The sequence below is a fragment of the Miscanthus floridulus genome, chromosome 19 (genome assembly GCF_019320115.1).
Source record: "Miscanthus floridulus cultivar M001 chromosome 19, ASM1932011v1, whole genome shotgun sequence".
Lineage (NCBI taxonomy): Eukaryota > Viridiplantae > Streptophyta > Magnoliopsida > Poales > Poaceae > Miscanthus > Miscanthus floridulus.
This window is the reverse complement of record NC_089598.1, coordinates 79,567,695-79,639,783: the sequence shown is the minus strand read 5'-3', so window position 1 is coordinate 79,639,783 and position 72,089 is coordinate 79,567,695. Positions and strand designations below refer to the sequence as shown.

Here is a 72,089-nt window from a genome sequence, read left to right as displayed (position 1 = left end):
TTCACGCACTTCAGTAAATATCGCACAATCGCCAACCACTCTTGCCTTGATTATGGTTAAGATACCGAAACAATAACCCATCGGCAAGATCTTAACATGATAATGCTGTCATTTTCAGAATTAAAATATCCTGTACCGATATCTCTTCCAAGTCATGATTACTTGCCATCAACCCATCTGTACAATCCCCTGATTATCGTGCGAACAGTTACCATATCCATCTGAACCACTTCGACCTACATGCGCGCGGCATAGAGATAAGTCCAAAATACCCCTATTCCAAGCGGCTTATAAATAGATTTCTCCGGAACACTCGTCTTCTACTCTCAGACTCCAATCTTTGACATTTTCTCTTTCCGGCGGCGACTCCGACGAACCACTGCACGACCTCAACCAACAAGAACCCTTCTCCAGCGTTACCTCAAGTCTCCGGCTCGTGCCCTCATCTTCCTCAAGATAATGGCAATCAACTTCGATGTCCCCGCGGTTCGCTCCACTTCCATTACCTTTACTTTGATTCCCCTAGTTTTTGCAAATCCACACAGTTGGTGATTTCTTTCTTTTGTTCTCCGAATCCTTGAAACTTAGGAACTGCGCAACAAATTAGTTATTCCAACCGATCAGCCGCATGTCCAATGCCTAGGACCAATGGGCAACCCAGATCCAACCGATCTGATTAATGCAGAGGTTAACAGAATCCCCTTTAGAGCCCAAAATTTCTCTCTGAATTTATGGAAAGACACATTTCGATCTTGGTCCAAAACTACCAAAGGGTGGAAAGATTGGTACTTGAGGGTTAATAGATCGATGCAAGTATACTGGGCAGAACGGAAGTTAGACCAATGCATTAGGTTATCTATTGCCGATATGCAGAAGAATGAATCGATGATGTTTGCAGCTGCTTACTTCTGGTCAGACACAACAAACACTTTTATGTTTGGACATGGCCCAGCTACTCCTACACTTGCCGATGTCCACATGCTCACTGGCTTGGATATTTCAACTGCCGATGAAGGCTCCATTTATGGTAGAAAATCTGAATATAGGGTGAATACTCGTAACATCGGCGGTTGGATGGGATACATTCAAGAATACCAGAAGACTGGGACACTTAACCAGAGGGAACATGCCACATTCTTGAATATGTGGTTAGAAAAATTTATCTTCTGTGGTCGATTAGTAGGACCAACCAACGCCTTCCTCCCCGTAGCTGAACTTTTGGCTAATGGTGTAAGGTTTCCTCTTGGTCGATACCTTCTGAGCTCCACTTATCATCTTCTTCATCAAGTGTCTTAGAAACTTTTGCTTGGCGAACCCATCGGCAACCTAGGAGGCCCGTGGTGGTTTATCAATATGTGGCTGAATGCCCATATGCACAAACGTCTGCAATGGGACTTTTTTGCCCAACAATTCCCACAAGAAATTGCTGAAGACCATGTGCTTGGGGATGATGAATCAGCAACACGCTCACCCCTCAATTTTGGTGAAGCCATAATTGTCCTTCCTGGAACAGAGGCCAATGAAGACCAGATCGGCAGATTCTTCCAGAGCCTCTACAATGGTCTTTCTCGTGATCATAGGGCCTGGGTACCTTATATTGACGAAGAAAACAGATTCCCCCTTCTTTTCAACTTTGCCGATGACACTCTGAATCAGGATAAGGAACTCATGATGGCCATCATTACTCCCAGGGTAATCCCAGTAAATACATTTGGTAGCGGGAAAAACACCAGCATTACGTATGAATTTTACAGTCCATCGGCAGTATCCCATCAATTGGCTTTTGGGCAACTGCCAATCAAACTTTGCTTTGCCGATGTGATCAAACCTAGGGAAACAATTACCTGCAAAACAGATTGGAACAAGGTAGTACAACTCTCCCCCGATGCCGATACTACAGATGTTGATATATCCACCTGGACGCCAGTATCTTTCATCACCGAGTCATATAAGCAATGGTGGCGAGAGTGGAAGGAACAACTGTTTGCAACATTTGTTCACACATATCGGCACATGATCGACCCTGAATACGCCATTCCCGATGACGCAGTAAGTTCCTTTTAGCTCCCTTCCGCTTTTTCCTTTCATATATCGGTAACTAACTCTCTCGTGACAGGTTAACAACCCAGCACCAACTATGAGCAAAAGTGGGAAACCCTTCGATCTTCGGCCTGTTTCCCCGATATCACCGATCGGCTACAATGCTCCCACCTTAGCCGCTTTGACTCACCAGAAGATCCGTACCAAGACCATCACCTCCAAGTCCAAATTGGCTACAGCCAGGGCCACTCCATCGGCTGCTGCTACAACCTTGGTCAAGGCATTCAAGGTAACAACCTTGTTTATTTCTACTCATGCCGATCACAAACTATATTAACATTAATCACCAGGGGGTAAGAGCTGCTGCTGGATCATCATCGGTAATTCCTCCGATATCAAGCACCACTTCTTTTGACGAACCTTCAGAGGTATCTTCTTAACTTTACATTTTATCTGTTAAATATCATACCTTACACTTGTTTTGCAGCAACAATTGGGTACATCGGCAAGCGTACCAGATGTCCAAGCTTCACAATCAACAAGTGTCGATGCCCTCCAGCCAATCGTTGCCGATGCCCAAGCAAAGCGTAAAGCTTTAACAGATGCTGAAGCACAGCCAAAACGACAAAGGTCCATGCCGATCCCTACATCTGCCCCAATGTCATCGGTCATCATACCTCAAGAGCCAACCACCGATGAAGTCACAGAGTATATCCCATCGGCAAGCTCAACCGATCCCCCACACGACATACTCTAGGTTGCTTCCTCTAGTTAAGCACAGGAAATCGCCTTGAAATAGGTAAACCGATTAACCTAGCTGATTTACAATACTCATACTTATCCTTAACTGACCTCCTTTCCTTTTCCTCAAGAACAAGACTCCCCAAACAGCCTATTCTCCTTCGCTATTGATGTCTCTGACGATGATGGAGAGGAAACAAGTTCTTCCCTTGCACTGGGAACAATATCGGCAGAAACTAAGTCCAGGTTAGAAGCTCTCCTGAACTTGCTACAGCAGGATACCGCCCAACTGGTAGATGACTCAGACCCCACAAAGGCAATTTTCAAAACAATCCGTGGCCAGGTCCCTGTCGATGTTGAAGAAGTACTCTTCCCAGCAGCCCATTTAGAGAGTCGCCAACTACAATATCAACGGGCTGCTCAACGTATTGCCGATAGAGCAGCTCAGGCTCAACTCAAAGAAGAGATGCTACAACTGAAACAAATTGCCGATGAGAAGCACAAGGGCATCGGCAACTTGCAGACTTCGGGTGCTGAACTTAAGCAGAAAATCTTGGATTTATCAGCAAGGAAGATGGCTCTATTGGCTGAATTGAAGGAAGTCGATGCAGCCTTAACTCATGCTCAACAAAAAGAAAGCCAGCTACCCAATGCCATCAAAGCCCTTCAGCAAGAAAGAGATATCCAGGCTCGCAAAGCTTTGGCCATGAAGAAAAAACTCAAGCCTGTGGAGGGTACTGCCGATGACGATATCAAAGAAATGGAGGAAGCCGAGCAGATTCGCCTGCGTGCGATATTAGCTATCCAATCCTTGTTGAACTTGTAATCTTGTTTATTGTATCGGCACTTTATGAGACATTGACATCCTTGCATAATTCTAGCCGATAGGACTGTTATCGGCACTTATACTTTTATGCATTCATCTAGATACTAGGGTAATATTTCTTTAAATATTTTCCATTTAATGCTCTAGAAAACACAACCCCTTCGAGGGTTTCTAGAATATATGCGTTACCAAGAACAGACTGATTTATCCGATATGGACCTTCCCAATTAGGAGACCACTTTCCAAACTTTGAACTTTTAGTCCCAATCGGTAAAACCAATTTCCAGACCAGATCTCCATCGGCAAACTCCTTTATCTTCACCTTCTTGTCATACCATCTAGCTACTCTTTTCTTATTTTCTTCGATGCTAACTAAAGCCCTTAACCGATGACCCGCCACATCTTCCAACTCATCCTTCATAAGGGTATTATAATCATCGGCTGTCAGCTGATTTTGAGAACGTATTCGCCTAGAGCCAATTTTAATTTCCCAAGGCAATACTGCATTGTGTCCATATACTAACTGATAAGGCGTTACTTTGGTTGCACCATGACATGACATCCGATATGACCACAAGGCTTCATTTAATACTGTATGCCACCTCCTAGGATTTTCTTCAATTTTGCGCTTAATGAGTTTGATGATCCCTTTGTTAAAAGCCTCAGCTTGACCATTAGCTTGAGCATAATATGGAGAAGAATTTAAAACTTTAATTCCCATACCTACAGCAAACTCATCAAATTCTCCTGATATAAACATAGTGCCCTGATCGGTAGTGATAGTCTGAGAAATACCAAATCGGTAGACAATATGCTCTTTCACAAAATCAATCATATTAACCGATGTCACCTTTTTTAAAGGAATTGCCTCAACCCATTTTGTGAAATAATCGGTAGCAACCAGAATAAATTTATGTCCTTTACTCGATGGCGGATAAATCTGACCAATGAGATCAATAGCCCATCCCCGGAACGGCCACGGTTTGATTATAGGGTTCATAGCCGATGCAGGCGCTCTTTGAATATTACCAAACTTTTGACACCCCTGACATCCTTTAAAATATTTAAAACAATCTTCAAGAATAGTCGGCCAATAGTACCCATTCCTTCTGATCATCCACTTCATCTTGAAAGCCGATTGATGCGCCCCACACACTCCTTCATGAATTTCACCCATCAAGCTTTTCGATTCATCACTGCTAACACATCTAAGTAAAACTCCATCTATAGTTCGATAATATAATTCATCATCGAGGAGCACATACTTAGTAGCTTGGAACCTTATACGTCTCTCAACCTTTCTATATGGATCCTTTAAATAATCGACAACCTCCTTCCTCCAGTCATCGGTATCAACTGCCGATGTTAGCACTTCCTGAATAGGTTGATACCCTGAAGCATGCTGAGCTAGTCGATTAGCTTCCTCATTATGCAACCGAGAGATATGTTCAAGACGAAAATCTCTAAATCCTTTCAACAATTGCAAACATCTTTCATAATACGAAATCAAAGCTTCACTTCGGCATTCATAAATTCCAGTCAATTGATTTATAACTAGCATAGAATCACCAAAGATTTCAACAGCATCGGCACGTATCTCCTTCAGTAATTCTAACCCTTTTATCAAGGCTTGGTATTTAGCCTGATTGTTTGTCGATGTAGCAACAATCGGCAATGAAAACTCATACTTCCTTCCTTGAGGTGAAATCAACACAATGCCGATACCTGCTCCTTCACCGCATGTGGAACCATCGAAGAAAAGTGTCCAAGGGGCAATCTCCAGAAAGTCCACTGTATTACAATGCTGAGTAACGAAATCAGCCATAACTTGCCCCTTAACTACCTTGGTCGATTCGTAACGTAGTTCAAATTCTGATAATGCTAAAATCCACTTGCCGATTCTACCACTTAATATCGGCATTGACAGCATGTACTTGACTACGTCGTCTTTGCATATGACCGTACATTCGGCAGATAACAAATAATGTCTCAATTTGACACAAGAAAAGTATAAACATAGACATAATTTTTCGACGGCCGAATACCTTGTCTCAACATCCACTAATCTTCTGCTAAGATAATAAATAACACGTTCTTTCCCTTCAAATTCTTGAATAAGAGTTGAACCAATAACAGTATCATCAGCTGACAAATACAACCTGAAAGGCTTCCCGTGTTGAGGTGGAACTAGCACTGGAGGATTTGTTAAATATTTCTTAATTTCATCGAGGGCTAACTGCTGCTCAGCTCCCCATACAAATTCCTGATCGGCCTTCAATTTTAGTAATGGACTGAAAGCCTTGATCTTACCCGACAGATTAGATATGAATCTTCTAATGAAATTAATCTTACCGATCAAAGATTGCAATTCAGTCTTATTGGCAGGAGCAACCACCTTGTTAATTGCATCAATAGACTTCCTACTGATTTCGATGCCCCGCTGATGCACCATAAAACCCAAGAATTGACCCGCCGATACACCAAATGCACATTTATTAGGATTCATCTTCAATCCATGCTTCCTTGTACACTTTAGTATCTTTCGTAGATCGGCTAGATGTTTTGTGATATCTCTAGACTTAATCACCACATCATCAATGTAGATCTCTACTAATGTGCCGATGTATTCATGAAAAATAAAGTTCATAGCTCTCTGATAAGTAGCGCCGGCATTTTTCAAACCAAACGTCATAACTATCCACTCAAACAACCCTACATGACCTGGACATCTGAAAGCAGTCTTGGGAATATCTTCTTCAGCCATGAATATTTGATTGTAGCCTGCATTACCATCCATAAAGCTGATAATTTGATGTCCGGCTGCAGCATCAATCAACAAATCAGCAATCGGCATTGGATAGCCATCCATCGTTGTGGCTTTATTGAGATTCCTAAAATCAATACAAACACGAAGTTTTCCATTCTTCTTATAAACAGGAACCACATTAGAGATCCACTCTGCATATCGACACTACCGAATAAACTTTGCCTCAATTAATTTAGTTATTTTGGCCTTAATATCAGGAAGTATATTAGGGTTGCATCAGCGCGTTGGCTGCTGATGTGGCCGAAATCCAGATTTGATAGGTAACCGATGTTCAACTACCGATCGGTCTAATCCAGGCATCTCAGTATAATCCCAAGCAAAACAATCTTTATACTCTTTTAACACATCAATTATTTGCTGCTTACACTTGGAATCTAACTTAGCACTAATAAAAGTAGGTCTTGGCCTATCGCCATCACCGATATCTACTTCTACTAAATCATCTGCCGATGTGAACCCTTGACCTAATTTTCCATCATCGGCAAACCTATCCATTAAAACTCTTCTTCAGAACCGACTGCTTGGATCGGTGGAATTTCATAATCAGCAACTCTAAGGAACTCTTTTTCCCAAGCTTCTCCTGATATGCATTTAGTTCGCTCATAAGTATCTGACTCTGCCGATGCGATGATATAAGAAGAATCACCAGAGACAACCTCAATCTTATCCCCAATCCACTGTACGAGGCATTGATGCATTGTAGAAGAAACACAACAATTAGCATGAATCCAATCCCTCCCTAGAAGTAGATTATATGCACCCTTGCCGTTAATAACAAAGAACGTCGTCGGCAAGGTTTTGCTGCCGATGGTCAATTCAACGCATACTGCCCCTTTAGCCGGTGACACATTGCCTTCAAAATCTTTCAGCATCATATCGGTTTTGGTCAAGTCTTGATCTCCCTTACCAAGTTTCCGATACATCACATAAGGCATAATATTAATCGCAGCCCCTCCATCAATAAGTACCTTAGACACAGGCTGCCCATCAACTCTGCCCTTCACAAACAAAGCCTTAAGATGCTGTCTCTCGTCATCGGTAGGTTTCTCAAAAACAGCCATCATTGGATCTAGTGTCAACTGAGCTACTTGATCAGAGAGAACAACTTCTTCCACATTATCAGATAGTGCCAAAAATTCCATCGGCAACATGAATACCATATTAACATCTGCCGATGGACCCTTATTTTTGTGTTTTACCTACCACTGCTGATGACCGGACCTCTCATTGGAGGAATTTTCCTCTTGGTATAAATCCTCCTGACGCTCACGTTGCATCCTCCTTCTCTGTGTCTTTGTTAGACCCTCCGGGCACCATCGAGGAAACTTGGTTTTCCAAACCGGCTGATAACAGGTCCTAGTCGATTCTACACGGCGTATATTAGGGTCCCTGTAGAATATTTCCTCATCGGAAACTCTTGCATTTGCCATTTCCTCAAGCTCCTCTTGATTCCTTGGAAAATATCCAGCGCGTTTACCAAGCCTTTCATGTACACTAAGTCTGCCCCCCAGCCGATCATGCACTGATGCTCTGCTTCTGATCGACTCATTGATAAATAAACCCTGATTGCCAGGTTGAAATCTTCTTTCTGACCGATTGACCCCATAATAACCATTGCACTCAGGGCAATTTTCAACAGTTGGCAATTTAATACCTTCTTCCCAGCAATGGATAAAAAACGGGCACCTCCAATGATCTTTATGCTGATGCCATTCTTCCCGACGTCTTTCTTCTTGCTGTTGTTGATATCGATCATTACGCTGACGCCAACCCTCCTGCTGCCTTCGATGAGTAATCACAATGCCAGGTCGAGGAGGTTTTTTGGAACTACTGCTTTCTCCCAGCAAACCCTTACTTTTTGCATCATCGGTAGTTATCTGATGTTGGGGATCCATTGATGCGTTTTTCTCAGCAGCCTCAGACGTCAATACCTTGGTCTTCCCTTTGGCCTTCAATGTATTTGCTGGAAAAGGGTGTTGATCAATTTTCATCGGCCTTTGGGCATTGAAAGTACCAAACTTAATTCTCCCAGATTCAATAGCCGATTGTAACTGTTGCCTGAACACCTTGCACTCATTTGTACTGTGTGAAGTTGCATTGTGCCATTTGCAGTACAAGATCTTCTTCAACTCTTTTGCTGATGGGATCACATGATTAGGTGACAGCTTAATTTGGCCCTCTTGAAGCAGAAGATCAAATATTTTGTCGGCCTTGGTGATATCAAAGGTAAACTTTTCTGGCTCTTTTTGACCAAAGGGACAAGATATCGGCTTTTTATTCTTAACCCACTCAGCTAAGCCGATAACTGATTCTTCATCAGAATCAGAATCTCCTACTTCTTCAACAAATGATACCTTTTTACTCTAATTCTTTTTAGGTTCAAAAACCCTAGTATCTTGATCAGAGATCCTTTGCACAAGATGACTGAGGCTTTCAAACTCCTGAGAAGCATATCTGTCTTTAAGATGTGGCAATAACCCTTAGAAAGCCAGATCGGCAAGCTGCCGATCATCCAGCACCAGACTGTAGCACTTATTTTTTTACATCTCGTAGTCTTTGCACAAAGCTCTCTACCGATTCATCATTGCGCTATCTCAATTTTACTAAATCGGTCAGCTTCTTTTCATGGATTCCAGCAAAGAAATACTTATGAAATTATTTTTCTAGATCAGCCCAGGTAATAATAGAATTTGGTGGTAATGAAATGAACCACGTAAATGCCGATCCAGACAAAGATGATGAAAATAATCGAACTCTTAATTCATCTCTGCTAGCTGCCTCTCCACATTGAATAATGAAGCGATTGACGTGTTCCATTATTGATGTGTCATCTTGCCCGGAGAATTTAGTGAAATCTGGTACCTTGTACCGATTTGGGAGAGGAATTAAATCATATGCAGGAGGATATGGAGTCCGATAAGAATAAGTATTGACCTTGGGCTTTATCCCAAACTGATCCTTCATAATTTCTGCTATCCTATCGATCCAAAAAGCATCAGCCTCCTGATGACGAACTGGCTGAATTTCTACAGGAAGTGCCTGCTGATATCCCTCCACATATCTTTGTGGCCCACGATCTCTAGCAATCGGCATATTCGCCGTTACTTGTGGTCCATTAACCTGTTGGAAAGGATTCATCGGCTGTGCTACCGATGCTTGATTCTGGACACCAGCTTGCATATAACCCTGTTGAATCCCTGCAATCTGTTAATTTTGCTGAACTGTATGTTGAACAGGTAACTGTCCTGACCAACCATTATTAGAACCCATCGGTACAAAACTTACCGATGGCTGGTACTTTGCTGACATTGTTGGATAATTATAACCAGCTTGAGGCATAAACTGAACCCTAGTTTGACTCATAATAGGGGCTTTCTGCTGCATCGGCAGTAAGCTTGCCGATGGATTTGAACTGGGCGTTTGAACCAAAGGCATCTGGAAACCCCCTGAAGTTGGTTGCACAGTAGTTGCTGTGGCATATTGAGGCACTTGGGCCATCGACGAAACAGCCGATGGTATAGGAGCTTTTCCTACTGCGTCAAACACTTGAGGTAATCCAGGATTGAAAGCAGATGACTCCAGAGGCATACCATATCCCCACCAATTAGTAGGAATCTGGCTATTCTGAGACACAGGGCCTGACATAGCTGATGCCGATAGATCTGTACTAAGCTGAATTCGTCCTCCTGGTAGTACCGGATCTGATCGTATCGGTGTAGATTAAATATTAGGTAAGCCTGCCGATACTGGAGAAGAAGTAACTTCTGTACCCACAACGGCCGAGGGAGCCGATGGAGTATTGACAGATGCCGGCTCTGGTTGGTGATAGGTAGGCCCAACATAATGCGGTGACGCTTGTCCTTCTTTGAGAGTTCGAACCACAGCATTATGAACAGTATTGGACAACACATTGGAATGATTAATTAAAGCATGATTTACTGCAGAATTAACCATCTCTTGAAGTTTACCAGGATTGGAGTCAAAGGTAACCTGCCGAGGCAACGGCAAATCTTGCTTCTGGATGACTTGTCCACTCTTGTTCAGGCTAAACGATTTCAGACAAAGCTGTCTGTATTCTTCTACGGCCTTTTCCATAGCCTGCCTCTGCTCTTCCTTAAGATCTTCTTCTGATACCGCGATAATGTTCCCTGCATCGATCTCGGAATTGAACATATTGATCGGATTGGTTTGTCCCACCGAGCGTGCCAAAAGATGTGTTGATGCAAAAGTGGATCTGCAAACACAAAGGGCTAATACCCGAATCGATATCCAAGGCGTGCCAGTCGATTTAACCTGTTAATCGACAAGGATGAAGATACGAGCACTTTGGTCCTGACAACAGCGATACGCCCGGAAGTCACGGCCAAGAGGTACTCACGCGGAACTCGAGGATCGCCGAAGGTCGCACTGAAGCGATGCAGCTCGCTGAATCAATAAGAACTCGTAAAGAGAAAATAATGCAAATTGACGAAGTCGCCGAAAAGTAAGTAGATGCAAATGGGAGTAAAAATTGGTTTTGATATTGATTGATATATCTAATTACATTGCCTCTCACTCCATATTTATACCCTGATCTAAAGAGACGCAACCAAACACAACTAGGACACCAAGCCCATATCTAAGGAAATACGTGACTCTTACATGAATCATACTCTAACAAATATAGAAAAGGAAATCAACTCCTATCTATTTCCCTGTCCGCCTCAATTACGATGGAAATCTCACCGTCCTCCTTCCCATCGGCATACCCCCTGTTTCATCGGTAGTAGTCCTCAAGTCTTCCTTCATCAGCATACTCCTTGTTTCATCGGTAGTAGTCCTCAAGTCTTCCTTCATCGGCATACTCCCTGTTTCATCGGCAGTAGTCTTCAAGCCTCCCTTCATCGGCATTGACAATGACACCTTCAACCTCATCGGCAACGCCCGAGTCTAAATCAACCTCTCCATCGACCATCACCAGCTATCGGCAACCATCTTTACAAGCTGGCTTTCATCGACTATCAAGTATACAGTAACTTTCTCCTTGCCGATTAGTCCACTCCGATCATTTTGACACGTGCAAAAAACGGTGTCAACACAAGCATATGCAAACATCAACATAAAACACTTGCAACGTACGTGTGAAAACACCTGGAACACTTGCATATATATGCAACATCCCAATCTAGTTTTGTAACATCCAAATAAAACACGTGCAACATATGTTTGAAACAGATAAAACATTTGGAACATATATTTGAACCATGTGTATAGCCCATTGTAACATGTGCAACATCCCGATCTACTTTTACAATATTCTTATGAAATATTTGCAACGTACCTTTAAAACATCTGAAACATTTAAAATGTACGCTTGCAACATGCATCGTATCTTGGTGCGACCTCCTCTACCATCTGCATTGGGACACTACAGCCGTAGCATGAGGAGAGGCCAGAGAGCTTCCACACTAGGGCCCGACGCATCTCCTTGTGCAGCGGCCTCAGTGGCTAGCTGGTGGTAGAGGGAGCGGTCGCTACGCGTGGACACGACGGTGCCCGCGTCGTCAGGCAAAGCGGGCCCAAGAGCAAAAACAGCGGGGCGGCGCGGTGGAGCAGGAGAAGGAGCAGCGCGGGTGATCGCCGACGGTGGAGCAGGAGCAGCGGGCGACCAACAGAGCAGGTGCAGGTGGGGTGACCGTCGATGCGCAGAGCATAGCAGAACGAAGCAGATCTCCCGTGTCCTTCTCTTTTCCTTATTCCACCGGCGTAATAAAAAAGATAGACGTGGATACCCTATTAAAAAACGAGCAGACGAGGTCTATTACGCTGATATGCATGCTCACGAGGAGGCATGCGGACCGGACGGACGGCTTGCACGTAGCATTTCCGATCATATCCCATACGCATGTTCGTGGGACAGTTTCGGCCCCTCGGTGGCATGGGCTCACCAAATTGGAGTCCGCCGTACGAGCGTTCTATGTCCTTTTTGTTGGAGAGATGGTTGCAAATTTTGTTCATTTCCGCTAAGCATTTTTGTACTGCAAAGTAAACATGAAAAAGAAGCTACATAACAATTCGGCCCTACTACACAGGCTAACAAGCGGGCATGGCCCAAAATGCTTCTTGGGCCTCTCAAGCCACGTAACTTAGGTGTTTCTCAGGCCTGGGCTAAATCCCGACCGAGCCTTGCGCCCGGTACAGAACCAGCAACGCATACACAGCGAAAGCTTTCCTCACACATTCTGAATTTGTGATTTGTGATAGCGATCAGAGAGACAGAGAGCCATAGGGCGTCAAGTGCGCTCGTACGCGTATCTCTTAGCTTTGGCTTCGCCACAACAAGGGTGCGTATGGATTTGCACGAGCACGCATGCAAAATATTCAAAACAATTCGAATTAGTGCAGTGGTAAATGGTCGAATCATGCAAAGGCGAGGAGCGGTTTTGGCACAAATGGCTTAATTGATTGACTTTCAAAATTTGCCAAGCCAATGATTTAGTAATCAAAAGGTGCTAAAAGTTGGATAAAAATATTTGCTACAGATTTGACAAGCTAAATACGAGGTATTGGTAAGTAACCAACCAAATAGAGACCAAAACTTTTAGTTTGCCCAAGTTTTGACTACTAAAATTTAGCTACCAACTAATCAGGCCCAAAGAAACACATCCTCATCGTCTGTCATTACTTGCTTGCAAAGTTAGTCATGCCCAATTGGAGACGGATGCTGCTATTTTAAAGACAGCACTAGTTAGCTCACATTATGATTTTGCATTTTTAGGACTCGTCCCTCGGGAGCAATTAATAATGTTGTCTTTAAAATAGCATGTGATCCATCACCATCTCACTCTCTGATTTTTTTTGTTTGGTTTGTAGACTAGAATGATTTATCTATGAACACCTCATTTTTCACAAACTAATAATTAGTACAAGTATGAGGAATGGGGTCATTCTATCAAATTTGAGGAATGAACTTATGATGCATTACTCCATCTAAATTAAGTTGATTCCTCAAACCAAACACACTCTAAGTTTCTTTATTATGTCTACTAGTTTCACGGAATGCAGAGTCCAGTACGCACCTCGCACTTGTAATCCAGTTCCTGATGCACCACCGTGTGTTGGTGGTTAGTCATGGGACATCTCGTTCATTTCTAGTATGACAGTGTACCCTCAGATATAATAAACTCTTTATTATGCTTGCCTCTGTTCACGGAAGCGTTTTTATTTTTATTTTTGTAAAAAAAGTTAACTATGCCATTGAAAATGAAGAAGCACGATTTTAAGCCACGGGAAAACAAAATGTAAGCTTTAGTTCATGCACCATTACGTGCCAACAGTACATTCCAGCAACACTCTTTTCCCCGGTTTAGCTGAAAGTCATCCTGTCCGGATTCAGGGCACACAGTTTTAGACTACGTGCAACTTTTCTTCACAGAATTTATAATGTATAATAACAAGTAAAATGAAAAAAAAACCAACGCTGAAAATGTTTGTTATTTCTGAACTGGCGTGATTTCACAATTGACCTGGATTAAAATCCGTTGCATGCCTTTTGTTTTCAACGGTTTATTTATTATTTGGTGCACGAATGTTGAATGAGCATTCCTATGTCAAATTTGTTCCTTTTTTATTAGGACATGAAGAAATTTTTGTGACGGCCACAACTAATACGTGGTGATTATATTTAAACATGATGTACGTTGACATATCTCGACATCTGATTTGCTCTTAAACAAGTAGGCGTTAACATCCATGCTCCCCAATCTTATATCTCTTCAGTTACTTAATATTGCCGTCTCAAATTCTCATCTCCTGTTGTGCGTAAGCTGATTGGATTAACTGAATATTCTTTGCCCGGTATGTCAACAATGTTATAAAATGTACGTTTATCAACTTCAAAAAAAACACATATGCTAAAAAACAAATATAATATAAATGTCGTAGGAATATCACCCCCTCTTGTCTCTTTCAGAGAGAACCGCTATTTCTTTAGAAATGAAGTGTAACTTCAAAGACAATTAGTACTATGGACCAAATACAGCCGATGACCCGAGGTCCCTTTTTTTGCACTTTATATTTCATCCGACCGACTGGATGCAGCAACCTGTGGACCTACATAATATTTACTGTTGTAAACAAGAAATGGATATGATAATAACATACTAACATATATAGTTTTTCTAGATATTTTTTTTAAGAAAAGGGAATATGTATTACTTTTCTTGATAGGATTCCAGTTTTAATTTTCTTGAAAAAAAGAGTCACCAGTAAAAAGTTATTACAAAGTCTGATCAACTCCACACACTGAGTTTAACACTAAGCCAATGCAAAAAATAAATGGCCATCCATAGGAGGGGAGGTGAAGCATCGACTTGACTCTAAGAGCTGGCAAAGAGCATACTGGATTATCCTTGAGTTCTTTGGTGCACACACTACTGGAGGCCGCGGCTTTGCCGAGTGTTTTTACACTCGGCAAAGAGCCCTTTGCACTCGGCAAAGGCTTTGCCGAGTGTAGCACTCGGCAAAGTCCGCTCGGCAAAATTTTTCTCGGCAAAGGGTCTTTGCCGAGTGCTTTTTATCGGGGCACTCGGCAAAATAAAAAATAATTTTGCCGAGTGCTTGGGGCGGCACTCGGCAAAATATTTTCGGCCGTTAACGGTTATTTTGCCGAGGGCCTGACCCAGCACTCGGCAAAAAAAAAAAATTATTTTTTTTTAAAAATTACTTTGCCGAGTGCCCAAGTCTAGGTACTCGGCAAAGTTTTTTAATTATTTTTTAAAAAAATTACTTTGCCGAGTGCCCCTGTCCAGGCACTCGGCAATTTTTTTTTATTTTTTTTAAAAAATTACTTTGCCGAGTGCCCCAGCCCAGGCACTCGGCAAAGAATTTCTGGATTTTTTTTAAAAAAATACTTTGCCGAGTGCCTCTGCTCGGGCACTCGGCAAAGTTTTTTTTATTTTTTTTAAAAAAAAATACTTTGCCGAGTGCCCCAGCACAGGCACTCGGCAAAGAGTTTCTGGAATTTTTTTGGAAAAAACTTTGCCGAGTGCCTTGTCCATGGCACTCGACAAAGACCCCGAGAATTGTAATTTTTTTTTACATTCCATTGTAACAGACAATATATATATATACATCAATCATCACATCTATATCACCAACATGCATTATATATCACAAGCACACGCATATTTAATAAATCCATCACAAATTCACCAAAGTTCAACATCACAAGTTTATTATTACAAGTTCGACATCACAAAGTTCAACATCTCTACTGCGGCGACGGAAACTGCAGGTGTGGCCCCCTGGACAGCGGTGAAGGACCGGACTGCGGCGAAGGGTTGACGTGATCAGCCGCCGGTGACACGCTAGCGGGATTGTTTGAACCCGCCGACGGAGGCTGCACAAAAGAGAAGAGATTGCATGTGTTAGACTAAAAATTGAAAATTTCGGCAGCACCTCCCCTGCACGGGGAGGTTTCCAACCTGCAAGAAACAACGGCACGAAGGCCGACAATCACAACGGCACGAAGGCCGACAATCCCAACGGCACGAAGGCCGAAAATCACAATGGCACGAAGGCCGACAATCCCAACGGCACGAACGCATTAAACTTCCATACTCACAGGAGTGAAGTGTCGAACCAGAGCTGGAGCTGGCAACTGCACTTGGACACCCGATGCTTGCCCCAATGGTTTGCATGATCTGATACATGTCCGCCATCTGCTTCTTCGTGGCCTCCAGCTCTGCGGTCAGGTGCGCTTGCGTCTCCCTTGTCTCTGCTAACTCGGCCTGCAGTGTTTCAATCACATGTTTCAGTATTGCAAATCTGATCAATGTGTGTAACGTTCAATGTACGACAAGTGAAACCAGAATTACCTGAAGTTCGTCGACCCGCGACAGTGTTGGAGTAGGCCGTGCACGTATGGGAAGGCTTCTGGCCGTGCTCCGTGCCCTCACGTCGGAGAGAGAGGGTGCAGAGCTCGAGGAGTCGGCGCCGTCTGCAATCCACAACCGCCCGTGCTTCCTGCCTTGCCCCAGCCTCACGATCACCTCTGTCTCAAGGGGCTCAGTGCTCAGATTGTGATCTGAGCCATGGAGCGCCCTAACCGCCTCCGTGTAGTCTCTGACCTTAGCGTGGACGCTCGGGTCAGAGTAAGCCTGGGCAGGGCCATCCGGGTTGAAGACGACACCGGATTTCACCGGGCCCATGTGGGACACAGCCCATGCCCCAAACTCCGACACCGGCACATCCGGGTGTGCCACCTCCTGCGAGAAAGACGGCAAGATGATTAGAAATCAGGCAAAATTGAGCGTTAGAATAGATAAATGACATCTCGTACAAGTGCCCACTTGAATGCGGGGAGGTTGCGGCTGCCTTGGTGGTGAGTTGGAGCGGTCCTTAGTGCCCGCTTCCGCTTGCCTTGCTCGTGCTTTGCGATGTACGCCGGGTCAAGGTACCTGTCCACGATCCTCGACCATGCCGATCTATGCGACATGCACCACGAGGCCGGCACCTACACATCATCAAGTGTTTGACATATAAGAAGATCAATTCTAGACCTACTAAATCTCAAAATGAATTAATATTATTCACCTACCTGAAGGTACTGCTCCTTGGTCAGCGCCACATTTCTTGCGCCAGTTTTGTTGAGGGGCTCTTTCTTGATGGACCTGTAGTAGTCGACGTGGGCCTGGAGTCACGCCTCGTGAATCATGTCGCCGACGTACTTCTTACAGGCTCTGTGTGCCGTCTGATCCGCCAGGGTCTCTCTACCTTCTTCGGCCTTGAAGTACCTCTGCATACAAACACGATGTATCCGTTCATTATTTCAATAAAAGACTTAAGCAATAGAGGAGATGTATTGAGCTATGTTGTGAGACACTTACCCAAAAGTCCGCCAAAACCCGCTCCTGCTTGTTGTCCTGGTCGTCATCCGAGCCGAGCTTGTACCTGTCCCACGACCAGGCCGGCTCCCACCTCCCCTCTTTCAAGTCCACAAGGCCGGGGAAGTGTTTCCTGCACAGACATCCCAGGATGGTAGCGGGGGTGCGTGGGGGGTCAAGAGCACCCAACAGAACCAGCCAGCCCCTGCACAAGTGATTACGAAAAATTATCAGTTTCTCTTTTGATTTTCAATGTATCATATGAAGTACTAGTGATAACATCTATAGTTACTTACCTTCTTCCCACAGGACGAACCAGAGGGCGTCGGTCAGGAAGCGGAATCGAAGGAAGGCTTGTGGGACCTCGCAGGTAGGGAGCCGAGAAAGCAGAACTGTCCTCCGTCTGCTGAGTCCCCTTGTCCCCCGACGGAGTGTCGGTGGTCGTGCCCATGGCCACCACGTGCTCCTCTGAGGTAGGAGACGGGTCCTCTGGCTGGTCGAGAGCCGGGGGAGGAGGCGGGTCCCTCCTAGGGCGACCCCGGCCCCTCCCCCTCCCCGTGCTGGGGCGACCCAGGCCTGCTCTCGCCGCTGGGGGCGAAGACGTCCCCTCGCCTCCATCAGGAGGGCGTAGCCTTTGGTACACCGAGAGCACCTGCCTCGGTGAATGGTTGCCCACCATCTTTGTTCTATCACCTGCAATGTGCAAAGAATGAACAACAAGCGTTAGTACATACATGTCAAATAGTTCAAAATGAATAAACATAACAAAATTTAATAAAAAACATAGTATTACATGGTTTAGGAATAATCTTCATGATTGGGGTCATAGGTCTCATCATCACTGTCAAAATTGTCCAAATGGGCAAAACTATTCAAAGGTTCTGTGTCTTCTTCATTGTCTTTGCCTAAATGGAATCGCTCAAGCATTTGAATGTCCTTCAGATTTAGCACTACATCTCCAGGGTCCTCGTCATCAACCATTTCATTGTCTACTTCCATGGCGGTCGTCACACCGGGTAAGACTATCTCAAAGCTCCCTTGTAGCTCATCTGCTTGATAGAACTCTCCATCATATGTGTTTGTATCGAAGGTGTAATCTTCATTGTTTGGAACAGGTAGTTTACCGTGCGAAGATACCTGGTGCACAATAGACCAACCCTTAAGATGGTCTTTGTCTTGGCACGCATATGGCGTATGATACACCTGCACAGCCTGTTGAGCCACAATATAGACATCTTTTTCTTTATAGACGGAATGATGCCTAATCTCGACTAGCCCAAGATGAGGGGTCCGTCTCGTTCGTGCAGGATCAAACCAGTGGCACTTGAATATGACAGGAGTAAGAGGTACCCGACCCTCATATTCAAGTTCATAGATCTCCTCAATTATTCTGTAGTATTCGACGTCATTAGTGCCCGGCGTAAAAACTTGGCTGTTGGTGGTTTTCCGATCAGGCCAAGTCTGCTCGTGTCTTGACGTGTGGAAGCGATATCCGTTCACATCATAACCGGTATATGACTTCACCCTTAACTTGAAGCCGTTTGCAACCTGTCTCAACTCGTCACTCATGGACGCATTGGTTTGCGCCTGCAAGCTCAAGCATGATACATCGTTATACTATTGGAACGTACAAGCTAGTAAGGAATATCGACGAATGTACGACCTTTTGTTTGAACCAAGAAATAAAATCAGGCCTCCCAGCTCCCGCACCCTCTGAAAGAAGGGTATCATGTTCGTGCGAGGTAGGATCCCTTGATTGATGCCACTCTTGACGAACAAATTCCCTATACCAAAGAGAATCAATGGGGTTCGATACAGAACAGTGACGTCGTATTGAAACAAGTTCGTTGAGAACTTACTTAATGAATGGCGCAACCTTGACAAGGTTGGTGAACACATATAGCGTGATTCTGCGCCACTCTTCTGGATCCAATCTCTTGGGGGTCAATCCACTTGCGCTGCCTAGTTGGCATTTGAAAAGGCTGAGGGTCGATTCAACTTCGCCAGCATTATAACGAGGGGGTGGATTATGCTTGCTAGGAAGGTTCGGCTTGTAGTAGGATGTCGTGAAGTTTGCAACCTCCTCCCGAATGCTTGCCTCTGCAATGGAAGCCTCAATTCTGGCTTTATTTGTACATTTCTTGCGAAGAGTCTTTAGACATCGCTTGATTGGATAGCACCAACGGGCCTGCACGGGCCCCCCCAACCGTGCCTCGGTCGGGAGGTGCACAATTAGATGCTGCATCGGCAAGAAGAAGCTAGGTGGAAAGATCTTCTCAAGCTCACAGACCAACTCAGGTGCCATAGTTTCCAATTCTGTAATGATGGTCGAAGATAGCTCCTTGGCACAAAGCTGGTGAAAGAAGTAGCTCAACTTTGCCAGCACTAGCCAGACATGCTCAGGGACATAGCCTCGAACCATCGACGGAAGTATGCGCTCAATCCATATGTGGTAGTCATGACTCTTCATCCCGTTGACTCGCAGAGTCTCTAAGTTCACTCCCCTGCTCAAATTCGCTACATACCCATCAGGGTACATTAAATTCTTGATCCATCGAAGTACTTCCCTCCTTTGATCGATTTTCAAGACATAGGGGGCCCTAGGCCTTCTCCACTGCTTTCCTGTTGTAGGAGGCCGCATCTCTAGGTTTGGCCTATCGCACAACGTCGCTAGGTCCACTCTAGCCTTAGGGTTGTCCTTAGACTTGTCAGTGTCCATGAGCGTTGCCCAAAGTGCCTCGGTGATATTCTTTTCAGTGTGCATGACATCAATGTTATGGGGCAGTAGGAGGTCATCGAAATAGGGGAGCCTCGTCAAGCCGGACTTATGAGTCCACATATGTTGCTCACCATATCCCACGAAACCACCATCTTCGTTGGGCATGAGAGCATCTATCTGAGCACGAACCTCCGCCCCAGTCCTCAAGTGCGGTCTAGGGTCCATCGCTTTGACACCTTTCATAAAGCTCTTGACATCTTCTCTGAATGGATGGTCAAGAGGGAGGAATTGACGATGTTTGTCGAACGACGAATACTTGCCACCCTTCTTCATCCATATGAACCTCACAGCTTCCTTGCATATTGGGCATGGGAACTTCCCCTGAACACACCAGGCGCACATTAACCCGTACGCCAGGAAGTCATGCAGGGAGTAGTGGTACCAGACGTGCATTTTGAAGCTAGTCTTCATAGCTCGGTCGTATGTCCACACCCCTTTGACCCAAGCATCGATCAACTCATCTATCGCAGGCTCCATGAAGACACCCATATTACTCCCCGGGTGTCCAGGGATTATCAATGACAGGAACACGATATGTCGTTGAAAGGAGACACCGGGGGGGGGGGGGGAGATTGAGGGGGATGACAAACACGGGCCAACATGTGTATGGTGCAGCCATCATGCCATATGGATTGAACCCATCTGTTGCCAGCGCGACATGTACATTACGAGCCTCCTCTGCTTTGAGAGGATGCCGCGAATTGAAGTACTTCCATGCATCAGCATCGGATGGATGTACCATCTTCTCAGGATTGTATTATGTGCCGTTTTTGTGCCATGTCATCTGTTTCGTGGATTCCTCGGTCATGAATAGCCGTTGGAGCCTCGGCAGGAACGGAAGGTGTCGTAGGACTCTCATGGGGATCTTAAGCTGCCTCTTCTGGCCATCGCCTGAGTCTACCTCCACGTACCTGGAGGATTTACACTTCGGGCAGTACTTTGCATCTGCGTGTTCTTTCCTAAATAAAACGCACCCCTTCGGACACACATGTATCTTGTCATACGGCATCTTAAGTGCAAGAAGAAGCTTCTCTGACTTGTACAAGTTCTTCGGCATAATGTGTGTCTTCAGTAGCATATCGCTCCACACGGCCACCATCTTGTCGAAGCCTTCTCAACTTAGGTTTAACTCGGCCTTCAACCCCATTATGCGACCAATGGCGTCCAGCTGAGAAACATTAGTATGATCATGAAGGGGTCTCTGTGCCGAGTCTAACATCAGGTAGAAGGCATCTGCGGTAGCCTCCATCTCCTCCTTGTCACGTCCTTCAGCGAACTGAGCTTGGTGCGTGTCATCCAGCATGTCTGCTACCCCGGCATCATCATCGAAAGCCTCAAGCCGTGGTCTCACCACCTCCTCCCTGATACGATTGGCTTCACCATGGTGGATCCACCGGTGGTAGCCCGGAGTAAATCCAAACTTCACAATATGTTTACCCATGGTTAACCTATCTTTCCTTCTTCTGTTGTCACAACCGCTGCACGGACAAACCACTAGAGAATGGCCTCCGGCACTCTCACCAAATGCATGCTGTAAGAATTCTTCGACCTTGACTATAAACAGCAAGTCGTAATCGTGCTCGTCTCTCTGGAGCGTGTACATCCACTCATGGTCCTCCATCCTTTAACAGACGTATCAGCACATATGAGTCACCATCAATTGCATCTACGCGGTGTCCCTACTCTCTAATAGGTGAGGATAGGTCCTAATCCCACCCGTGGATCCGTAGATGAGGTTAGTTTCCATGCTTCGCTCCTATCCGAGACGGAATTTCGACAGCACCTCCCTGCTGTTCTCTCAATACACGTCCTGCAAGGGAGAGTGTGTATCCGGAGAACAACAGGGGGTGATGCTGAAACACCGTCTCGGACCAGAGCGGACCATGGAAACTAACCTATCTATGCATCCGCGGGCTGTCCAAAAAACATGGACAATCCGAAACAGAAATGCTCGCAGATATGCAAAGATCTGCATACCTCCAAAGATATCTCTTTCGGATGGGAGACGCCTAACTAGGCTACACCGATCTACGACGATAGACAAGTGGAAAAAGAGATGATTTATACCTAGGGTGTCGGTGAAGTCAGGCTAGCGAGGCAGTGGCGAGTCGACGCAGTGGCGAGGCGACGCAGTGCAGGCAGACCCGCGACGCCGACAAAAACGATCGGGGACCTCCGGGTCACCTCCGATAGGTCCTGCTCTGCAAAAGAAGAAACATGACACTATAAGTTCAAAATTTCGGCAGCACCTCCCTTGCACGGGGAGGTTTCCAAAACCTACAAAAAACAACGGCACGAAGGCTGACAATCACAAACGGCACGAAGGCCGATAAGAACAGCGGCACGAAGGCCGACATCACAACGGCACGAAGGCCGACAAACGGAGAAAGGGTGGATATACCTTGCCCACGCTCGTAGGCGGTTCGGTGACGGTAGGGGCGTCGGCGGGACGGGCACATGGAGAAGACGGCCGAGGCACCTCCTCCTCCCCTCTACCTCGGCTTCCTCCCCCTCTCCCCTTCTCCTCCTCCTTCCTCTCCTCCTCCTTCTTCCTTTTTCTTCTCTTTTTTCCTTCTCCTTTTCTTCCTTTTCCTTTTCTTTCTTTCTCTTCTTTTTTCTTCCTTCTTCTTCCTTCTTCTCCTTACTGCTGCTTCCTCCTCCTTCTTCCAAGCCGGCGGCAAGAGCAGGGGCGCGCGGGGATGGCGCGTGCAGGGGAGGATAGCCGCGCGCGCCGGCGGTGGCAGCACGCGCGGACGGCGGCGGCGGGCAGCGCTGATGGCGGTGGCGTGGCCGGCTGGGGGGTACTCGGGGGTGGGGGCGTGCGGTGGTGGGGGCTCGCCGGCGTGGGCGCGTCGGGGAGCCGCACGGCTGGATGGGGGTGCTTGGGGGCGGGGGCGCGCTCTGGCGGGGGCTTGCCGGCGTGGGCGCGCCGGGGAGCCGCGCGGCTGGGCGGCGCGGCGGGGCTGGGGGGTCCTCGGGGGCGGGGGCGCGCGGTGGCGGGGTCTCGCCGGCGTGGCGCGCCGGGGAGCCGCGCGCGGGGCTGGGGGGTGCTCGGGGGCGGGGTCTCGCCGGCGTGGGCGCGCCGGGGAGCCGCGCGGCCGGGCTGGGGGGTGCTCGGGGGAGGGGGCACGCGGTGGCGGGGGCTCGCCGGTGGCGCGGTGGAGCGGCACTGGCGGCGCTGGCCGGCAGGGGAGGCGCGGCGGGCGTCAGGGTGCCCGGGGGCACGGTCTCGCCGGCGTGGGCGCGTTGGGGAGCCGCGCGGCCGGGCTGGGGGCTGCTTGGGGGCGGGGGCGGCGCTGGCCGGCAGGGGAGGCGCGGCGGGCGTCGGGACAGAGCAGGCGGCTAGGGTACTAGGGGTGGGGGGGGGGATTTTGGGCCGGCAATTTTATTTAAAAAAAAATTTTGCCAAGTGTAAGCCCCTTGAGCACTCGGTAAAATTTTTTTTTTAATTTTTTAAAACTTATTTTGCCGAGTGCCAGTGTCAGGCACTCGGCAAAAAAAAAATTTATTTTTGAAAATCAGCTTTGCCGAGTGCCTTCTGGGCCGGCACTCGGCAAAGCCCACTTTGCCGAGTGCCCCCCATGGCACTCGGCAATTTTTTTTTTGATTTTGGGCCCAAATTTTTTTCTGTGGCCTTGTGACAGTATTTAAAACTCTATTTTAAAATTTGGGGCAATTTTGACTTTTTTTGATATATTTCATTAGTTTATTTCGTTTCGTCTAATTGTTTGGGATATTTCAAATTTAAACTACAGGTATATGGAATAATGGACTTTGGTCATCCAAAAATTGATACTCACGATATTTAGGGTATGTTTAGGCTGTATCCAGAAAGTCACATGAAATCTCGAGTATCTCGTTGACGTAACATGTCGAGGTACTTGCCGGAAATGTGATTTTAAATTATATAAAATACAAACGAAGTCCAAAAATCATGAAACTTGTCGAGGCGTCGTGTTATCACATGTGGAGGCTGTGGTAAAAAATTTTAAAGGTTTCGAGCAAATTGTGACGTCGGATGCCAAAAACCCAGAAGATGTCTGGGTTTTTGGCATCCGACGTCACAATTTGCTCGAAACCTTTAAAATTTTTTACCACAGCCTCCACATGTGATAACACGACGCCTCGACAAGTTTCATGATTTTCGGACTTTGTTTGCATTTTATATAATTTAAAATCACATTTCCGGCAAGTACCTCGACATGTTACGTCAACGAGATACTCGAGATTTCATGTGACTTTCTGGATACGGCCTAAACATACCCTAAATATCATGAGTATCAATTTTTGGATGACCAAAGTCCATTATTCCATGTACCTGCAGTTTAAATTTGAAATATCCCAAACAATTAGATGAAAGGAAATAAACTAATGAAATATATCAAAAAAAGTCAAAATTGCTCCAAATTTTAAAATAGAGTTTTAAATACTGTCACAAGGCCACAGACAAAAATTTGGGCCCAAAATCAAAAAAAAAAATTTTGCTGAGTGCCATGGGGGGGGCACTCGGCAAAGTGGGCTTTGCCGAGTGCCGGCCCAGAAGGCACTCGGCAAAGCTGATTTTCAAAAATAATTTTTTTTTGCCGAGTGCCTGACGCTGGCACTCGGCAAAATAAGTTTTAAAAAATTAAAAAAAAATTTTTGCCGAGTGCCCAAGGTTTACACTCGGCAAAATAAGTTTTTAAAAATAATAAAATTTTTTTTGCCGAGTGCCATCCGTTAGGCACTCGGCAAAGTCTGACGGCAGATGCCCGCCGTCACGGGCCGGCCACCTTTTGCCGAGTGGGACTTTTGCCGAGTGCCGCGGCACTCGGCAAAGCCTAGATTTGCCGAGAGCCAGGCTTTGCCGAGTGCTTTATTTTGCCGAGTGCGGCACTCGGCAAAATTTTTCTTTGCCGAGTGTCCCGATAAAAAGCACTCGGCAAAGTCTCAGGCACTCGACAAAGTACAGTTTTCCAGCAGTGACAGTGTACTGGATTATCCTGAATGAGTGAATGGTACCTGCAAAAAGGTTTTTGATTGGCAATTGTTGAACACAGAGTCATTCCTTGTAAGATAAATAGATTAACAAATAGTTGTAGCCTTGCCAATAATAAAATACTTTGTTTCTGTCATTCCAATTTTGACCATGTAAGTGGATAAATATTAAACATTAGTAGGAAGAGGGACACCGAGAAAAATACATGGACAGCACGCTATAGGAAATTGGCATAATAACAATAAAAAAATATGTTTGATTGTTTCCGGTTTGCCACAATAACAAGAAAACGTACTTCCATTCTAATCCCACCTGCTAAGTTATCTTTGGTTAGAATGATCCCCTTTTTAGGTACCGCAAGAAAATCTTAATCTTTGTTGGTAACTTCACATGCCAAATTTTCAGTGAAACCTTAACTCCATTATTGACAAGAAAGTTGTACATTGAATTAATCAAAAAACGTCTATTGTTTTGTAAACTCCAAACGAACATGTCTAAACCTTCATTGGTATTAACATTAGACACTCTTACAACAATAATCTGTTTTGTCTCGGAGTTTATTTTGAATTAGTGCTCTTCTAAAACAAACATTTAAGGGAACCAAAGCCAAAAATTTTGCTACCGTCGCTTACTTTTTATATAAATGTTAATTTTAAAAACTGATAATTGTTCAAATGTGCAAAAGAGTAGTTTAATATTCCTCGCCTGATCAAACTCATGGTCCATAAATATAATGGTATCCTCTGCAAACTATGAATTTGACAATCCATCTTGTATTATAATATAGGTCTATGAAGTAGAGGGTACAAATTTATCTGTTTAATAGTAAATCATTCTTTTCTTTTGATAGGGTAATAACTAGGAATAAAAATGAAACGCCTATAGTGTTAATAAAGTACTCTGGCATATGATAAGAATAGCAAGATGCGACCTGGTTCATATTAGTTTGTAATATATTATTGCCATTTTTTATACATGCGTAATATTACTATGATTAGCTAAAGACTCTTTTTTGAGTCTATATGTTAATCCTCATGAGGCATGCTAAAAAAATAAATCCTAAAAATTCTATAAAAATTAGAAACATCCGGCTATTGATTTGGTAGTGTCGGTGTTTTATCACCCGACGAGTGAATTTATACGAATGTCGCGCTGCTCCAGGAAAACGATTGTAGCATCCAAAGGCACAAGGAATTATACTGGTTCAGGCCAGAGCTCTACGTCCAGTGTCAGAGATGAATCGACTGCGTGTTCCTCGGTTCAATGCTCTGAAGTTCTTACAACGGGGTATGCAAGAAGAGTGGAAGAGGTAGGAGAGTGGAGAGGGACTGCCCGAATGAAGTCTCGAGAGTCCCTCCCCTTGGAAGGGTGCCCTGGTTGCCCTTATATAGAGCCCGGGGCCAAGCCACGTACAAAGAGTTAGGTTCTCCCGACCGGACGGTCGTGAGCCGAGGGAGGGGAAACTAGCTATCTTGGCTTGCAAGAAAGGCCGTCTTGTCTTGGTATCAGCATGCGTCCGAACGTGGTTGTCGTCATGGTCTTGTGCCCACGTCGCGACATGGGGGCATGGTGCTACAGTGCCAGCCGTGATGGCACTGTTGACACGGTGGTATTTCGCCAGCCGTCCTTGTGCGACGTGGTCTCGCCCATGGCTTTCGTCATTGTCTCCTGGTCTCTCGGGGGCGTCGTACAAGGACGGCTAGCGAAACACTACCGGGAGAGGTCGAGCCCCGCCGTGGTCTTCGTCATTGTCTCCTGGTCAGAGCCGGCGTACTTGGTGGGGCTCGACCTCTCCCCGTTCCTTCCGAGGTCGGGACAGAGGAGAGGTCGTGCGGAGCTAGGCAGTGTGTGGTGAAGGGAGAGGGAAGAGGTCGTGGCCGACTCCCTTTCTCAGCACTTGGCCCAGGCCTTCATAGCTCAGTTGGGCCTCGGTTGTTTAGGCTTGTACTAGCTTGTTTGTCGTGGGCCATCTGAGTGGCTAACTAATCGGTGTCTTGAGATACCCGAGGTATCATAACCCCGACAGGTAGACTCTGATAATTATCAATAGCAACATCCATTAGGTCTATTCAGTTCTACCAAAAGTTACCTGCCTAAGTCATTATGAAAAGTTTATTCTAAAGTATCCCTTAAACCTCCATGTAGATCCCAGCATATGCCATTGAAAATATAATAAAAAGAAATACTGTGAACTTGTCTAACTTTATCCACCGATGCCATTATAAAAAAAAACAAATCTAAAGGACATCCCAAACCCCTCCCCTTCCATAAAATGTTCATCTAAATCGCCAACCATACTATTTTAGAAAATATTCCGAAGTAACCCTAATTTGCCTCTAACTAGTCATACCTTCCATTATTAAAAACAACTTAAAGCAACCCATCTGTACCATAATGAAAAATAATCTAATTTTCTATATTTGCATCTAAATGGTCTGTAGTTGTATTATAACATAAATTCTAAAGTACCTATATACATACATCTAAATTATGCACTTCTACTATTGTTAATACAGGAAAACAAACCCACAAGATATACACGTCAAGCTAAGATATTAACTAAACACATGTCAAATGCATGTGGAGGCAAGGTGCAAAGGGAAACTATGAATATGGATAGAGAAATATAAAGATCTAGTAATTGGTAACTAAATTTTATTGCAATTGGGCAAAAAATAAGGTTGTTTCTAGGTATACGATTATTGTGTTAGAATATGAACAACTAGAGAGGAAATAATTTATTTTGATTAGCTATGGTCCCTAGATAAGTTTATCCATGAATTCCGAACACTTATCTCTATCTTAAATTACCATCCCGTATAGAGCACCAAGCACTGGTTGATGGACTAGTTAGTAGTTACAAGTAATTTACATTTTGGAAGATTGAAACTTCTGATGAATTTTTTTTATTGTTCACACTTTTCAAACAAGTTGACTAGGATATTTGGTTTGAAACCATCAAATGGTTGATAATTACTACCATGAACCACGCTTAATGATATCCCCTGAAACTTTGCTCCCAACACCCCCAAACATCCATTTTCTATTTGTATCTCATGTTTCATAAAATACATTTGGGCCTTAGTGCCCTCTTATTAATTAGTTGAAGGCCCGCAGAAGTCAAGAATGTATTATGATTTTGTATAGACCCAATCATCATCGAGGTCTCCTGAAGAGTCAAACCAGTTGGCATTGACCAAGTTTTAGTTTCAGCATTGTTGTTTGTTTTGGACGATGTCAACCCTCTGCATTTTCAAAGCGAGAACTAATTAACTGAACTAGAACACTCTAACTCTTCAACTATAAATGTGTAGGGCTCCATGACATTAGGACACACACAAGGATCTCTAATGCAATTAGCAAACTCCAGCCACCCAGCTTCCATTCCAACTCTTTGCAACAACATGTCTGAAAGGGTTTATCTAGCTTCATTTCTCATTGTCACCAGCTTCCTCTCCACCATCAGCCATTTCTATATGCTTGCCGAAGCCGGCGCCTTCCCAGATGATGACATCTTCGCCTTAGACGTTGTGTCAAAAATCCGCACAGACCGCAACTCAACCATGAAGGCCTCTATGGACTTTGGCCACATTGTGGAAGCTATCCCAAACGGGGTACTCCATCCGACCTCACCCAAAGACATTGCCGTCCTAATCCTGTCCTCACTCTCCCACCCAAAGCCCTTCACAGTGGCGCCACGCGGGCAAGGGCACTCAGCTCGAGGGCAAGCCCTCGCCCCAGGCGTCGTCGTCGTCGACATGCGCTCGCTCGGCAGTCGGCCATGATCACCGTGTTGATGGTCGCAGCCGCATGAATGTGTCCACCCACGAGCTGTGGGCGGACGTCGGCGGCGAGCAGCTATGGTTCGACGTCCCATTGACAGCAGTACTTGACTACGTCGTCTTGCATATGACCGTACATTCGGCAGATAACAAATAATGTCTTAATTTGACACAAGAAAAGTATAAACACAGACATAATTTTTCGATGGCCGAATACCTTGTCTCAGCATCCACTAATCTTCTGCTCAAATAATAAATAACACGTTCTTTCCCTTCAAATTCTTGAATAAGAGCTGAACCGATAACGTATCATCAGTTGACAAATACAACCTGAAAGGCTTCCCGTGTTGAGGTGGAACTAGCACTGGAGGATTTGTTAAATATTTCTTAATTTCATCGAGGGCTAACTGCTGCTCAGCTCCCCATACAAATTCCTGATCGGCTTTCAATTTAAGTAATGGACTGAAAGCCTTGATCTTACCCGACAGATTAGATATGAATCTTCTAATGAAATTAATCTTACCGATCAAAGATTGCAATTCAGTCTTATTGGCAGGAGCAACCACCTTGTTAATTGCATCAATAGACTTCCTACTGATTTCGATGCCCCGCTGATGCACCATAAAACCCAAGAATTGACCTGCCGATACACCAAATGCACATTTATTAGGATTCATCTTCAATCCATGCTTCCTTGTGCACTCCAGTATCTTTCGTAGATCGGCTAGATGTTTTGTGATATCTCCAGACTTAATCACACATCATCAATGTAGATCTCCACTAATGTGCCGATGTATTCATGAAAAATAAAGTTCATAGCTCTTGATAAGTAGCACCGGCATTTTTCAAACCAAACGTCATGACTATCCACTCAAACAACCCACATGACCTGGACATCTGAAAGCAGTCTTGGGAATATCTTCTTCAGCCATGAATATTTGATTGTAACCTGCATTACCATCCATGAAGCTGATAATTTGATGTCCGGCTGCAGCATCAATCAACAAATCAGCAATCGGCATTGGATAGCCATCCATCGGTGTGGCTTTGTTGAGATTCCTGAAATCAATACAAACACGAAGTTTTCCATTTCTTATAAACAGGAACCACATTAGAGATCCACTCTGCATATCGACACCGAATAAACTTTGCCTCAATTAATTTAGTTATTTCGGCCTTAATCAGGAAGTATATTAGGGTTGCATCGGCGCGCTGGCTGCTGATGTGGCCGAAATCCAGATTTGATAGGTAACCGATGTTCAACTATCGATCGGTCTAATCCAGGCATCTCAGTATAATCCCAAGCAAAACAATCTTTATACTCTTTTAAACATCAATTATTTGCTGCTTACACTTGGAATCTAACTTAGCACTAATAAAAGTAGGTCTTGGCCTATCGCCATCACCGATATCTACTTCTACTAAATCATCTGCCGATGTGAACCCTTGACCTAATTTTCCATCATCGGCAAACCTATCCATTAAAACTCTTCTTCAGAACCGACTGCTTGGATCGGTGGAATTTCATAATCAGCAACTCTAAGGAACTCTTTTTCCCAAACTTCTCCTGATATGCATTTAGTTCGCTCATAAGTATCTGATTCTGCCGATGCGATGATATAAGAAGAATCACCAGGGACAACCTCAATCTTATCCCCAATCCACTGTACGAGGCATTGATGCATTGTAGAAGGAACACAACAATTAGCATGAATCCAATCCCTCCCTAGAAGCAGATTATATGCACCCTTGCCGTTAATAACAAAGAACGTCGTCGGCAAGGTTTTGCTGCCGATGGTCAATTCAACGCATACTGCCCCTTTAGCCGGTGACACATTGCCTTCAAAATCTTTCAGCATCATATCGGTTTTGGTCAAGTCTTGATCTCCCTTACCAAGTTTCCGATACATCACATAAGGCATAATATTAATCGCAGCCCCTCCATCAATAAGTACCTTAGACACAGGCTGCCCATCAACTCTGCCCTTCACAAACAAAGCCTTAAGATGCTGTCTCTCGTCATCGGTAGGTTTCTCAAAAACAGCCATCATTGGATCTAGTGTCAACTGAGCTACTTGATCAGAGAGAACAACTTCTTCCTCATTATCAGATAGTGCCAAAAACTCCATCGGCAACATGAATACCATATTAACATCTGCCGATGGACCCTTATTTTTGTGTTTTACCTGCCACTGCTGATGACCGGACCTCTCATTGGAGGAATTTTCCTCTTGGTATAAATCCTCCTGACGCTCACGTTGCATCCTCCTTCTCTGTGTCTTTGTCAGACCCTCCGGGCACCATCGAGGAAACTTGGTTTTTCCAAACCGGCTGATAAAACAGGTCCTAGTCGATTCTACACGGCGTATATAGGGTCCCTGTAGAATATTTTCCCTCATCGGAACTCTTGCATTTGCCATTTCCTCAAGCTCCTCTTGAGTTCCTTGGAAATATCCAGCGCGTTTTACCAGCTTCATGTACACTAAGTCTGCCCCCCACAGCCGATCATGCACTGATGCTCTGCTTCTGATCGACTCATTGATAAATAAACCCTGATTGCCAGGTTGAAATCTTTTCTTTTCTGACCGATTGACCCCATAATAACCATTGCACTCAGGGCAATTTTCAACAGTTGGCAATTTAATACCTTCTTCCCAGCAATGGATAAAAAACGGGCACCTCCAATGATCTTTATGCTGATGCCATTCTTCCCGACGTCTTTCTTCTTGCTGTTGTTGATATCGATCATTACGCTGACGCCAACCCCTCCTGCTGCCTTCGATGAGTAATCACAATGCCAGGTCGAGGAGGTTTTTTGGAACTACGCTTTCTCCCAGCAAACCCTTACTTTTGCATCATCGGTAGTTATCTGATGTTGGGGATCCATTGATGCGTTTTTCTCAGCAGCCTCAGACGTCAATACCTTGGTCTTCCTTTGGCCTTCAATGTATTTGCTGGAAAAGGGTGTTGATCAATTTTCATCGGCCTTTGGGCATTGAAAGTACCAAACTTAATTCTCCCAGATTCATAGCCGATTGTAACTGTTGCCTGAACACCTTGCACTCATTTGTACTGTGTGAAGTTGCATTGTGCCATTTGCAGTACAAGATCTTCTTCAACTCTTTTGCTGATGGGATCACATGATTAGGTGACAGCTTAATTTGGCCCTCTTGAAGCAGAAGATCAAATATTTTGTCGGCCTTGGTGATATCAAAGGTAAACTTTTCTGGCTCTTTTTGACCAAAGGGACAAGATATCGGCTTTTTATTCTTAACCCACTCAGCTAAGCCGATAACTGATTCTTCATCAGAATCAGAATCTCCTACTTCTTCAACAAATGATACCTTTTACTCTAATTCTTTTAGGTTCAAAAACCCTAGTATCTTGATCAGAGATCCTTTGCACAAGATGACTGAGGCTTTCAAACTCCTGAGAAGCATATCTGTCTTTAAGATGTGGCAATAACCCTTAGAAAGCCAGATCGGCAAGCTGCCGATCATCCAGCACCAGACTGTAGCACTTATTTTTTTACATCTCGTAGTCTTTGCACAAAGCTCTCTACCGATTCATCATTGCGCTATCTCAATTTTACTAAATCGGTCAGCTTCTTTTCATGGATTCCAGCAAAGAAATACTTATGAAATTATTTTTCTAGATCAGCCCAGGTAATAATAGAATTTGGTGGTAATGAAATGAACCACGTAAATGCCGATCCAGACAAAGATGATGAAAATAATCGAACTCTTAATTCATCTCTGCTAGCTGCCTCTCCACATTGAATAATGAAGCGATTGACGTGTTCCATTATTGATGTGTCATCTTGCCCGAGAATTTAGTGAAATCTGGTACCTTGTACCGATTTGGGAGAGGAATTAAAATCATATGCAGGAGGATATGGAGTCCGATAAGAATAAGTAATTGACCTTGGGCTTTATCCCAAACTGATCCTTCATAATTTCTGCTATCCTATCGATCCAAAAAGCATCAGCCTCCTGATGACGAACTGGCTGAATTTCTACAGGAAGTTGCCTGCTGATATCCCTCCACATATCTTTGTGGCCCACGATCTCTAGCAATCGGCATATTCGCCGTTACTTGTGGTCCATTAACCTGTTGGAAAGGATTCATCGGCTGTGCTACCGATGCTTGATTCTGGACACCAGCTTGCATATAACCCTGTTGAATCCCTGCAATCTGTTTAATTTTGCTGAACTGTATGTTGAACAGGGTAACTGTCCTGACCAACCATTATTAGAACCCATCGGTACAAAACTTACCGATGGCTGGTACTTTGCTGACATTGTTGGATAATTATAACCAGCTTGAGGCATAAACTGAACCCTAGTTTGACTCATAATAGGGGCTTTCTGCTGCATCGGCAGTAAGCTTGCCGATGGATTTGAACTGGGCGTTTGAACCAAAGGCATCTGGAAACCCCCTGAAGTTGGTTGCACAGTAGTTGCTGTGGCATATTGAGGCACTTGGGCCATCGACGAAACAGCCGATGGTATAGGAGCTTTTCCTACTGCGTCAAACACTTGAGGTAATCCAGGATTGAAAGCAGATGACTCCAGAGGCATACCATATCCCCACCAATTAGTAGGAATCTGGCTATTCTGAGACACAGGGCCTGACATAGCTGATGCCGATAGATCTGTACTAAGCTGAATTCGTCCTCCTGGTAGTACCGGATCTGATCGTATCGGTGTAGATTAAATATTAGGTAAGCCTGCCGATACTGGAGAAGAAGTAACTTCTGTACCCACAACGGCCGAGGGAGCCGATGGAGTATTGACAGATGCCGGCTCTGGTTGGTGATAGGTAGGCCCAACATAATGCGGTGACGCTTGTCCTTCTTTGAGAGTTCGAACCACAGCATTATGAACAGTATTGGACAACACATTGGAATGATTAATTAAAGCATGATTTACTGCAGAATTAACCATCTCTTGAAGTTTACCAGGATTGGAGTCAAAGGTAACCTGCCGAGGCAAACGGCAAATCTTGCTTCTGGATGACTTGTCCACTCTTGTTCAGGCTAAACGATTTCAGACAAAGCTGTCTGTATTCTTCTACGGCCTTTTCCATAGCCTGCCTCTGCTCTTCCTTAAGATCTTCTTCTGATACCGCGATAATGTTCCCTGCATCGATCTCGGAATTGAACATATTGATCGGATTGGTTTGTCCCACCGAGCGTGCCAAAAGATGTGTTGATGCAAAAGTGGATCTGCAAACACAAAGGGCTAATACCCGAATCGATATCCAAGGCGTGCCAGTCGATTTAACCTGTTAATCGACAAGGATGAAGATACGAGCACTTTGGTCCTGACAACAGCGATACGCCCGGAAGTCACGGCCAAGAGGTACTCACGCGGAACTCGAGGATCGCCGAAGGTCGCACTGAAGCGATGCAGCTCGCTGAATCAATAAGAACTCGTAAAGAGAAAATAATGCAAATTGACGAAGTCGCCGAAAAGTAAGTAGATGCAAATGGGAGTAAAAATTGGTTTTGATATTGATTGATATATCTAATTACATTGCCTCTCACTCCATATTTATACCCTGATCTAAAGAGACGCAACCAAACACAACTAGGACAACCAAGCCCATATCTAAGGAAATACGTGACTCTTACATGAATCATACTCTAACAAATATAGAAAAGGAAATCAACTCCTATCTATTTCCCTGTCCGCCTCAATTACGATGGAAATCTCACCGTCCTCCTTCCCATCGGCATACCCCCTGTTTCATCGGTAGTAGTCCTCAAGTCTTCCTTCATCAGCATACTCCTTGTTTCATCGGTAGTAGTCCTCAAGTCTTCCTTCATCGGCATACTCCCTGTTTCATCGGCAGTAGTCTTCAAGCCTCCCTTCATCGGCATTGACAATGACACCTTCAACCTCATCGGCAACGCCCGAGTCTAAATCAACCTCTCCATCGACCATCACCAGCTATCGGCAACCATCTTACAAGCTGGCTTTCATCGACTATCAAGTATACAGTAACTTTCTCCTTGCCGATTAGTCCACTCCGATCATTTTGACACGTGCAAAAAACGGTGTCAACACAAGCATATGCAAACATCAACATGAAACACTTGCAACTGTACGTGTGAAAACACCTGGAACACTTGCATATATATGCAAGATCCCAATCTAGTTTTGCAACATCCAAATAAAACACTGTGCAACATATGTTTGAAACAGATAAAAACATTTGGAACATATATTTGAAACATGTGTATAGCCCATTGTAACATGTGCAACGTCCCGATCTACTTTTGCAATATTCTTATGAAACTATTTGCAACGTACCTTTAAAACATCTGAAATATTTAAAATGTACGCTTGCAACATGCATCGTATCTTGGTGCGGCCTCCTCTACCATCTGCATTGGGACACTACAGCCGTAGCAGGAGGAGAGGCCAGAGAGCTTCCACACTAGGGCCCGACGCATCTCCTTGTCGCAGCGGCCTCAGTGGCTAGCTGGCGGTAGAGGGAGCGGTCGCTACGCGTGGACACGACGGTGCCCGCGTCGTCAGGCAAAGCGGGCCCAAGAGCAAAAAGCAGCGGGGCGGTGCGGTGGAGCATGAGAAGGAGCAGCGCGGGATGACCGTCCGACGGTGGATCGGGCGTAGGAGCAGCGGGCGACCAACAGAGCAGGTGCAGGTGGGGTGACCGTTGATGCGCAGAGCATAGCAGAACGGAGCAGATCTCCCGTGTCCTTCTCTTTTCCTTATTCCACCGGCGTAACTAAAAAAAAGATAGACGTGGATACCCTATTAAAAAACGAGCAGACGAGGTCTATTACGCTGATATGCATGCTCACGAGGAGGCATGCGGACCGGACGGACGGCTTGCACGTAGCATTTCCGATCTGATATCCCATACGCATGTTCGTGGGACAGTTCTCGGCCCCTCGGTGGCATGGGCTCACCAAATTGGAGTCCGCCGTACGAGCGTTCTATGTCCTTTTTGTTGGAGAGATGGTTGCCAAATTTTGTTCATTTCCGCTAAGCATTTTTGTACTGCAAAGTAAACATGAAAAAGAAGCTACATAACAATTCGGCCCTACTACACAGGCTAACAAGCGGGCATGGCCCAAAATGCTTCTTGGGCCTCTCAAGCCACGTAACTTAGGTGTTTCTCAGGCCTGGGCTAAATCCCGACCGAGCCTTGCGCCCGGTACAGAACCAGCAACGCATACACAGCGAAAGCTTTCCTCACACATTCTGAATTTGTGATTTGTGATAGCGATCAGAGAGACAGAGAGCCATAGGGCCTCAACTGCGCTCGTACGCGTATCTCTTAGCTTTGGCTTTGCCACAACAAGGGTGCGTATGGATTTGCACGAGCACGCATGCAAAATATTCAAAACAATTCGAATTAGTGCAGTGGTAAATGGTCGAATCATGCAAAGGCGAGGAACGGTTTTGGCACAAATGGCTTAATTGATTGACTTTCAAAAATTGCCAAGCCAATGATTTAGTAATCAAAAGGTGCTAAAAGTTGGACAAAATATTTGCCTACAGATTTGACAAGCTAAATGCGAGGTATTGGTAAGTAACCAACCAAATAGAGACCAAAACTTTTAGTTTGCCCAAGTTTTGACTACTAAAATTTAGCTACCAACTAATCAGGCCCAAAGAAACACATCCTCATCGTCTGTCATTACTTGCTTGCAAAGTTAGTCATGCCCAATTGGAGACGGATGCTGCTATTTTAAAGACAGCACTAGTTAGCTCACATTATGATTTTGCATTTTTAGGACTCGTCCCTCGGGAGCAATTAATAATGTTGTCTTTAAAATAGCATGTGATCCATCACCATCTCACTCTCTGATTTTTTTTGTTTGGTTTGTAGACTAGAATGATTTATCTATGAACACCTCATTTTCACAAACTAATAATTAGTACAAGTATGAGGAATGGGGTCATTCTATCAAATTTGAGGAATGAACTTATGATGCATTACTCCATCTAAATTAAGTTGATTCCTCAAACCAAACACACTCTAAGTTTCTTTATTATGTCTACTAGTTTCACGGAATGCAGAGTCCAGTACGCACCTCGCACTTGTAATCCAGTTCCTGATGCACCACCGTGTGTTGGTGGTTAGTCATGGGACATCTCGTTCATTTCTAGTATGACAGTGTACCCTCAGATATAATAAACTCTTTATTATGCTTGCCTCTGTTCACGGAAGCGTTTTTATTTTTATTTTTGTAAAAAAAGTTAACTATGCCATTGAAAATGAAGAAGCACGATTTTAAGCCACGGGAAAACAAAATGTAAGCTTTAGTTCATGCACCATTACGTGCCAACAGTACATTCCAGCAACACTCTTTTCCCCGGTTTAGCTGAAAGTCATCCTGTCCGGATTCAGGGCACACAGTTTTAGACTACGTGCAACTTTTCTTCACAGAATTTATAATGTATAATAACAGTAAAATGAAAAAAAAAACCAACGCTGAAAATGTTTGTTATTTCTGAACTGGCGTGATTTCACAATTGACCTGGATTAAAATCCGTTGCATGCCTTTTGTTTTCAACGGTTTATTTATTATTTGGTGCACGAATGTTGAATGAGCATTCCTATGTCAAATTTGTTCCTTTTTTATTAGGACATGAAGAAATTTTTGTGACGGCCACAACTAATACGTGGTGATTATATTTAAACATGATGTACGTTGACATATCTCGACATCTGATTTGCTCTTAAACAGGTAGGCGTTAACATCCATGCTCCCCAATCTTATATCTCTTCAGTTACTTAATATTGCCGTCTCAAATTCTCATCTCCTGTTGTGCGTAAGCTGATTGGATTAACTGAATATTCTTTGCCCGGTATGTCAACAATGTTATAAAATGTACGTTTATCAACTTAAAAAAAACACATATGCTAAAAAACAAATATAATATAAATGTCGTAGGAATATCACCCCCTCTTGTCTCTTTCAGAGAGAACCGCTATTTCTTTAGAAATGAAGTGTAACTTCAAAGACAATTAGTACTATGGACCAAATACAGCCGATGACCCGAGGTCCCTTTTTTTGCACTTTATATTTCATCCGACCGACTGGATGCAGCAACCTGTGGACCTACATAATATTTACTGTTGTAAACAAGAAATGGATATGATAATAACATACTAACATATATAGTTTTTCTAGATATTTTTTTTAAGAAAAGGGAATATGTATTACTTTTCTTGATAGGATTCCAGTTTTAATTTTCTTGAAAAAAAGAGTCACCAGTAAAAAGTTATTACAAAGTCTGATCAACTCCACACACTGAGTTTAACACTAAGCCAATGCAAAAAATAAATGGCCATCCATAGGAGGGGAGGTGAAGCATCGACTTGACTCTAAGAGCTGGCAAAGAGCATACTGGATTATCCTTGAGTTCTTTGGTGCACACACTACTGGAGGCCGCGGCTTTGCCGAGTGTTTTTACACTCGGCAAAGAGCCCTTTGCACTCGGCAAAGGCTTTGCCGAGTGTAGCACTCGGCAAAGTCCGCTCGGCAAAATTTTTCTCGGCAAAGGGTCTTTGCCGAGTGCTTTTTATCGGGGCACTCGGCAAAATAAAAAATAATTTTGCCGAGTGCTTGGGGCGGCACTCGGCAAAATATTTTCGGCCGTTAACGGTTATTTTGCCGAGGGCCTGACCCAGCACTCGGCAAAAAAAAAAAATTATTTTTTTTTTAAAAATTACTTTGCCGAGTGCCCAAGTCTAGGTACTCGGCAAAGTTTTTTAATTATTTTTAAAAAAATTACTTTGCCGAGTGCCCCTGTCCAGGCACTCGGCAATTTTTTTTATTTTTTTTAAAAAATTACTTTGCCGAGTGCCCCAGCCCAGGCACTCGGCAAAGAATTTCTGGATTTTTTTTAAAAAAATACTTTGCCGAGTGCCTCTGCTCGGGCACTCGGCAAAGTTTTTTTTATTTTTTTAAAAAAAAATACTTTGCCGAGTGCCCCAGCACAGGCACTCGGCAAAGAGTTTCTGGAATTTTTTTGGAAAAAACTTTGCCGAGTGCCTTGTCCATGGCACTCGACAAAGACCCCGAGAATTGTAATTTTTTTTTACATTCCATTGTAACAGACAATATATATATATACATCAATCATCACATCTATATCACCAACATGCATTATATATCACAAGCACACGCATATTTAATAAATCCATCACAAATTCACCAAAGTTCAACATCACAAGTTTATTATTACAAGTTCGACATCACAAAGTTCAACATCTCTACTGCGGCGACGGAAACTGCAGGTGTGGCCCCCTGGACAGCGGTGAAGGACCGGACTGCGGCGAAGGGTTGACGTGATCAGCCGCCGGTGACACGCTAGCGGGATTGTTTGAACCCGCCGACGGAGGCTGCACAAAAGAGAAGAGATTGCATGTGTTAGACTAAAAATTGAAAATTTCGGCAGCACCTCCCCTGCACGGGGAGGTTTCCAACCTGCAAGAAACAACGGCACGAAGGCCGACAATCACAACGGCACGAAGGCCGACAATCCCAACGGCACGAAGGCCGAAAATCACAATGGCACGAAGGCCGACAATCCCAACGGCACGAACGCATTAAACTTCCATACTCACAGGAGTGAAGTGTCGAACCAGAGCTGGAGCTGGCAACTGCACTTGGACACCCGATGCTTGCCCCAATGGTTTGCATGATCTGATACATGTCCGCCATCTGCTTCTTCGTGGCCTCCAGCTCTGCGGTCAGGTGCGCTTGCGTCTCCCTTGTCTCTGCTAAGCTCGGCCTGCAGTGTTTCAATCACATGTTTCAGTATTGCAAATCTGATCAATGTGTGTAACGTTCAATGTACGACGAGTGAAACCAGAATTACCTGAAGTTCGTCGACCCGCGACAGTGTTGGAGTAGGCCGTGCACGTATGGGAAGGCTTCTGGCCGTGCTCCGTGCCCTCACGTCGGAGAGAGAGGGTGCAGAGCTCGAGGAGTCGGCGCCGTCTGCAATCCACAACCGCCCGTGCTTCCTGCCTTGCCCCAGCCTCACGATCACCTCTGTCTCAAGGGGCTCAGTGCTCAGATTGTGATCTGAGCCATGGAGCGCCCTAACCGCCTCCGTGTAGTCTCTGACCTTAGCGTGGACGCTCGGGTCAGAGTAAGCCTGGGCAGGGGCATCCGGGTTGAAGACGACACCGGATTTCACCGGGCCCATGTGGGACACAGCCCATGCCCCAAACTCCGACACCGGCACATCCGGGTGTGCCACCTCCTGCGAGAAAGACGGCAAGATGATTAGAAATCAGGCAAAATTGAGCGTTAGAATAGATAAATGACATCTCGTACAAGTGCCCACTTGAATGCGGGGAGGTTGCGGCTGCCTTGGTGGTGAGTTGGAGCGGTCCTTAGTGCCCGCTTCCGCTTGCCTTGCTCGTGCTTTGCGATGTACGCCGGGTCAAGGTACCTGTCCACGATCCTCGACCATGCCGATCTATGCGACATGCACCACGAGGCCGGCACCTACACATCATCAAGTGTTTGACATATAAGAAGATCAATTCTAGACCTACTAAATCTCAAAATGAATTAATATTATTCACCTACCTGAAGGTACTGCTCCTTGGTCAGCGCCACATTTCTTGCGCCAGGTTTTGTTGAGGGGCTCTTTCTTGATGGACCTGTAGTAGTCGACGTGGGCCTGGAGTCACGCCTCGTGAATCATGTCGCCGACGTACTTCTTACAGGCTCTGTGTGCCGTCTGATCCGCCAGGGTCTCTCTACCTTCTTCGGCCTTGAAGTACCTCTGCATACAAACACGATGTATCCGTTCATTATTTCAATAAAAGACTTAAGCAATAGAGGAGATGTATTGAGCTATGTTGTGAGACACTTACCCAAAAGTCCGCCAAAACCCGCTCCTGCTTGTTGTCCTGGTCGTCATCCGAGCCGAGCTTGTACCTGTCCCACGACCAGGCCGGCTCCCACCTCCCCTCTTTCAAGTCCACAAGGCCGGGGAAGTGTTTCCTGCACAGACATCCCAGGATGGTAGCGGGGGTGCGTGGGGGGTCAAGAGCACCCAACAGAACCAGCCAGCCCCTGCACAAGTGATTACGAAAAATTATCAGTTTCTCTTTTGATTTTCAATGTATCATATGAAGTACTAGTGATAACATCTATAGTTACTTACCTTCTTCCCACAGGACGAACCAGAGGGCGTCGGTCAGGAAGCGGAATCGAAGGAAGGCTTGTGGGACCTCGCAGGTAGGGAGCCGAGAAAGCAGAACTGTCCTCCGTCTGCTGAGTCCCCTTGTCCCCCGACGGAGTGTCGGTGGTCGTGCCCATGGCCACCACGTGCTCCTCTGAGGTAGGAGACGGGTCCTCTGGCTGGTCGAGAGCCGGGGGAGGAGGCGGGTCCCTCCTAGGGCGACCCCGGCCCCTCCCCCTCCCCGTGCTGGGGCGACCCAGGCCTGCTCTCGCCGCTGGGGGCGAAGACGTCCCCTCGCCTCCATCAGGAGGGCGTAGCCTTGGTACACCGAGAGCACCTGCCTCGGTGAATGGTTGCCCACCATCTTTGTTCTATCACCTGCAATGTGCAAAGAATGAACAACAAGCGTTAGTACATACATGTCAAATAGTTCAAAATGAATAAACATAACAAAATTTAATAAAAAACATAGTATTACATGGTTTAGGAATAATCTTCATGATTGGGGTCATAGGTCTCATCATCACTGTCAAAATTGTCCAAATGGGCAAAACTATTCAAAGGTTCTGTGTCTTCTTCATTGTCTTTGCCTAAATGGAATCGCTCAAGCATTTGAATGTCCTTCAGATTTAGCACTACATCTCCAGGGTCCTCGTCATCAACCATTTCATTGTCTACTTCCATGGCGGTCGTCACACCGGGTAAGACTATCTCAAAGCTCCCTTGTAGCTCATCTGCTTGATAGAACTCTCCATCATATGTGTTTGTATCGAAGGTGTAATCTTCATTGTTTGGAACAGGTAGTTTACCGTGCGAAGATACCTGGTGCACAATAGACCAACCCTTAAGATGGTCTTTGTCTTGGCACGCATATGGCGTATGATACACCTGCACAGCCTGTTGAGCCACAATATAGACATCTTTTTCTTTATAGACGGAATGATGCCTAATCTCGACTAGCCCAAGATGAGGGGTCCGTCTCGTTCGTGCAGGATCAAACCAGTGGCACTTGAATATGACAGGAGTAAGAGGTACCCGACCCTCATATTCAAGTTCATAGATCTCCTCAATTATTCTGTAGTATTCGACGTCATTAGTGCCCGGCGTAAAAACTTGGCTGTTGGTGGTTTTCCGATCAGGCCAAGTCTGCTCGTGTCTTGACGTGTGGAAGCGATATCCGTTCACATCATAACCGGTATATGACTTCACCCTTAACTTGAAGCCGTTTGCAACCTGTCTCAACTCGTCACTCATGGACGCATTGGTTTGCGCCTGCAAGCTCAAGCATGATACATCGTTATACTATTGGAACGTACAAGCTAGTAAGGAATATCGACGAATGTACGACCTTTTGTTTGAACCAAGAAATAAAATCAGGCCTCCCAGCTCCCGCACCCTCTGAAAGAAGGGTATCATGTTCGTGCGAGGTAGGATCCCTTGATTGATGCCACTCTTGACGAACAAATTCCCTATACCAAAGAGAATCAATGGGGTTCGATACAGAACAGTGACGTCGTATTGAAACAAGTTCGTTGAGAACTTACTTAATGAATGGCGCAACCTTGACAAGGTTGGTGAACACATATAGCGTGATTCTGCGCCACTCTTCTGGATCCAATCTCTTGGGGGTCAATCCACTTGCGCTGCCTAGTTGGCATTTGAAAAGGCTGAGGGTCGATTCAACTTCGCCAGCATTATAACGAGGGGGTGGATTATGCTTGCTAGGAAGGTTCGGCTTGTAGTAGGATGTCGTGAAGTTTGCAACCTCCTCCCGAATGCTTGCCTCTGCAATGGAAGCCTCAATTCTGGCTTTATTTGTACATTTCTTGCGAAGAGTCTTTAGACATCGCTTGATTGGATAGCACCAACGGGCCTGCACGGGCCCCCCCAACCGTGCCTCGGTCGGGAGGTGCACAATTAGATGCTGCATCGGCAAGAAGAAGCTAGGTGGAAAGATCTTCTCAAGCTCACAGACCAACTCAGGTGCCATAGTTTCCAATTCTGTAATGATGGTCGAAGATAGCTCCTTGGCACAAAGCTGGTGAAAGAAGTAGCTCAACTTTGCCAGCACTAGCCAGACATGCTCAGGGACATAGCCTCGAACCATCGACGGAAGTATGCGCTCAATCCATATGTGGTAGTCATGACTCTTCATCCCGTTGACTCGCAGAGTCTCTAAGTTCACTCCCCTGCTCAAATTCGCTACATACCCATCAGGGTACATTAAATTCTTGATCCATCGAAGTACTTCCCTCCTTTGATCGATTTTCAAGACATAGGGGGCCCTAGGCCTTCTCCACTGCTTTCCTGTTGTAGGAGGCCGCATCTCTAGGTTTGGCCTATCGCACAACGTCGCTAGGTCCACTCTAGCCTTAGGGTTGTCCTTAGACTTGTCAGTGTCCATGAGCGTTGCCCAAAGTGCCTCGGTGATATTCTTTTCAGTGTGCATGACATCAATGTTATGGGGCAGTAGGAGGTCATCGAAATAGGGGAGCCTCGTCAAGCCGGACTTATGAGTCCACATATGTTGCTCACCATATCCCACGAAACCACCATCTTCGTTGGGCATGAGAGCATCTATCTGAGCACGAACCTCCGCCCCAGTCCTCAAGTGCGGTCTAGGGTCCATCGCTTTGACACCTTTCATAAAGCTCTTGACATCTTCTCTGAATGGATGGTCAAGAGGGAGGAATTGACGATGTTTGTCGAACGACGAATACTTGCCACCCTTCTTCATCCATATGAACCTCACAGCTTCCTTGCATATTGGGCATGGGAACTTCCCCTGAACACACCAGGCGCACATTAACCCGTACGCCAGGAAGTCATGCAGGGAGTAGTGGTACCAGACGTGCATTTTGAAGCTAGTCTTCATAGCTCGGTCGTATGTCCACACCCCTTTGACCCAAGCATCGATCAACTCATCTATCGCAGGCTCCATGAAGACACCCATATTACTCCCCGGGTGTCCAGGGATTATCAATGACAGGAACACGATATGTCGTTGAAAGGAGACACCGGGGGGGGGGGGGGAGATTGAGGGGGATGACAAACACGGGCCAACATGTGTATGGTGCAGCCATCATGCCATATGGATTGAACCCATCTGTTGCCAGCGCGACATGTACATTACGAGCCTCCTCTGCTTTGAGAGGATGCCGCGAATTGAAGTACTTCCATGCATCAGCATCGGATGGATGTACCATCTTCTCAGGATTGTATTATGTGCCGTTTTTGTGCCATGTCATCTGTTTCGTGGATTCCTCGGTCATGAATAGCCGTTGGAGCCTCGGCAGGAACGGAAGGTGTCGTAGGACTCTCATGGGGATCTTAAGCTGCCTCTTCTGGCCATCGCCTGAGTCTACCTCCACGTACCTGGAGGATTTACACTTCGGGCAGTACTTTGCATCTGCGTGTTCTTTCCTAAATAAGACGCACCCCTTCGGACACACATGTATCTTGTCATACGGCATCTTAAGTGCAAGAAGAAGCTTCTCTGACTTGTACAAGTTCTTCGGCATAATGTGTGTCTTCAGTAGCATATCGCTCCACACGGCCACCATCTTGTCGAAGCCTTCTCAACTTAGGTTTAACTCGGCCTTCAACCCCATTATGCGACCAATGGCGTCCAGCTGAGAAACATTAGTATGATCATGAAGGGGTCTCTGTGCCGAGTCTAACATCAGGTAGAAGGCATCTGCGGTAGCCTCCATCTCCTCCTTGTCACGTCCTTCAGCGAACTGAGCTTGGTGCGTGTCATCCAGCATGTCTGCTACCCCGGCATCATCATCGAAAGCCTCAAGCCGTGGTCTCACCACCTCCTCCCTGATACGATTGGCTTCACCATGGTGGATCCACCGGTGGTAGCCCGGAGTAAATCCAAACTTCACAATATGTTTACCCATGGTTAACCTATCTTTCCTTCTTCTGTTGTCACAACCGCTGCACGGACAAACCACTAGAGAATGGCCTCCGGCACTCTCACCAAATGCATGCTGTAAGAATTCTTCGACCTTGACTATAAACAGCAAGTCGTAATCGTGCTCGTCTCTCTGGAGCGTGTACATCCACTCATGGTCCTCCATCCTTTAACAGACGTATCAGCACATATGAGTCACCATCAATTGCATCTACGCGGTGTCCCTACTCTCTAATAGGTGAGGATAGGTCCTAATCCCACCCGTGGATCCGTAGATGAGGTTAGTTTCCATGCTTCGCTCCTATCCGAGACGGAATTTCGACAGCACCTCCCTGCTGTTCTCTCAATACACGTCCTGCAAGGGAGAGTGTGTATCCGGAGAACAACAGGGGGTGATGCTGAAAACACCGTCTCGGACCAGAGCGGACCATGGAAACTAACCTATCTATGCATCCGCGGGCTGTCCAAAAAACATGGACAATCCGAAACAGAAATGCTCGCAGATATGCAAAGATCTGCATACCTCCAAAGATATCTCTTTCGGATGGGAGACGCCTAACTAGGCTACACCGATCTACGACGATAGACAAGTGGAAAAAGAGATGATTTATACCTAGGGTGTCGGTGAAGTCAGGCTAGCGAGGCAGTGGCGAGTCGACGCAGTGGCGAGGCGACGCAGTGCAGGCAGACCCGCGACGCCGACAAAAACGATCGGGGACCTCCGGGTCACCTCCGATAGGTCCTGCTCTGCAAAGAAGAAACATGACACTATAAGTTCAAAATTTCGGCAGCACCTCCCTTGCACGGGGAGGTTTCCAAAACCTACAAAAAACAACGGCACGAAGGCTGACAATCACAAACGGCACGAAGGCCGATAAGAACAGCGGCACGAAGGCCGACATCACAACGGCACGAAGGCCGACAAACGGAGAAAGGGTGGATATACCTTGCCCACGCTCGTAGGCGGTTCGGTGACGGTAGGGGCGTCGGCGGGACGGGCACATGGAGAAGACGGCCGAGGCACCTCCTCCTCCCCTCTACCTCGGCTTCCTCCCCCTCTCCCCTTCTCCTCCTCCTTCCTCTCCTCCTCCTTCTTCCTTTTTCTTCTCTTTTTTCCTTCTCCTTTTCTTCTTTCCTTTTCTTTCTTTCTCTTTTTTTTCTTCCTTCTTCTTCCTTCTTTCCTTACTGCTGCTTCCTCCTCCTTCTTCCAAGCCGGCGGCAAGAGCAGGGTGCGGAGGATGGGGAGGAAGGGGAGGAGGAAGAGGCCGGAGAGGACTTGGGTTGGAAGAACGAGAGGACGGAGGAGGAGGGAAGGATGATGGAGGTTGGCGTGGCCGGGCTGGGGGGGGTAGGGAGGTGGGGGCGTTGGGTGGTGGGGCTCGCCGGCGTGGGCGCGGTCGGGGAGACCCGCACGGCTGGGATGGGTGCTTGGGGGAGGGGGCGGAGGCGGGGGGGACGGAAGGGGGGCGGGAGAGAGGGGAGAAGAGGATGGAGGGGGAGGGGATGGGGGGGGAGGGGGAGGGGGTGGGGGGGGAGGGGGGAGGGGTGGGGGGTCTGGCGCGGAGAGGGGGAGCGGGAAGAGGGATGGGGGGGCGGGGGGGGATGGGGGAGGGTGGTCTCGCAGCGGTGGGCGCGCCGGGGAGCCGCGCGGCCGGGCTGGGGGGTGCTCGGGGGAGGGGGCACGCGGTGGCGGGGGCTCGCCGGTGGCGCGGTGGAGCGGCACTGGCGGCGCTGGCCGGCAGGGGAGGCGCGGCGGGCGTCAGGGTGCCCGGGGGCACGGTCTCGCCGGCGTGGGCGCGTTGGGGAGCCGCGCGGCCGGGCTGGGGGCTGCTTGGGGGCGGGGGCGGCGCTGGCCGGCAGGGGAGGCGCGGCGGGCGTCGGGACAGAGCAGGCGGCTAGGGTACTAGGGGTGGGGGGGGGGGATTTTGGGCCGGCAATTTATTTAAAAAAAAATTTTGCCAAGTGTAAGCCCCTTGAGCACTCGGTAAAATTTTTTTTTAATTTTTTAAAACTTATTTGCCGAGTGCCAGTGTCAGGCACTCGGCAAAAAAAAAATTTATTTTTGAAAATCAGCTTTGCCGAGTGCCTTCTGGGCCGGCACTCGGCAAAGCCCACTTTGCCGAGTGCCCCCCATGGCACTCGGCAATTTTTTTTTTGATTTTGGGCCCAAATTTTTTTCTGTGGCCTTGTGACAGTATTTAAAACTCTATTTTAAAATTTGGGGCAATTTTGACTTTTTTTGATATATTTCATTAGTTTATTTCGTTTCGTCTAATTGTTTGGGATATTTCAAATTTAAACTACAGGTATATGGAATAATGGACTTTGGTCATCCAAAAATTGATACTCACGATATTTAGGGTATGTTTAGGCTGTATCCAGAAAGTCACATGAAATCTCGAGTATCTCGTTGACGTAACATGTCGAGGTACTTGCCGGAAATGTGATTTTAAATTATATAAAATACAAACGAAGTCCAAAAATCATGAAACTTGTCGAGGCGTCGTGTTATCACATGTGGAGGCTGTGGTAAAAAATTTTAAAGGTTTCGAGCAAATTGTGACGTCGGATGCCAAAAACCCAGAAGATGTCTGGGTTTTTGGCATCCGACGTCACAATTTGCTCGAAACCTTTAAAATTTTTTACCACAGCCTCCACATGTGATAACACGACGCCTCGACAAGTTTCATGATTTTCGGACTTTGTTTGCATTTTATATAATTTAAAATCACATTTCCGGCAAGTACCTCGACATGTTACGTCAACGAGATACTCGAGATTTCATGTGACTTTCTGGATACGGCCTAAACATACCCTAAATATCATGAGTATCAATTTTTGGATGACCAAAGTCCATTATTCCATGTACCTGCAGTTTAAATTTGAAATATCCCAAACAATTAGATGAAAGGAAATAAACTAATGAAATATATCAAAAAAAGTCAAAATTGCTCCAAATTTTAAAATAGAGTTTTAAATACTGTCACAAGGCCACAGACAAAAATTTGGGCCCAAAATCAAAAAAAAAAATTTTGCTGAGTGCCATGGGGGGGGCACTCGGCAAAGTGGGCTTTGCCGAGTGCCGGCCCAGAAGGCACTCGGCAAAGCTGATTTTCAAAAATAATTTTTTTTTGCCGAGTGCCTGACGCTGGCACTCGGCAAAATAAGTTTTAAAAAATTAAAAAAAATTTTTGCCGAGTGCCCAAGGTTTACACTCGGCAAAATAAGTTTTTAAAAATAATAAAATTTTTTTTGCCGAGTGCCATCCGTTAGGCACTCGGCAAAGTCTGACGGCAGATGCCCGCCGTCACGGGCCGGCCACCTTTTGCCGAGTGGGACTTTTGCCGAGTGCCGCGGCACTCGGCAAAGCCTAGATTTGCCGAGAGCCAGGCTTTGCCGAGTGCTTTATTTTGCCGAGTGCGGCACTCGGCAAAATTTTTCTTTGCCGAGTGTCCCGATAAAAAGCACTCGGCAAAGTCTCAGGCACTCGACAAAGTACAGTTTTCCAGCAGTGACAGTGTACTGGATTATCCTGAATGAGTGAATGGTACCTGCAAAAAGGTTTTTGATTGGCAATTGTTGAACACAGAGTCATTCCTTGTAAGATAAATAGATTAACAAATAGTTGTAGCCTTGCCAATAATAAAATACTTTGTTTCTGTCATTCCAATTTTGACCATGTAAGTGGATAAATATTAAACATTAGTAGGAAGAGGGACACCGAGAAAAATACATGGACAGCACGCTATAGGAAATTGGCATAATAACAATAAAAAAATATGTTTGATTGTTTCCGGTTTGCCACAATAACAAGAAAACGTACTTCCATTCTAATCCCACCTGCTAAGTTATCTTTGGTTAGAATGATCCCCTTTTTAGGTACCGCAAGAAAATCTTAATCTTTGTTGGTAACTTCACATGCCAAATTTTCAGTGAAACCTTAACTCCATTATTGACAAGAAAGTTGTACATTGAATTAATCAAAAAACGTCTATTGTTTTGTAAACTCCAAACGAACATGTCTAAACCTTCATTGGTATTAACATTAGACACTCTTACAACAATAATCTGTTTTGTCTCGGAGTTTATTTTGAATTAGTGCTCTTCTAAAACAAACATTTAAGGGAACCAAAGCCAAAAATTTTGCTACCGTCGCTTACTTTTTATATAAATGTTAATTTTAAAAACTGATAATTGTTCAAATGTGCAAAAGAGTAGTTTAATATTCCTCGCCTGATCAAACTCATGGTCCATAAATATAATGGTATCCTCTGCAAACTATGAATTTGACAATCCATCTTGTATTATAATATAGGTCTATGAAGTAGAGGGTACAAATTTATCTGTTTAATAGTAAATCATTCTTTTCTTTTGATAGGGTAATAACTAGGAATAAAAATGAAACGCCTATAGTGTTAATAAAGTACTCTGGCATATGATAAGAATAGCAAGATGCGACCTGGTTCATATTAGTTTGTAATATATTATTGCCATTTTTTATACATGCGTAATATTACTATGATTAGCTAAAGACTCTTTTTTGAGTCTATATGTTAATCCTCATGAGGCATGCTAAAAAAATAAATCCTAAAAATTCTATAAAAATTAGAAACATCCGGCTATTGATTTGGTAGTGTCGGTGTTTTATCACCCGACGAGTGAATTTATACGAATGTCGCGCTGCTCCAGGAAAACGATTGTAGCATCCAAAGGCACAAGGAATTATACTGGTTCAGGCCAGAGCTCTACGTCCAGTGTCAGAGATGAATCGACTGCGTGTTCCTCGGTTCAATGCTCTGAAGTTCTTACAACGGGGTATGCAAGAAGAGTGGAAGAGGTAGGAGAGTGGAGAGGGACTGCCCGAATGAAGTCTCGAGAGTCCCTCCCCTTGGAAGGGTGCCCTGGTTGCCCTTATATAGAGCCCGGGGCCAAGCCACGTACAAAGAGTTAGGTTCTCCCGACCGGACGGTCGTGAGCCGAGGGAGGGGAAACTAGCTATCTTGGCTTGCAAGAAAGGCCGTCTTGTCTTGGTATCAGCATGCGTCCGAACGTGGTTGTCGTCATGGTCTTGTGCCCACGTCGCGACATGGGGGCATGGTGCTACAGTGCCAGCCGTGATGGCACTGTTGACACGGTGGTATTTCGCCAGCCGTCCTTGTGCGACGTGGTCTCGCCCATGGCTTTCGTCATTGTCTCCTGGTCTCTCGGGGGCGTCGTACAAGGACGGCTAGCGAAACACTACCGGGAGAGGTCGAGCCCCGCCGTGGTCTTCGTCATTGTCTCCTGGTCAGAGCCGGCGTACTTGGTGGGGCTCGACCTCTCCCCGTTCCTTCCGAGGTCGGGACAGAGGAGAGGTCGTGCGGAGCTAGGCAGTGTGTGGTGAAGGGAGAGGGAAGAGGTCGTGGCCGACTCCCTTTCTCAGCACTTGGCCCAGGCCTTCATAGCTCAGTTGGGCCTCGGTTGTTTAGGCTTGTACTAGCTTGTTTGTCGTGGGCCATCTGAGTGGCTAACTAATCGGTGTCTTGAGATACCCGAGGTATCATAACCCCGACAGGTAGACTCTGATAATTATCAATAGCAACATCCATTAGGTCTATTCAGTTCTACCAAAAGTTACCTGCCTAAGTCATTATGAAAAGTTTATTCTAAAGTATCCCTTAAACCTCCATGTAGATCCCAGCATATGCCATTGAAAATATAATAAAAAGAAATACTGTGAACTTGTCTAACTTTATCCACCGATGCCATTATAAAAAAAAACAAATCTAAAGGACATCCCAAACCCCTCCCCTTCCATAAAATGTTCATCTAAATCGCCAACCATACTATTTTAGAAAATATTCCGAAGTAACCCTAATTTGCCTCTAACTAGTCATACCTTCCATTATTAAAAACAACTTAAAGCAACCCATCTGTACCATAATGAAAAATAATCTAATTTTCTATATTTGCATCTAAATGGTCTGTAGTTGTATTATAACATAAATTCTAAAGTACCTATATACATACATCTAAATTATGCACTTCTACTATTGTTAATACAGGAAAACAAACCCACAAGATATACACGTCAAGCTAAGATATTAACTAAACACATGTCAAATGCATGTGGAGGCAAGGTGCAAAGGGAAACTATGAATATGGATAGAGAAATATAAAGATCTAGTAATTGGTAACTAAATTTTATTGCAATTGGGCAAAAAATAAGGTTGTTTCTAGGTATACGATTATTGTGTTAGAATATGAACAACTAGAGAGGAAATAATTTATTTTGATTAGCTATGGTCCCTAGATAAGTTTATCCATGAATTCCGAACACTTATCTCTATCTTAAATTACCATCCCGTATAGAGCACCAAGCACTGGTTGATGGACTAGTTAGTAGTTACAAGTAATTTACATTTTGGAAGATTGAAACTTCTGATGAATTTTTTTTATTGTTCACACTTTTCAAACAAGTTGACTAGGATATTTGGTTTGAAACCATCAAATGGTTGATAATTACTACCATGAACCACGCTTAATGATATCCCCTGAAACTTTGCTCCCAACACCCCCAAACATCCATTTTCTATTTGTATCTCATGTTTCATAAAATACATTTGGGCCTTAGTGCCCTCTTATTAATTAGTTGAAGGCCCGCAGAAGTCAAGAATGTATTATGATTTTGTATAGACCCAATCATCATCGAGGTCTCCTGAAGAGTCAAACCAGTTGGCATTGACCAAGTTTTAGTTTCAGCATTGTTGTTTGTTTTGGACGATGTCAACCCTCTGCATTTTCAAAGCGAGAACTAATTAACTGAACTAGAACACTCTAACTCTTCAACTATAAATGTGTAGGGCTCCATGACATTAGGACACACACAAGGATCTCTAATGCAATTAGCAAACTCCAGCCACCCAGCTTCCATTCCAACTCTTTGCAACAACATGTCTGAAAGGGTTTATCTAGCTTCATTTCTCATTGTCACCAGCTTCCTCTCCACCATCAGCCATTTCTATATGCTTGCCGAAGCCGGCGCCTTCCCAGATGATGACATCTTCGCCTTAGACGTTGTGTCAAAAATCCGCACAGACCGCAACTCAACCATGAAGGCCTCTATGGACTTTGGCCACATTGTGGAAGCTATCCCAAACGGGGTACTCCATCCGACCTCACCCAAAGACATTGCCGTCCTAATCCTGTCCTCACTCTCCCACCCAAAGCCCTTCACAGTGGCGCCACGCGGGCAAGGGCACTCAGCTCGAGGGCAAGCCCTCGCCCCAGGCGTCGTCGTCGTCGACATGCGCTCGCTCGGCAGTCGGCCATGATCACCGTGTTGATGGTCGCAGCCGCATGAATGTGTCCACCCACGAGCTGTGGGCGGACGTCGGCGGCGAGCAGCTATGGTTCGACGTCCTCCACACTACGCTCGAGCACGGCCTCGCGCCACGCGTCTGGATCGACTACCTCCACATCACCGTCGGCGGCACACTCTCCAATGGCGGCATCGGCGGGCAGGCCACTACTACAGAATGGACTTGTTGTCCCGGGCGGTAACGGCCTTTAGTCCCGGTTACCACGCCGAGACAACGATCCCTGGACTAAAGGTGCCACCTTTAGTCCCGGGTCATCGAGCCAGGACTAAAGAGGGACCTTTAGTCCCGGTTGGTGTTACTGAAAGGACCTAGGATGCCGCCTAGAGGGGGGTGAATAGGCGTTTCTGAAAATTAACACCTTTAAATGCGGAAACAATTAGAAAGGGGAGTTTCCAAAATGGAAACTCCAAATCAAGAGTACTACCACCCCTCACAAGTTAGCCACAAAGTAAACAAGGTATAAAGAATATATATAGAAGCTACAACCCTGCAACACCAAGTTAGAACAGAGAATAAATATTTTCAGTGCAGGCAGGAAATACCGGACGTGTCCGGTATGAATACCGGACGTGTCCGGTATACACGATTTCTGTAGATCAGCCCTGAACTTGCTCCTTTCGATTTCTATCTTCAAACCAAACTGCAGGCACCTAATGGAGATGATAATATACACAGAGAACCTGCAGTACAGCTAGAGCAACACAAATATCAAATGAAATGCAAATTAAGACACGATATTTGTTTTACCGAAGTTCGGACTCGTTCGAGTCCTACTCTCCGTTGAGGGGGCTGCGGGCGACCCAGCAAAGGTCAGCCCTAGAGGGTACCACGAAGGTCACTCTAGCCGGAGTCTTTTCCAACTCCTTTTCCTCCTTCCACTAAATGATTCCGAGGCGGCGGAATCGACCGTTACAAACTTTCCGAAGCAACCACAATCTCTCGGTTGCTCTCCGGCGACGCCTAGCCGTCTAGGACCGAAGAGTCCAAGAGTAACAAATGCGAATCACGAGATTGACAATATGCACAAGTGCTCAAGTGGTGGCTTGCTCTCTTTTTCAAATTCTTTCTCAACCCACAAATTGATTTTGCAATTTGGATCACACACTCACTAAGAGAGGGTTTAGGAGAGTTGGCAAGGCTAAAAAACGTGTGTCTATCACAGCAGAATCAGCAGCCTCCAAAGGTGGAGGCTTGGGGGTATTTATAGCCCCCTTGAAAAACTAGCCGTTTTATAGCCGTTGCAATACCGGACATGTCCGGTATGCATACCGGACACGTCCGGTATGACTCACACTGCGCCAACGGTAACTAAGTTACAGTGAAGTTGTGAGGTGTCGGAACTCCCGAAGAATGCCGGGACTTCCGACCGTCGGAACTCCCGACTCAAGTCAGAACCCCCGACCCTCAGTAATTATGAAAAACATGTAACTGAGTTAAAGTTAGTGAGGTGTCGGAACTCCCGACACATGTCGGAACTCCCGACCATCGGAACTCCCGACTTACGTCGGAACTCCCGACTCTCACGGCTTTTGAAAACTAGCCGTTGGCCTCTGGTCATCCATACCGGACACGTCCGGTATGAATACCGGACATGTCCGGTATGACCAGGACAGTGAACCCTCCAAGTTAGTTGAAGTGCGACACGTCAGAACTCCTGACCCATGCCGGGACTCCCGACCGTCGGAACTCCCAACCTGCATCGGAACTCCCGACGAACCAACCCGAGAACAACAGGTTTACAGCTGCTGGACAAATACCGGACACGTCCGGTATGAATACCGGACACGTCCGGTATTACCAGACCAGCAAGTGATCAGTTAGCACTTTTGTCGCTCAAATACTCAAAACTCACATGGGTTGGCTTGAGCACTTATGAAACATTATCTATCAACATGATGCATCCCTCTTCATAGTACGACATACCTATTAAACTCAAGATAAATGGAAATATGAATTTGTACCACTTGAGTTGTTCTTTTGAATTGATGCCGTCCTTTCCAATCTTCATCAAGTAAGGGTGCTAACATGTTGATGTTGATCTTTTCACTTGAGCATAGCCATCTTGAGCATGTGACTTGATTCCATTCATCAAGTTTGAATAATCCCAGATGTATCAAGTCACTTCCATCAAATACTTCATTATAGATTTTATCCTTCATATAAATATGACCATCTTAGCTTGATTAGTACCTCAACTAAATGCAAGTACTTTCTTCTTCACCCTAGCTAGGTTCTTCGGCCACCAAGCCGTCGCTTGCCCTTCACCCTTGCTTAGTACCTCGAAGCCTTTCCTTGCTATCTTCACCATCTCAAGCAATCAAGTCACATCTTGTGTTGAATCATCCATTCATATGTATTGTTATCTTTTTCATTTAAATTTAGCAAGCTTCAAATATGAGACCATTCCATATGCAATCCCTTATGTCTCATTAACTAATAATCATGAGCTTGCTTTCACATAGTACATGGAAATCCCACAAGAAATAAGCCTTCACATGATTTCCATTTGTATTGTTGTCTTGTGCTTGAACTAGATTGTTTATACAACAATACATCATTTTGGCTTTCATTAAGTACCTTGTGAGATAACCTATTACCTGTTCACACTTAGCAAACTAGTTAGTCCTTTAATCACGTTGTCATTCAATCATCCAAAACCCACAAAAGGGCTAGATGCACTTTCAGTTACTAACCGGGACTAAAGGCCAACACCAACCGGGACTAAAGGTCCTCCAGCTGAGCAAACATGGCCGCACCCTTTAGTCCCGGTTGGTAACCCCAACTGGGACTAAAGGTTCCTTTTCTTTTTCTTTTTTTTGTTTAATTTGTTTTCAGTTCAGTTACACGTATTTGTTTAATATATAATATGTTTTTATGTACGTATTCTACGCTGCTAATATAAATATACGCAAGCATATAATTACATCTAATTCTCATATCGAGCATTATTACACTTTCATAATCTTGTTCTAAAAAATAACGATATCAATAAACATTTAATTTACATCATTTATTCCTTAGGATCAAAGTAGAACTCGCCGTTGGGATTTAACACTTTTTCTAGAAGATATCCTGCTATTGACTCTTGAACTGCTTTCAGATGGTCTTTTTGTATGATCCTTCGTTTCAACCATTCAATCTTACATTTGGAATAAAAGGAAAAATATTAATACATATATATAATATATTCATTTAAAAATAAATAAAAAATTGATATATACGTACTCTGAGGACATCTTTAGGAGTTCTTCTTATGTGCGCAGTGATAAATTCACAAACGTAGTATCCACACAAGTTATTACCTAGTTCCTGCCGCAAACACCACTGTACGAGAAGAAGATTATTCTCATCATCTCACACGTAAATTGAAGTACGATACAATAATTAAACACGTGGGGAAGTGTATATAGTACAACTTACTGGTATTTCAACTACATTAAGTGGTGCCTTGCAATCCTTGCGATGTTGCCGAATAAACTCTTTTCAAACCCTGTGCGACCAATAATGTACGATCGTTAATAAATTATAGCAAAGTCTATTCAATAATAGTTGTGCGCGAGAGATCAAAATTACCCCTGGATAATGTCTATCATATCTTGGTATAGTGCCCGCTCTTTTCTCAACGAGTCAAAGATTACTAACCGACTTGAGTTTAACTTAATGACAATGAGTATCCAGTGAAACCTGCATTGGTTTATACACACACGTACATGCATATAAGTTGTATTGATATTATATAAAATGTGTAGACTACATTATTATTAACACTTACTCAAAGTTGTACGGGAAAAGTATTGTTGTCTTGTCGTGCTGCTTCATGAAGAACATCATGATATTCTCCTGTGCTTCAGATACCCACCGCTCCTTGACAATAATACTGGTTTTGAATACGATATAAGGATCAATGAAGCCAACACTGGTGTCTTGTATTCTTTGGAGCTCTGACATCTGGAATCTGTATATAAATATAAGTTACATGTGAGGATAATTATATACACGTACGCATGGAAGTGAGTTTATTAAATAAAAGTAAGAATCACTTACAAACAAAATGAGCTAATGATTGATTTATCCAGAGCGTCCATGTGGTATAGTTGATGCAATTCTTCGAAACTAATATGTAAGATGTCATCGCCACGGAAGTAATGATGGTCTCTAAATCTGACAAAGATCCACTGCTCACCCCTGCCACATGCCTGCATGTACCACTTATTGAGCAAGTACATTTGCGTACCCAATTCATTCAGAGCCGCAGGGTTGTACAGACTTTTGCCATATTTATAAGTCTTCCAGGTATCAACTTCTAGGTTCTGGATTGGAGCTTTGCCCGTCAATTGATCCAAGGTTAAACCAGTATCTTGAAAAAAAGCATTAAGGGCTTGAACCGACACTTCTCTAGAGTTGTCTGGTCGATAGACTTCTATGTTGGAACCATATTCATTAGCAACAATAAGATTTTGCATTGGTTGCTTCTGTTGTCCGAGCTGTGGGACATCCTTCCCTGATGCTCTTTTTCTTTTCTTATCTGCATCATGTGACTTCACGAGGGAGCGGTCATAGTCTGATAGTGGTGAAGGCTTATAAAGTTCAATCATCTTTTTCTTGTGAGCATTGACCTTCTGCCTCAACACCTCTCGTGGTAGGTAAAAGTACAGCTTCTCCTTAAGCTTCGCTTGACTCTTGTTTTTGGTATCTATAAAAAATCTTTCACTTTTTTGTCTTCTTCAGCTTCTATTTGCTCTTCAGTCTTTTCAGGAAGTATTTCTTGAGAAATAACTCTTTTTTCTCGGGGTCTTCTTTGCCGCCGGGACCTTAGACGTCTTTGTAGTGCGTCGCTGTGGAGGGGGTGGGGGCGGTGTTGGAGACCGGCGTGGAGGTGATGTGGCCGGTGTTGGTGGAGACCGGCGTGGAGGCGTTGGAGATCGTTGTGGAGGTGGTGGGGCCAGTGTAGGAGTTGGAGATTGTTGTGAAGGCGATGGGGCCGGTGTAGGAGTTGGCGATTGCCGTGGGGATGAAGTTGTCTCGCCCCCCGCGACGCTGTGATGAGATGGGGAATGAATGATTAGGATAGGCTGGGGGGAGACCCTGCTACAAAAACAAGTTGTGTGTCAATTATTTTTGAAGCCAATAGAAAATTAATGGAAAATAATATTTCATTCACTTTCATTCGTACCTAGGGTGAGGTAGGGGAAGCAGTGGCGCCCTAGAAATGATGATGAAGCGTTTGCGCCATTAAATAAATGTCTTCTCTGCTTCTCCTAGTGTCTTCTCCCCATCACTGCCTTCAATGTCAAGAGGAACATTGCTGTATCCTTTGAGCACTCTATCAACCGAGATGCTAGCATATCTAGGTTGAATAACTGACCCATGGATTCTTGGCGTCTTCGTTCGGTCTATTGGAGATACAACCCCGATAGCCACCATGATTGATACATTATTATCATCTAGAATGTGCAGCTCACATGTGTTAGAGGTTCGGTAATGTCATCAATAGGGAAGCGCAACCCAGCGTCGTCTTGAATAATTGGCAGCTCCGTAGAAGCACAATTGCTTTTCATCTGACCAATAGGGCTAATGGTGACTCCCGGCGTTGATTGCGATTGCATTTGACTCATTGCTAGCTGCACTTGCCTCTTGATCTCCTCTTGCATTCTTGCCTCAAGAGATTTTTCTCGTTCACGTGATTCAAGCAATGCTTATCGTGACTCATCAACAAATTGCTCCAATGCACGAATTCGTTCTGCCTCCTCATCCTTCTTTCTCTGGCGACTTCTGTAGGTATCCTTGTCTGCTGGGAATGCGTGTAGCTATGGAACCGCCCCGTAGCCTCTTGTTCGACCACCGTGTTCGGGATTCTCTAGGGCATATGTCAATTCATCCTTCTCTCTGTTGGGCTTGAAAACACCACTATCAGCTTCTTCCCTAGCACGAGCTAGTCTCTATGTTGCTCTCTCAATTTTTTGCTGAAAATTAGCTTACCAATGTCTGGGTCTAGGCTTCCCCCATGAGCGTAGAACCAATTCTTCGCGCGTTGAGGCCAGTTCTTCTCTATTGTTTCAGGTATGATTCCCTTGGCAGTAATCTCTGCTTCTAGGTTCTGCCACTTGGGAATAGCACTCCTATAACCACCTGATCCCATGCGATGATGGTATTGCTTCTGTCGGGCATTCTGTCGATTCCTCATCACACGTTCCTCACTATCTTGAGATGTCTTGTGTTCTACGAAGGCATCCCAATGGGACTCCAACTTGACAAACGCCTTAGCATTGAAATTCGGCGTAGCATTCTTCAAGATAAACTTTTTTATACAATGTCTTCTTCCAACTCTAGAACAATGTTGCCATCTTCTTCATTGTCCAATCCCTCACTAGCTCCTTCAAAGCATCATCTGCTTGTAATGTGAAATGCTGAGTGATATCTCTCCAAGCTAGGTTCTTGTCACGATCAGATACAAAACTAACATTAGGAGCGGATATCTTCTGCTTCCATTCATGAGCACTAACTGGGATCCTATCTCTTACAATGAACCCACATTGATTGACATATGTCTGAGCATGTGGTCCCAATGGTTTGTCGGTGTCGGTGTCGAATTCTGATATTATGAAACGGCCCTCTAATGGCTTTTTTGGCCCTCGGACTTTCCTACTTTTGTCGGTGGTTGATGTAGATCTAGAGACCGGCTACATGAGTAGAAACATAATGATTAACAACAAATATACGTACGCATGCATCTATAAGAGATGATAGATAATCGAATATACCTTGCCAGTATTTTCTTGCGCGACAATTTGTTGATCTTCAACCACTGGCATATTCAGGATATCCTCATAATCAGCAAAGTACTGTCTCGTGTCATCTACATCCACATTGGTGCCGGTGTTGATAATATTCGCCATTATGTCATCACTCAAGTTATCATCCGGAGCAGCCATTTGTATCTTCAAGATAACACATAGATAGAATTACTATAGTACATAACATAAGTACATGTGACAACACATATAGAATTACTAAATCCAATTAAATATAATAACACATAATATTTCATAAGGATAAACAATAATAAGGTATAGGCTTTGGAATTGAATCAAAAACATTTTCGATCCAAAAACATGGAAATAAGTATATGTATATATATACACATAGAATGATACAATATATTTTCTCTCTCTCTCTCTCAACACATAAAAATAAGTGCATATATCTATATCTCTAGATATGCATGTGATACACATAGAATGTCTCTTTAGATACAATTTTCTCTCTCTCTCAACACATGAAAATAAGTACATGTATATATACATATAGAAATAATTAAGTACATATGTATACATATAGAATCTCTCTCTAGATATAATATATATAGAGAGATAGAATATATAATTACTAAATCCAATTAAATAAATCTAACATGAAATTAGATAAACTAGTAATAGATAATACATTTTAATCTAACATATATCAAAAACTATAATAAAAAACTATCTAAATAAAATACTAATTAAATTTTAATACATTTAAATCTAATATATCAAAAACTATCTAAAAAATAACTAAAAAACTAACAATAAACTACTAATTAAAATTTAATACATTTTAATCTAACATACAGCCGAGACTTTGTAAAAAAAAATCTAAAAAACATGGCCGATCGAGAGCAGATCAAGAGTTCGACGGAGGCCGTACGGTGGGCGCGCGGGAAGCGTCGGCGACGGAGGGTGGGGTCGGGTGCGGCGGCGGAGACGGGATGCGGCGATGCGGGCCGGGAGAATGGCACGGCCGGGCGGGGGTAGACGACGACGACAGCGCGACAGAGATGAGCTCGACGACGGCGGATGGCGCAGCTGGGCGGGGCTGAGCGACGGAGGCGAGATCAAAGATGAACAGAACAGACGTTCGATATATATAGGCCGGGACCCTTTAGTCCTGGCTGGTAACACCAGCCGGGACTAAAGGACATTTAGTCCCAGCTGGTAAGACCAACCGGGACTAAAGGTCCAACCATTTAGTCCCGGCTGGTAAGACCAACCGGGACTAAAGGTCCAACCCTTTAGTCCTGGTTGGTCTTACCAGCCGGGACTAAATGTCCTTTAGTCCCGGCTGGTGTTACCAGCCGGGACTAAAGGTATTTTTGGGCAGGCAACGAAATTGCCGCCCACCCTTTAGTCCTGGTTCTTGGTCTGGGCCGGGACTGAAGGCCTGAAAATTTTGGCAACCCGCCAGCGTAATTGGAAAGGCCTCGGATTTTGATTTTGTTTAATACTAGGTTAATCAATTAATTCCATAGCAACTTTAATACTTTGCAATATTTATTTTAAAAAATACTATTGATTAACTAATTATTTATTGTAAATAGGAAAATTTTGTAACCTAAAGTTTTTAATTTCTTTTATGAATATAGAATATAAATGTTACTAATACTAAGTATTTTGTTAATGCAAAAATATATTTGTAACTTAAAATTAATAAAACTAATATTATTCGATAGGAAATTTATTATCACATTATTGTAACGTCAATGTTTCAATTTTGTCTTGGATTTTGACCAAAATTGACAGGAAATTTTTGTTGAACCTATAAAAATAAAGAAAATATAGTATTTTTTGTTCTATAACTTTTTCAAATGAAAAAATGGCCTATATAAGGATTGTATATATTGATGAGCTTAACAAACTCGGTATTCAAAACTTTTTAATTTGAGACAATCTAGGGTTCCGAAAACTAGTTTGTAGGCGTCGAAATTTAAAAATCACAAATTTGAACCGTCCAAACTTTCTCAAATGGAAAGTTGACCAAAACAACAATTGTAGATCTTTTTGAGTTTAACAAACTTGGTATTCAAAACTTTTCAATTTAAAGTCATTTAGAGTTCATAATACTAGAGTCAAAGTATTGTTTTTTTATTTGACCAAATTTGACTTGGTCAAACTTGCTCAAATGAGATACTAAATGACCTCAGATGAAAAAACTCTGAATACTAAGTTTGATCATCTCAGCAAGATCTACAATTGTTACATATTACATAATATCCGTCTCTAAAACATAATATATTAAACATGCATCGTTGTATCATGCGGGCATAACAGTGAATTTCTTCTTGACGTATGACCCTTGGTTATGATCTTGTCGTAACCATGGAGTGTCTTCATCATTTAACATGATGCTTGGATCTTTCTTCACTATAAAGGGTGGAATTCGGACATTTCTTTCGTAATCTTCTAACATGTCTGACTTGTCTTCAATTCCCACTATATTTATTTTCCCAGAAAGAATTATGTGGCGCTTTGGCTCATTGATCATTGAGTTGATGTCTTCATTTTTTTCCTCTCTTTGATTTTGTAGACATGTCTTTCACATAGAACACCTGACTCACATCGGCAGCAAGGACGAATGGTTCCTCTTTATACCCAATATTGTTGAGGTCCACTGTTGTCATTCCATACTCTTTGTCGACTGTTACCCCTCCTCCGGTCAGCTTCACCCATTGGCACCGGAACAAAGGGACTTTAAAATTAGGTGCGTAGTCTAGTTCCCATATCTCTTCTATGCGGCTATAATATGTTTGTATATTCCCATTTGGATCTGTGCCATCTATGCGAACACCACTATTTTGATTGGTGCTCCTTTTATCTTGGGCAACTATGTAAAATGTATTCCCATTTATCTCGTACCCTTGGTACGTGAGGATATGCCACGATGGCTGCCTAGCCAACAAATACAGTTGCTCATCAATATTGTCATCGCCTTGACATTCTTTTCGCAACCAACCACTGAAACTTTCCATGTGCTGACGCCTAATCCAAGCTTCAGTCTTCCCTGGAAACTTGGATTGTAAGAACTCCTTATGTATCTCGATGTACGGATGCACCAATGACGAGTTCTGAAGAACTGTGTAGTGTGCTTTATTGAAATAATCGTCTTCCATGCCGATATATATTTTCTTCCCTAAAGTTCCTTTACCACTGAGTCGCCCCTCGTGTCGTGATTCGGGAACACCAATCGGGGCAAGGTCAGGAATAAAGTCAACACAGAACTCAATGACCTCCTCTGTTCCATAGCCCTAGGCGATGCTTCCTTCAGGCTTAGAACGGACTTTCACATATTTCTTCAAGACTCCCATAAACCTCTCGAAGGGGAACATGTTATGTAAGAACACAGGTCCAAGAATACTAATCTCCTTCACCAAATGAACTAGGATGTGTGTCATGATATTAAAGAAGGATGGAGGGAACACCAACTCAAAGCTGACAAGACATTGAACCACATCATTCTGTAGAGTAGCTAGTTCCACTGGATTGATTGCCTTCTGAGAAATTGTATTAAGGAATGCAAATAGCTTCACGGTGGCTAGACGTACATGTGGAGGTAGAATTCCTCTTAAAGTAACTGGAAGCAATTGCGTCATAAGCACGTGGCAGTCGTGGGACTTTAAGTTTAGGAATTTCTTATCTGGCACATTTATTATACCCTTTATATTGGAGGAGAATCCCGATGGGACCTTGATGCTGCTTAGACATTCGAACATGCTGTCCCTCTCTTCTTTGCTAAGCGTGTAGCTAGCAGGACTTAAGTAATGATGTCCATCATCTGTCTTCTCTCTATGAAGGTTGTCTTGTTCTTTCATGCCCTGCAAGTCCTGGCGTGCTTCAAGTGAATCCTTTGGCTTCCCGTATACACCCATGAATCCTAACAGGTTTACACAAAGATTCTTTATCAGGTGCATCACGTCGATTGCATTGCGGACCTCTAGGACTTGCCAATAGGGTAGCTCCCAAAAGATGGACTTCTTCTTCCACATGGGTGCGTGTCCCTTATCATCTTTGGGAACAGATTCACTGCCTTGTCCCTTTCCAAATACTACTTTCACATCCTTGACCATTGCGAGTACATCTTTCCTGATTCGGTTATGAGGCTTCTTCCGGTGGTATGGCTTACCTTTAAAATGCTTCTCTTTCTTTCTTACTTGGTGATTCAAAGGAAGGAATCGATGATGGCCAAGGTACACGACCTTTCGACATCTTTTCAAATATATACTGTCAAGGTCATCAAAACAATATGTGCATGCATTATATCCTTTGTTTGTCTGACCTGAAAGATTACTTAAAGCAGGCCAATCATTGATTGTTACGAACAACATTACTCGTAGGTCAAAGTGTTCTTGTTTGTACTCATCCCAGACATATACACCTAGTTTGTTCCATAAAACTAGAAGTTCTTCAACTAATGGCTTCAGATAGACATCAATATCGTTGTCAGGTTGCCTCGGACCTTGGATGAGGATCGGCATCATAATGAACTTCCGCTTCATGCATAACCATGGAGGAAGGTTGTAGATACATAGAGTAACTGGCCAAGTGCTATGACTAGTGCTCTGCTCTCTAAAAGGATTCATACCATCTGTACTTAAGGCGAACCTTAAGTTTCTAGCCTCATTTGCAAACTCTAGAAATTCCCTGTCTATCACTCTCCACTGGGACCCATCAACTGGGTGTCTCAGCATATTGTCTACCTTACGATCTTCTTTATACCACCGCAACAACTTTGCCTGGTCTTTATTTCTGAACAAACGTTTTAAGCGTGGTATTATAGGAGCATACCACATAACCTTGGTAGGGATTTTCTTTCTAGGACGTTGTTCACCCTTGATGTCACCAGGATCATCGCGCCTGATCTTATACCGCGATGCTTTACATACCGGGCATTCATCCAAATTCTCGTATTCATTGCCATGGTAGAGGATGCAGTCATTAGGACATGCATGTATCTTCTGGATTTTTAATCCCAATGGGCAGACAACCTTTTTTGCTTCGTACGTAGTGGTGGACAATTCATTTGGCTTCGGAAGCATCTTGTTTATGAGGTTCAATAAATTCCCAAATGCCTTATCGGATATACCATTCTTTGCCTTCCACTGTAGCAATTCCAGTGTTGTACCCAGCTTTTTTTTGCCCCTCTTCGGCCGTCGGGTATAGCAACTTCCTATGATCCTCAAGCATGCGCTCGAACTTAACTTTCTCTTTTTCACTTTCCCATTCTTGTTGTGCATCACGAATGGCATCGCCAAGAGCATCACCGAGATCATCTTCTACCGCTACCTCTTCTTCATCTCCCCCCATTGTAGTATCATCAAAGGCACCATACTGAGCAATAATGTCATCAATGTCTAAATTTTCTCCTTCACCTTCTTCCATCATGACCCCGCTTTCTTCATGCTTAGTCCAATATATATAGTTTGACATGAAACCTGACTTAAGCAAATGTGAATAAAGAATCATTAAGCTTGAATATTCCTTTAAATTCTTACATAGGGCACATGGACAACACATAAAACCATCCCGCTTATTTGCCTCGGCCACACCTAAGAAATAGTGCAAGCCCTCAATAAAGTCTTGGGAGCGGCGATCGGCATTGTACATCCAATGGCGTGACATAATCTGTATTACACGATAAATTATGAAAACCTTGAACATAATTAAGTATTTTATTACACAACTTAAATGACACACACACGGTTGATTAATTAACTAAGTCTGGCTACAACGTAAGCAATCCCAACTATCACTAAACAAACTAAAACTACAATACACTTCAGTAACATAATTATTTCGTGATCGTATGCAACTAAAACAGACAAATCATTCTTCCGTTGAATATCAATAAGCTTCTCCTGCTGGCTCACTGCCTCATCATCAGCAGCCGCTACCTCAAGCGCACCCAAATTCTGCACGTATGTAGCATAATCTTCCTCCCAGTACCAACCACCGCATCCATTGCCCTCACACTAAAATTAAAGCCAAAAAATATTTAGTAAAAAATATTCAAGAAAAGCAGGTCAATTAGCCATAATTATAAAATGCGTAAGAAACTCACATCGCGATCCGGACACTTGTAGAAAACACGACCCTTGTTGGGTCCCTGTCTCTTGACTCGGTACTCCATCACAATCTTCTGCTTACACTTGCCGCAGATAATGAGAGGGAGTTCTGGCCTCAGTCGTTTTGCAACCGAACGAGAGGCCGATGATCCGGTACCAGTTGTCATCTACTTTCTATACTTATTTTTGCAAACTAGTGTAAATTTCATATTTTCTAAAATGATATATTTAAACAAAACCAGTACGGATTTCACATGTTTCAATAAATAACCATCCGTACTAGTTGACCTTGCTTACGTGATCATCTCGGCCAGCATTTCTCCACCGGACGGCACCATACTTGGCCAAGGAAGAGCTCCGATTCTACGAGAAAGGGAACACGGTCTTCCGCGACCGTTGCCGCTCTCTCTCGTAGCATCAAAGTTCCTCCTTGACGTCCGTTACCGCTCGGCAGAGAACATGTTGGCTGAGCTGAACACGGTCCGCAAGTTCAACTAGTACGGATTTTCTAAAATTTTCTAACAATTTTCTAAGTTTTTCATTTCATGGAAAAATTAATTCTAAGATCATGTAAGCCACCGGGGACGAAGAGTAACACCAATGGAGGGGGAGAGAGCAAGAACAACAGTAAGCTGAAGAACAGAGGCAGTGAGTTTGAATGGAATGGCTCGGGCTCGGGGAGAAAGAAATGAGCTGAATTATAGGCCGGAATGATTAGTCCCGGTTAGGGGTCCAAACCGGGACTAAACATTAATCTTTATTCCCGGGGCATCACCCAAACCGGGACTAAAAGCTTTAGTCCCGGTTGGTATTACCAACCAAGACTACCGGTTGGTAATACCAGCCGGGACTAAAGATCCCTGCTCCGCGGACGACCGTTGGGCAGGGACCTTTAGTCCTGATTGGTATTACCAACCGGGACTAAAAGGTCCTTTAGTCCCGGGGGCAAAAAATACCGAAGCTAATGCTAATTTAGGACATCGTTCTAAAGTCTGTTCTCTAGTTGGGCGTTCCGCCATGGGCCGCAGATCTCCAACGTGCACGAACTTGACGTGGTACACGTCTCTTGCCGCCCAGTGCACGAACTTGTATACATAAATCTGAGAGCTGACCAGTGCACAATGTGTAATGGATCTGTATTTTTTTTGTTGACAATTAACTAACGAACAAGCTATATATGTTGGTAGTCGCAGGCACGGGCGAAATGATCAGCTGTTCGCCGGACAAGAACTCGGACCTGTTCTTTGCAGCACTGGGTGGGTTGGGTCAGTTTGGGGTCATAACCCGGGCTCGGATCGCGTTTGAACCCGCTCCCAAACGGGTTCTTTGGGTCCGACTCGCCTACGCAGATGTACAATCATCGTTCACCGGTGACAAGGAACTGCTCATTTCGAAACGGTCTGCCGGCGATTCCGGTGGTTTCGACTACATTGAGGGCCAAGTCCAGCTGAACCGGATCCTCACCGAGGGCCGGAGGTCGTCTTCCTTCTCAGCCCTAGAGCTCGATCAGGTTGCCAAGCTCGTCCATGGCACCGGGTCTGCCGCAATCTACTACATCGAGGGTGCAATGTATGTACTATAATGAGGATACTGCCTCCTCCTCATCCTCTGAAACTTGAGACACTACTGGAAGAGCTGAGCTTCGTCCCGGGGCTTGCGTTCGTCAGAGACGTGTCCTACGTGGATTTTCTCGACCGAGTTGGCCGCGACGAGCAGAAGCTGCGGTCGGCCGGCGTCTGGGACGTGCCGCACCCATGGCTGAACCTCTTCGTCCCGAGGTCGCGCATCGTGGACTTCGACGCCGGCGTGTTCAAGGGCATCCTCAAGGACACCAAGCCCGTGGGGCTCGTCCTCATGTACCCCATGAACAAGGACAGGTGGGACGACAGGATGACGACGGCCACGCCGGACGAGGACGTGTTCTACGCCGTCGGGCTGCTGCGGTCCGCGGTGGCCGCCGGCGACCTGGAGCGGCTGGAGAGGGAGAACGCCGCCGTTCTGGAGTTCTGCCACCGGGAGGGCATAGGGTGCAAGCAGTACCTGCCGATCCACGGGTCGCGGGACGCCTGGTGGCGGCATTTCGGCGAGAAATGGAGCAGGTTCGCCGCGCTGAAGGGCAAGTACGCTCCCCGGGCGATTCTTTCGCCGGGGCAGGGGATCTTCGTCTCCGCCGCCGGTGACGGCTTGACCGACAAAGTGGCCTCTGATTCTCTGTAGAGGACGTTGGTTTCTAGTTTGGCCTGCATGCATGCATGTTGTGTAGATCGGAGCAAGCATGAGACGCCGGGTCGGAGCCTCGGAGGTGCTTGCACGTACGACAGTGTTAGTGGTCAGCAGGTGTGTTTAGAGAATCAGAATTTTGGATTTGGTTGATTCCATTTCCATGGAAAGGCGACGTGATGAATTTGTTATTAGTTTGGTTGATTCTTTTTTGTAGTAGGAGTCATAGGAAGTTTGTGGTGATGCTGATCCGGAGAAGCGTCCTAGCTAGTTTGAGTTGTAATCTGGTTTATAATTCTTTAATTGTTTGTTCGTTTACTTTTAGGTTGGATCTGTCTATGTGACATTCAGTTGTTTTCGTCCCACCTGTCAACTGAATTTTTTCCATGTACTTACAGTGTTTTTAGCTATATTTATACTGTCCTATTATTAGATTTACAATGATTTCTTCAGTGTAGTTTATTGAACATGGTGGTGTAATTTGGAGATAAACACAAATATATGCCAAATTTTTTAGAAATACTTTCAAATTATTTTTATGAATTGCAGATACCAGAGAAATATATTTCAAATTATTCACAATTTTTTCATAAATTTCAAAACAAAAATTCCAAATTGTGGTGGGACCCACCTCCCCAACCATATCCCTTCCCTTCCGTCACCTGCGCACTTCCCTTCCCTTCCGTTCCATCGAATGCGCACGAAGACAAAATCCGGAGAAGAAGCAGCAACAGTGATCCGGCTAGGGGGCGGCCCTCCTCGTAGCTGGGCGTCAGCCCTCCTCGTGGCCCTCCTCATAGCCGCCCGTCGGCCCTCCTCGTCGCCGGCCACCGGCCCCGCGCCCGCCATGGCCAGGGCCGCGAGCTCTGAGGCTGGCCACACCTACTGCCTCGCCGGCCCTCGCTGACTGCGCGTGCCTCACCTGTTCGTCGGCCGCGCCCCGTACTAGCCGTCCACGTAAGATCAGATGGCCCAAAAATAAGTTGATTGGAGAGGCCAAATCAACCGGTTGAGGTTTAACAATTCTGTTTAGGTTGGGTTTATGTACATGTATCCCTCCGTGGATCGAACATGTAAGCAACGAAGTTGCACCAGGTCTACTGTGCTTCAAATAAATGTCGAATTGTTGACCTTCCTCTGGTTACATACCCAATTAAATATGCATGTACAAAACTTGAGACATTCTTAAATTATGTGCATGTGCTTCAAAATTTATGTGATTCACATAACACATGAGATTTTAAGTTGTCGCTGAGGTTATCATTTTGTGAAACCCCAAAAATAACCAACCAGGCTTTCTAGTAGCTAAGAGAAAAATTTATCCTCCATCTCAAAGGAAATGTCATTTTAGCTTCAATGTTAAATCAAATCATCTTTAGTTTAATTAAGTTTTTACAAATATGTACTAATATTTTTTGAGGGAATCAGGAAAGGTTGCCCTTACCCTTGCTGGTTATAGATTTATATAAAGAAAAGAACAAGCTCCAAAAGAGTTTTAGGAAACAAAAAAGGTAGCAAAGAAAAATAAGAAAATTACAGCATGGCTTCTAGCCATCGACTAATAAGGGGGAAGTATTTTGCTTTTGCCCGATGAATGACCTGGGCAAACTCTTGTTTAAATATGCATGTACACCGTTTTAGAGAAGGCTGTAAACCTCCAAAGATTAAGTCATTTCTGGATATCCAAATACTCCAGCCCATGAGACCAATAATCTCCATGAAGAAGGGCACATATGTAATTGTCTCTTAAAGCTTGTAAACGCATCTTCTGTATTCTACAAATATTGATGATATTAAATAAATAGTATTATATTTATCATGGAATATATTTTCATAATATAAATATTTAGAATCACAATCATTAATACTATATCTATAAATTTTGTTGAATTTAAAATACTTTGACTTTGATGTTGCACTCTTTTTTGGACCAACGGAGTAGTATTCTCTTACCCTGTCATGGCTTTTCCACATCTATACTAGGTAGGAGTGAGATGTGTTTCATCCATGTGACGATGGCGATGAGCAACTCATAAAGCTCGTGCTCATGCTGGGTGTCTCTAGACCACTATCCTCGTCTCTACTAGATGATCTTTCCTTTGCGGGGAAAAGATTGGAGCTCTCACAAACTTTCCCGTGGCTCACCATAAGTTCGGGAGCTTGCCGGGCGATGCCTAGCTGTCTAGAAGACTTCCTTTCCAAGAGTAACAAAAGCTTCACGAATTGGACAGAGCCTGATAAATGCTCATGGTTTGGCTTGCTCTCAATTGCTCTCTAACTCTAAATCTCTCAACTAACACTTAGTCTCACACTAATCACTCACTCTCACAAAGATAGAGTTGGGGAGAGCTCTCACAGAGTTGGGAATGTCTGAAGGTCAGTAACCTGCCACAAGGTGGTGGGATGGGTATATATACCTACCCAAAAACTAGTTAGAGCCCTAAACTAGCCATTGGGTCTACAAAGTGCAGAACTTCTGCACCTGCGTGTGGAACTCCCGTGCCGCTAAAGTTCAGTGAAAATCCATGAAACTTTCGCAGTTATCTTGAATAGCACAGACCACCTCATGAACAATGTCATAAGTTTTAGCTTCGAATTCCTATTTTGTTGATATTGGACTTTATAGAAAACTTGTTCAGAGGGCTATCCATCCAATCAAGAACAAGCCCCATGATCAACAAGTGCAGGTGTTGTACGATGTGTTTCTCTCATGTTAGCACTTGGGTTCACTTAGTTTAAGCACTTGAAACTTTGTCTAACTATTCGTGTTGTATCCCCCTTGATAGTACCTAACAACTATTGTTTACATCAAAATTTGGTAAGAAGAACGCGAGAACTCAAAGCTTTTAGGATTGTGTCATCAAGGAATCGATTAAATGTGAATCGATATCAACTGATGTCAGAATCAACTATTTTATAGATGACATCAGCAGACGGTGTCAATGGGCTATGTTTGAATGGCGCCAGGAAGATGTGTCGGACTCTACAAATAAGGAAAATTAGGGTCCAAGTTATTATTAAATTAGGAAGTTTTCTTTTATTCCAAGAATTGTAATGAGTCGTATTTGAGTAAGATTCATGTTTAGGTTCCGGGTATAAATACTAGACCCTGGTTATTGTAAAAAGGGGACTAATGTTCAATCAATACAATCTTTTTGGCTTTCGCCATCGCATTAGGAGTAGGAGTACTATAGATCTTGGTGAGTTCTTCAGCAAACAGGGCTGCATCGACTGATCGACCTCCTGCTTGCTTGTGAATACCGTCATGACTTGTATTGTGCTTGTAAAGTTACATCAGCTGATTGATCTTTTATGAGCTATAATATAAGTTAGTTATCGATTTGTAACATAGTTTGTAAGGCTGCATCAGCTGATTGATCTCTTATGAATCATAATATAGATCAAAGTTATCAATCTTGTATTAAATAATTTGTTGTTTAATACAATATCATCAGTTATCGAATCTGCTAAGATTAGTAAGATTTTCCTTACTATTTTTGGTTGATTCACCAGTTATCGATCTTGTTATAATTAATGTTTTGTTAATTATAACAAAATCACCCGATTGAGATAGAGATAGATCGGCATCATATCATCTTAATTGGTCATCCTTTGATCTGGTCATGCTTCAAATCTTATAATTGATGGCTTAATTCTGCAAGATCGGCTTTTTTATCTCTATTCTGGTCAAACATAATATGCATCCAAAGACATATTTCAATCTTGAATAAACTCATTAGTTAATGAGATCTAATCTAATGACACTACCATAGCCGCATCAATCCAGTCGAACCTCACTGTTAAGACTTTAGTTTAGAAATTATCGATTAGTGGTCTTGTTCATGATCAAGATATGTACTCTGTTTGTTTGCCATGACTGCATCGACTATTTTAGCCGATTTGCCTATACCCTCACGCATATAGCATGTTTTCATGAATCGGACAACATATAGATGGTTTTATAAATTCTTTGGCTTTGGTTTATTATCATTATCATAGCTGCATCGATCCTATCAAACCTCAGTATTGATGATAATAGATTAGACTCAAAACTATTTGTAGATTTATTTATATTAGACAGTCGATTTGTTCGCATGTTATACTCTTTTCATCAAATTTATTAGGTCGATGCTTTATATCAATAATGTTCCATTTAGCCGATGATGCTTTCTAATGTTCTATGAGTATCGGTTATTTTGATTCGTATCATTATCATTTAATATTAGCCGATAATCCTTGATTTAAATATCTTCATTTCATGGATACGCTGGATATCGACTATTTAGTCGATAGCCTCATTGAATCGGCTATCTAGTCACACATTTGGAACTGTTTGGTGCAACACCGACATGTTCCACCTTCAATTACTGATAACATTTTCTCTTCTTGTCAATTGCAGGTCAAATTGACTGGCACGTCGTTGGGTTTTCAGAATCGGCTAGTTTTGTGTTGAAGCCAAGCAGATATCTGGTCTCGTTCCACTCAGATCTTCCGGCTTGCTGTGTGTTGATCATATTGCCATATTTTTATGTCAACACACTTTTTGGCACGCTCGGTGGGATAACAATCGTCATGGCGGTTTACAACAATAAGGACATTCTTATGGTGCCTTATGAAGACTTCCCTACCGAGGATAAATATGTCATTGGTAAAGCTATAGAAGAGTTTTAGAACAAGTGTTTGTTG

General features: G+C 44.4%; 1 protein-coding gene and 1 pseudogene across 1 annotated transcript; both read left to right on the top strand.

Annotated features, from left to right (window-relative positions):
• Window positions 1-22,950: 22,950 nt before the first annotated feature.
• LOC136526223 (uncharacterized) lies at window positions 22,951-23,424 on the top strand. Its single transcript, XM_066518963.1, has one exon. It carries the CDS (start codon window positions 22,951-22,953, stop codon window positions 23,422-23,424), a length of 474 nt encoding a protein of 157 aa, XP_066375060.1.
• Window positions 23,425-51,880: 28,456 nt separating this feature from the next.
• On the top strand, window positions 51,881-67,400 carry LOC136526222 (cytokinin dehydrogenase 10-like; annotated as a pseudogene).
• Window positions 67,401-72,089: the final 4,689 nt, after the last annotated feature.

Coding starts and splice junctions, on each gene's coding strand:
- LOC136526223 (XM_066518963.1), top strand. CDS start 22,951: ATGGGGGTGCTTGGGGGCGGGGGCGCGCTCTGGCGGGGGCTTGCCGGC.